General features: G+C 56.4%; 2 protein-coding genes across 2 annotated transcripts; one reads left to right on the top strand and one right to left on the bottom strand.

Annotated features, from left to right (window-relative positions):
• Positions 1–2,409: 2,409 nt before the first annotated feature.
• EN2 (engrailed homeobox 2) lies at positions 2,410–9,061 on the top strand. Its single transcript, XM_004766040.2, has 2 exons — positions 2,410–3,575; positions 6,830–9,061. Exons 1-2 carry the CDS (start codon positions 2,912–2,914, stop codon positions 7,144–7,146), a joined length of 981 nt encoding a protein of 326 aa, XP_004766097.2. The 5' UTR covers positions 2,410–2,911; the 3' UTR covers positions 7,147–9,061.
• A 29,286-nt stretch (positions 9,062–38,347) lies between these two features.
• Positions 38,348–45,640, bottom strand: CNPY1 (canopy FGF signaling regulator 1). The gene is made up of 4 exons (XM_013063282.2): positions 45,373–45,640; positions 44,795–44,998; positions 43,027–43,123; positions 38,348–38,991 (listed from the first exon to the last, which is right to left on the bottom strand). The coding sequence occupies exons 2-4, from the start codon at positions 44,936–44,938 to the stop codon at positions 38,954–38,956; spliced, it is 279 nt and encodes a 92-aa protein (XP_012918736.1). The 5' UTR covers positions 44,939–44,998; positions 45,373–45,640; the 3' UTR covers positions 38,348–38,953.
• Positions 45,641–69,265: the final 23,625 nt, after the last annotated feature.

The following is a 69,265-nucleotide window of genomic DNA, read 5'->3' as shown; positions in this document are numbered from 1 at the left end:
GCTCCCTCTGAGATGTGGAGACCCAAAGTCATTTGGACATTCCCTGGCTGGTGATGATTTGGGTTCTCAGAGTTGCAGGAAGAGGTCCCAGAAAACCACAAACACAAGTCAATAGGGCATTCCCCAAAACCTCACCGTCTCCATTTTCCTAGGGACGGGCCGACTGTGAGGTTTGATTTTTTGAGACCCAGGGCGGAACCCCGGCTGGTATGAACTTGGCAAGGGCATTTGGCAAGGACCCCTCCAGTAGGAGGAAAACCTGGGGGGCAGGCAGTAGATAGGAGTCTCCCCAAGTGAGAATTGCTTTCAACTTCCCCATCTGCCTGCTGAGTCTACCCACCTTCGGTCCCCTTTTAGTGGCCAGGTAACCCAGCCCAGCACCTCCTCCTGTCCCCCATCTGGACCCCCTCTTAACTTCCCTGGGAGCAGAACCTGGTAATCGCTCTTTGTTGCGTCCCCGCCCCCCCCCCCCACTGCAGGCCTGAACCCTGCAACCTGTAGTGAGCAGACAGGGATGGGCTGGGGCGCCATGGCTGGAGAGCTGAGCCAGGCCAGGGGGAAGGCTGCAACCCTCAGGGTGGCTTGGCCATCACTCTGCCCAGAGGGCTGCTTGCCCAGACCTTATCCCGCCTTGCCTGGCCGCGTCCCGCTGACACTCCCGGGCCTCCAGCTGCTCTGCAGTGGGCCTCAGCTGCTGAGCACCCCAGAGCTGCCTGGGCCGGCCAGAGCTAGGGTGCCGCGCTCTCCCCCTTCTCCCTCTTTCCACTGAGGTAGTTTTATTGTGCCAGTGCTCCCAGACCCGTGGAGCTGTCCCTTTGGAGGCTTCCGGAAGTTTGCAAATTTCCGCAAAAATGCATTTTAAATGATAGGCAAGCTTAGGGGAACAAGGGTCTTGGGTGAGTGTCTGCAGCTAGGGGAAGGAGCCTAAGGGAGGAGGGGAAGAGAAGAGGAAACAGAAGTTCCAGTTGGACATCTGACAGCCACTGGGAAGGAAGTTTAGAAGGAGGTGGGGGAGAAGGGGAGGGGTGCGGAGACACTGGGGCCCTCACCCTTCCACCCCTTCTACGCGGCGCCTGCTCTCCCGGGGACTAGTTTAAGGGATTCTAGGACAAAGAAATGTGGTGAATGGCCCTCAGTGGACGCTCAGTGGGGATAGAGATGGGGGGCTGTTGGGGGGGTGTCTGAGAAACAGGGTGGGGGGTGGGGGAGGGGTCGCTCTGGGGTGTTTTCTCTCCGGACGGTTTTGAAGGTTTGGCCGAACCGTCAGCCTGCCTCTCCTTCCCCAGACACCAGCCGCGTTGTCACCCGCCATGCTCCTTTACTGCTCTTCTCCCGCACGGAGCCTCCCGTCGCGCCCCCGCGCTCCGTGGGATCTACACGCGTGCTGCAGGAGGGTCTGTGTTCCCGGGGTGCAATGCCGCCGTATGCACGCGCCTCCCTGCTCACGCACACGCGCACACATGCACACTTACAATGCGCGTCTACAGGAGGAGGGTCCCGCGCGCCCGCTCTGCGTGCAAGACAGGAATCTGCCGGGCTAGCCAAGTCAAGAGTAAGTGACAACTTCCCTCTCCACCAGCAAGGAAAGGAGACGACAAACGTCCCTTTGTACCTCGGCAGCTCATTTAATATTATTTATGCATTTTGTGCAAGGAATTGTGGGATTTTTCCCCACGGTAAACAATATGGAAATGTCAAAAATCGCAGTCTTCCAGCGCGTGTCCACGGACGCACACCAGGGTGACCTGACGGTGGCCGGGGCTCCTCGGGCCCCCGAACCGAGAGGCGGCGGCGAGTGCGCGAGCGAGCGCAGGAAGCACGGTCGCGGGCTCGCTGGGGCCGGCGCTCCCGCACGCGGAGCCGGAGGACGCGGCCGCTTTAAGGGGGGGAGGGGCGGCGGCGGCGGGGGAGGGGCGGCGAGCGGCTCCTGTCACCGAGCGGCCGCCGGCGCGTCACGTGGGCGCGCCGCGCCGCGGCCATTGGCCCGAGGCACGTGTCCAGGAGCCCGGCCCGCGACGTCACTCGAGGGGGCTCTGTTAAAAATAAGAACAAAAATCCAGAGTGAAAGTGTCTCAGGTCGCGCCAAGTGGCCTGCAGAGCGCCCGAGCCCGCGCGGAGGCCGAGGCGGCGAGGGCGCGCAGACCGCCCGGCCCGGCCCGCGCCTCCCGCCGCTCACCCATGCGCCTCGGGCCGCGGGGCTCGGCGGGGCTCGGCGGGGGCGCGGCCGCACGCCGGTGGGGCGCCCGGGCCCGCAGCGGGGCGGCGGCCGAGCGCAGCGCGGGCCCGCGGGCCTCCATGTGCGTGCTGGCGGCGGCGGCGGGCGCGCTGACCGCTCGCGCCCCGCACCCTCGAGGGCCAGCCGGGGCGCGCGGGCGGGGGCGGCCGGGCGGCGGCGGCAGCGGCGGCGGCGGCGGCGGCCCGAGCGGGCCCGGGCGGGCGTGAGCGCGGGGGAGCGCGCTGCCTGCATGCGCGCAGCTCCGGCCCCGGGAGGCCGCGGCGGCAGCGCGGGAGCCGGAGCCGGAGGCAGCCGGACGCGGAGCGGAGCGCGGAGCCCTGGAGGAGCCCCGGCTCCCCGCCGGACCGTTGTGACTGGGTAGCGCCCGGGGAAGGCGCGCGGCGAAGACGAGGACCCGACTCTTTTGAACCTCCCGGCGTCTGGGCGCGGGGAGACTCTTGGTATTTTCTAACTCAACTCGCGGATCGGAACGTGGCTCCCCTCCAAACGCGGCCGGTGACTTGTAGGACCCCAGCCCTGGCCTCGGCCGCCGCGCACGCCCTCGGAAGCCTCGGCGGGCTAGGAGCGCGAGCCGGCCGCGAGTGTCTCGGTGCGCGCCACGGGCGGGCCGAGGGCTGATTGGCAGGGGGGGGGGAGGGTCCCCGGAGAACCAGTTTGGGATTTGTCGTGAACAGCATGGAGGAGAATGACCCGAAGCCCAGCGAAGCGGCGGCGGCGGAGGGGCAGCGGCAGCCGGAATCCAGCCCCGGCGGCGGCTCGGGCGGCGGCGGCAGCCCGGGCGACGCGGACACTGGCCGCCGGCGGGCTCTGATGCTGCCCGCGGTCCTGCAGGCGCCGGGCAACCACCAGCACCCGCACCGCATCACCAACTTCTTCATCGACAACATCCTGCGGCCCGAGTTCGGCCGGAGGAAGGACACGGGGACGTGCTGTGCCGGCGCGGGAGGAGGACGAGGCGGTGGAGCCGGCGGGGAAGGCGGCGCGGGCGGCGCGGAAGGAGGCGGCGGCGCGGGCGGCGCCGAGCCCCTCCTGGGGTCTGGCCGAGAGGCCCGGCAGAACGCGCCCAGTGCGCCCGCACCGCTGCCCGGCGGCGGCGGCGACTCTCCGGGCGACGGGGAAGGCGGCTCCAAGGCGCTCTCGCTGCACGGCGGCGCCAAGAAAGGCGGCGACGCCGGGGCCCCCCTGGACGGGACGCTCAAGGCCCGCGCCTTGGGCAGCGGCGACCTGTCGGTGAGCTCGGACTCGGACAGCTCGCAGGCCAGCGCCAACCTGGGCGCGCAGCCCATGCTTTGGCCGGCCTGGGTCTACTGCACGCGCTACTCGGACCGGCCTTCTTCAGGTGAGCCCGTCGTGGGGAGGCTTGCGGGGTTGCGGGGCGGCACAGGCGGGGGAACTTGCCCGAAGGAAGAAGACACCAGGACACCACCCCCAACCCCGGCACACACAAAGACGCACAAACAGAGACATTGTGTGCGGCTGACGCTGGCCAGGGCAGCGGCCGAGGAGGAGAGGGGGCTGGCCTGATTCGCCGGGGGGTACAGATAGCTTCGGAAAACAGAAGCGACAGGACCTTCCCTCTCTGTCTTGCTTTTGGGGCCACTACCAAAAGTCCCTAATCTGCCGCTCTCCTGGCTGGAGTTTATTTGGTGACAGCGCGGGTGGCTGGAAGACTGGCCTAGAAGCTAGCACTCTTAACCCTTTCTCCGTTCTTCCAACTCAGTCCAGACCCAGGACCCGGTCCCGCAGACCTAGACTGCTCCTACGACCCCGTTATCCCAGATGAAGCCAGGGAAGAAAGAGCTAGGTTCCAGGCTCTTCCTTAGACCCCTGGGCCCGGGCTGCGGAGGGAGGAGCAGGGAATAGAGATAGGGAAGGGATGGCAGTAGAGGGGCCCTTCGCTCCATTACGTTGCCTGATTGCAGGGTAGGGGAGCTCAGCCCCCATCTTGCACACTGCTGGAAGGAGGGAGGCCTGCAGTCCCCCAAAGAAAGGACCTTCTGGAGGTTTCCTGGGGCAGCTCCCAGGGCGGAAAGAAGCCGATTTCTGCAGGAGGGTGGGTGGAGGGGCCCGCGGGTGTTTGCAGGGGTTCTGGGTGTATTTTTCATAGATCTGGATTTTTAAAAGCTAAATGCACATCCATGTAGAAATCATCGGTTACATGAAATGGGGGCCCGTGGCTGCAAACCGCCATTAGGGACGGACTCCATTTGTCCCGGAGCTGGTAATCCAGACCCGACCCCGCTGGCCCCCACCCCTCAACTGTTTTGTGGGGTTTGTTTACCCAAATCCCAGCACAACCGAGTCTCCCCTTGGCCGCCTTCCCTCAGAAACGTGTTTGTGTATTTCTGGTGAAATCCACATTTCTCCAGCTAGATCTGAAATTTGCTCCATTGTTCTCGCCTCCCTCCTTTGTTAATATTTAATTAACATATAGACTCACAATGCGAGCGAGGAGCCTCGGCCCGGCTTTGTGCTGCCGCAGAGCCCCGGCCGCGCCAGGCCGGGTGGCCGAGGGAGCCCCGCAGCCCGGCCGGGCCCCAGCCGCTGCTCTTCCTGGACTTAAAAACAAAACAAAACAAAACCAAAAAAACACCAAACAAAACAAAACAACAGCAACAACAAAAACAAACAAGCCACAACTACAAAAAAGAAACCCGTAAGGTAACGTTTGTGTTTCTCGGCCGTTTAGAAAGAAGAGAGGCAGAGTTTTCTTCGCCGATGTTTGCTTCTGTTTCTCAAGTGTGTGCGTTTTGAAAGAAAAAGAGAACTAAAAATTCTGATCTTAGGGAGATTTCCTTTCCGCAAAACGGTGTGTATCGGTTTACGGGCTGGTTCGTGTGTGCAGGAGGAGTCTGGCGGGCAGGGCGCGCGCTTCCCCGCACAGTGGAGGCGCAGAACCGGCTCCCGGAGCACGAGGCCACGGTCGGGTCCGCGCGGGTGCGGGGCCTCGCGAGGCCTCCCGGAGACACCGCTAGCCCTTCGCGCGCGCCCCGGCGGCCTCTCGATCGAAGCCCGCCCGCTGCCGCGGAACCCGCGCCCTCGGAGTGTGCGCGGCGGGAGCGGTGGGTGCGCGCGCGCGGGGGTGGCTGTGTGCGCGGGGCCGCGGCTGTGAGTGTGGGTCTGCCCCCAAATCCAAAAGGCTCGGAGTTTCAGCCAAACGGCCCTTGGAGACCCCTCGCCGGCGCCCACAGCCCCTCTTCCCGAGTTTGCCTCCCCGAGAGCGCACGGCTGGGTCTGCGTGCAGGGAGTTCCCCGGGTCCGCTGGGTCTCGGGACCAGCCGGACCCCGCGCCCCTGCTTTCTTCACTCTCCGGGTTCGGGCCTGGTGCACCCGGAGGCGTCCGCCGAGATCCCTCCGCCGCTGCTGTGCAGGGTGGCGGGGCTGTCCCCTGGCCTGCAGGGTGGGCTCTGAGACCATGGGGGTTCTGGCAGCTTAAGGGAGCCGGCAGGGGTCCAGCCTCCCTGCTGCGGGCTGTCTGGGAAGGAGCTGGGGACGGAGCTCCCCCAAAGCTGGTTCACTTCCCAGAGTAAGAAACCCACACGTGCAGCCCAGACTCCCTCCCCTAACGGGCCTTTGCCGTCTCTTCCCTCAAAGACACCGTTGTAGGGCTGAATTTCTTGATACCACCAAAAAGAAAGCGCTTGGCCCTCCCCTCTCTCCCCTCACTCAGGCCTTTTCAGGTGGTGGGGTCCTAGACCTCGCCACCACTGCCCCACAGCAATCTCGAGTGCTGCAGGGGGTGTCCCAGCGGGAGGAAACCCGAGTGGAGGATCAGAATTCTCTGCACAGGGTCAGCTGGGTTCCTCTGCGGCCTCCAGGGAGGCGGCTCCAGAATGGGGGAACCCGGTCCCCTCTTCTGCCGGGGAGACTTGGTGGGAGGTGAAGGGGGGGCTCTGAGTGGCTCAGTGATCCTTCCCCATCCCGGGCGGATCCCTGTGCTCCCTCCTCTCCTGGAAGGAAACAATGAACTTGGGCCCACAATGCTGTTTAGGGGAGGCAGAAAGGGGGCTGGGGGTGGAGGCAGAGCCAGGGCCTCTCCCGCTCTCCGGATGCACCTGCCCCCTGACTCCGCCACCCCTGGCACCCGAGGGCATCCCCTGTGGGCAGCCAGTGTACTTCCTGTCGCCATTCTCCGGGCTGGGGCTCGTGCTGCTGCTCTGGCTGCCCCTCCCCTCCCCCAACCTTTCCTCGGGCCTCCCTCCCCTTACTCCGGGACAGAGAGGGATAGCAAAGACGGCCTTGCTAGGAAGTTTGGGGGGTTTTCTTTCCTGCAGGAGTTTTCCTTTTATCTGGAGACCTTTCTTTCTTCTTTTTAGAAAAATCTTAAGTAAACTCTGTGCCCCATGTGTGGCTGGAGCTCAGACCCCCAAGATCAATACTCGCATGCTCCACCGCCCCCCCCCCAGCCAGCCAGGTGCCCCTGGAGACCTTTCCGCTAAGCCTGCCCCAACCGCTACACACCCCCTTACACCCCATGATGTCCTGAGCCTGGCTTTCCAGGGGTGGGTCCTGGAGGTGGCTGATGGGGACCTGAGTTGGCAGACAGGCCTGGAGCCCTCCTAACCCAGTTCTCTGTGCACCGCGCCCACCCAGGTCCCAGGTCCCGCAAACCAAAGAAGAAGAACCCCAACAAAGAGGACAAGCGGCCCCGCACGGCCTTCACGGCGGAGCAGCTGCAGCGGCTCAAGGCCGAGTTCCAGACCAACAGGTACCTGACCGAGCAGCGGCGCCAGAGCCTGGCGCAGGAGCTCAGCCTCAACGAGTCGCAGATCAAGATCTGGTTCCAGAACAAGCGGGCCAAGATCAAGAAGGCCACGGGCAGCAAGAACACGCTGGCTGTGCACCTCATGGCCCAGGGCCTGTACAACCACTCGACGACCGCCAAGGAGGGCAAGTCGGACAGCGAGTAGGGCGGGCGGGCGCCGGGCCGGCATCCGTTGGCGCTAAGCAATGCAATAATTTAAAATCATAAAGGGCCAGTGTATAAAGATTATACCAGCATTAATAGTGAAGATATCGTGTATTAGCTATGGTTCTGCAATATTCTATGTATATATAATTTACAGGTGGTGTAAAATCCAAAATATCTGACTATAAAATATTTTTGAGTTTTCCAGTGTTTATGAGATTATGCTAATTTTATGATTTTTTTTTTTTTTTTTTGCGGAGGGGGCTGCTTAGGGTTTCATCTTTTCTAATCCCCTAGGCTCCGTTGTGGGACTTGGGACACTTTTATTTTTTAATTTCAAAAGAAGAAAAAAATTAAAACAACTTGCTGAAGTCCAAAGATTTTTATTGCTGCATTTCACGGGACTGTGAACCGAATAAATAGCTCCTACTTGGTCTCTGAGTTCTGCCCCTTTGTCTGTGTGGGCCTGGTGAGGCCAGCAGGAGGGTCTGCACCCCAGCCCGGAGCCGGCCGCCGGAGGGACACTGGGGTCCTGGGAGGAGTGCCGCTGCTTCTTGGCGGTGGGCAGGAGCGCTCTGGGCTGGGCCGAGGGGCCTTCCAGGCCCCCAGCCGCCGGCGCTTCTCCTCCGGCCTTCTCTCCTCTTCCTCCTCCTCCCCCTCCTCCTCCTCCTCCCCCTGCTCCTCCTCCTCCCCCTGCTCCCCCCTCCTCCTCCTCACCAAGGCCTGGCCAGCACCTCCCTGTGCTTCAGTCCGCGTCTGTCTTTCTGTCCCCAATCCAGCCGCCCCGCTGCCACAGCCGGCTCTCTCGCCTCTGGGCACCACTTCAGGGATCCCAGGCCCATAGGCCCAGCATGTGGCCGGTGGTGGCGGAGCTGCCCCTCGTCCTGTCCCTCCAGGCTCCAGACTCTCCTGCGGCCCTTCAGCTCCCCCAGGCGCTCCGTGGGCCCCAGAAGTGGTGGAGGTCTGCTGCCTCCGGGGCGGACGGAGCTGGTGTTTTCTTCCTTTCTTGTTTTCTTTTCCTTTTTTTTTTCCTCTTTTTTTAAGTGGCTGCTTCTGCTTTGGAGAGCATTCTTTCAAGGTACATATGTGTGTGTGTACGTATCTGTGTACCGCGCACACACAGGCACGGAAGTGTACGAGTCCACAGTTCCCCAGCATGTGGCTCCCTTGACTTTTAGAGGAACTCAGAATCCTCCAGGATCGAGAGGAAGGAGGAAAATGTGTAAATAATCATTTCTTATCACTTTTTGTCTTTTCTTGTTTTTTTTTTTAAATATACATTTTATTTTTTGAAGGTGTGGTACAGTGTAAATTAAATATATTCAATATATCCCCACCAAGTACATATATATAAACAAACACATTATCTATATATATAACTCTGCACTGTCTTCTGTTTAGTGTATGGGAAAAGAATCGTGTCCAAATGTCCATCTGCAGCCGGGACAGCCCAGGGGCGGGGGCGGCGTGTGTCGGTGGCTGAACCGGACCCACAGCCGAATGCCCCCCTCCCAGGACTGAGGGTGAACGTCTCTCTTTGCCTTAAACCTCTTTATTTCACTGCGATAATAGTTTCACTTTGTACATACTAGTGCAAACCTTTTTAAAAAGGAAACTATAAAAAAAAAGTTGTAATTTAAAATTCTGTGAATAACCATCTGCTGCTTAGGAAACTCAATGAAATGATATGCCTTTTTAGCAGGAAGCAAAGTTTTTTGTTTTTTGTTTTTATTTTTAGTTTATAAAACATGTGCATTTTACAGTTCCAGCATCAAATATTTATAATCTTATGAGAAATGAATGTTTCTATTTACAACTGTGGTTATCAGCATTGTGAACATTCCCCTTGCATTTTTTGTGTGTTTAAATTCTTGAAAGTTACATTAAATAAAAACAAAACCCGCTTTATTGTAAAATATTGGATGTCCAAGTTGGCATGACTAGTTTTTCTAAGTGTGTTTCCAAGTCTGGCCCAACGGCTCTGGGCCTCCTCCCGGTCGTGGTGTGGGTGCTCCCTCCCTTTGCCGTGACCGGAGCAGGGGAGCACCTGCCTACCTTCACAGGCAGAGGTGCAAATTAAAAAAAAAAAAAAAAAATGAAGACACTTTGAATATCTCCATGTGTGAGCACAGAAAAACCAAAGTAATTTAAGTACACTTATTTGCCAGAAGGAAGTGTTCAAAAGTATGGTGCCATTTCATTGCATAATTGTTGAAAATCCTACAAAATGCAACAGGTTTGTCTCCCCACTGTTCCTACAGGAGGGAGAGAGATGTTGCTCCCGAGGGGGAGGGTTCTCCTTTTTCATGTTTTGTTGTTGTTTCTATGCCCAGAGCAAAGGACTTGGACACATCCAAAGGCTGAGGCAGGGGAAGGACAGACTGTGTCTGAGCTGACCAGAACACCAGAAGCATCCATCCGGGTAGCGTTCTGGGGAGAGTGGTGACAGCCAGGGTGTCCTGCCAGGATAGCTGAGTGCACAAGGTGTGCCCAACTGATCTCTGTCCAAACTTCCTTGCCATGAAAAAGAAAGAAACTCAGAGACTAGCAAGGATCATTTGCTGCCAAAGGAGATCCGTGTTTTGGGTTCTACATTGGCTTCCCAAATGGAAGCTGGGCCTTTGGGGCAGGAGAGGGGCTCCTCCCAGGATTTGCAAAGATGCATCAAGCCAGAGAAAGCTGGGGTCTCACCACGGAGGCTCTGGAGCCCTATCTGCCTGGTCTCAGGAGTGCCCCAGGGTCATCGCCAATAGGGTGTGATCAATCAGGAAATCCCAGTGTCTCCCCCTTCCCCTACATAATTCTGAGGATTCTTTAGAGTAAACACAAAACAAAAAGGACAGGGGCAATTTCTATTACCTGATTGGTCACCCTCTCTCTCTCTCTCTTTTTAAAGATAGTACAGCAACATTAAACAATCATTCTTTTTAATCTGTTCACAAATCATAACATTATTGATCGAAAACTGTACATTTTCTAAGGTACAGTTTTCTACTGGTACAATTTTCTAAGGTAATGAGTTCCTTTTTTGTAAAGTAATGAGTTCCCCATCCTCAGAGGAGTGCAAGCAAACATTAAGCCTGCAGCAGCATAGGGAGTTTTTCTTTTCTTTTCTATTTATTTATTTATTTATTTATTTGTCTCTGACAAGGGATTGGACGGAATGAACCCCTAGACCCTCAAATGGTTGAGATTCTGGTTTTGCTTCCATATTTATTACATTTTAAAATTCAATCTAAGTTTGAGGCTCGTGAAGAGTCCCTGTTGCCCCAGCCAGCATCTCTGTCTCTCTCTCTCTCTCTCTCTCTCAGTGGCAAGTGGAGACCAGAGCCAGGCCTGCAAGGGAGGCAAGGTCCCTTTCTGAATCCAGAGCCGGATTGCTGCCTCCTGGACTCAGGGCTCCACCAGGACTGCAGCTCCGAGAGTTGGTGGAGCCTTGGGCTGGAGCCCCAGCCAGACTGTTCAACCTCCAGAAGGCCAGCTCCATAAATGTTCTTCAGAGGAAAGCGGGGTTGTAAAGGAAGCCCTTGCTCCTTCCAGCCGAGGGCTGCCATGGCCCAGGCCTGTCTGGGTCCAGGATCCTCCAAGCCCAGCAAAATCTATGCGGGGCCTGAGAGGCTGGGTGGGGGAGTGTGGCCGCCTCCCCTTCTTGAGGGGTGTTTCCTGCGGGTGTGTGTGTGTGGGGGGGGTGCCAGAGAGGCTTAGCAGGGCCCCTTGGGGTTCCGAGGTCCTTCCTCTTCCCACCGCCAAAGTGGTCAGATGAGGGGGGGTCCAACCGTCAGGCTGGAGTCAGAATCCTAGGGTCAAAGCAGGCCTGAGGGTCCTCTGGTGTGGACCACCATGGGCTTTCTTAAGGGGAAGCTAGGAAGGAGCCACGCAGCTGACCTGGTGTGATCTCCAGGAGGGAAGGAGCCACGCAGCTGACCTCGTGTGATCTCCAGGAGGGAAGGAGCCACGCAGCTGACCTCCAGGAGGACCCAGACTTTGTTGTGATCTCCAGGAGGACCCAGACTTTGTTGTTGTTGTTTGCTTTCCTGGACTCAAAAGGTGCAATCGCTGGGGGCTTCCGGACGCCCCGGCGCAGGTGTTCAGGCACGCGGCGCTCGGCTCCCCGCACACACCCAGACCCCAGGCCTGAAGCGCGCTGCCCGCCCCGCGCTCGCTCGCCCTCGCTCGGCGGCAAGTCGTTCCGCTTCCCGCGGATTCCACAGCCGACTTCGCCGTCTCGCCTGCCCGACAGCTCCCCAAGCGCCCGGGGACATCCCGGCTCCGCCGAAACCCGCCGCCGCCCAGGAGCAGCCGCGGCTGGAGGCGCATAGACACTGGCGACCCAGGGCCAGAGCGCGGTGCCCACCGCTCTCTGCAGGGCACTCCCGCACCCCGACACCCGCGCCGCACCCGCACCGCAGCCCCTGCGCCGGGCCTCGCGGGCTCCCCTCTCCGCGCTTCCCCCGTGCGCGGGGGCCGAGGCGAGGCCTCCTGCCGGCCTCCAGTAGCGGTGGCCTGGACGGACGCAGTGGACGGAGGGTTGCGTCCCCGCGTGCTGGCAGGCGGGGGAGGCCCCTCGCGGGCGGAGACGGGCGCGCGTGGGTGCGGCCGCCGGGAGCTCTGGCCCTGGCGGGAGCGACCCCCCGACCAGGCCGCGTGAGCCCTGGATACACAATTCACGTTGTTACTAATTTCAAATGCTTCATTGTATTTCTGCGGCGCGCCCACAGAAAATAAAAGGCCATTCTTGAAATCGCCTGAAATGTGATAATATTCATTAAAGTGGCTCCTAATTATGAGATTTAATCAAGCGTGGTCCACCGCTGCTCCGTCTCTGGCTGGCCAGGCGGCCGGTGGCGACCGACGTTACTATGACCGGCCATTACTATTATTGTCGTTGTTAGTAGCCGGGTGCTCAGGTGCCAGAATGCCAGCCACATCTTCAGTTTGGGGATTTGGGGGGCCCAAGATGGAGGGGGGGGCCAGAACGACTCCGGGGTCCCAGGGAACAGGTGTGGCCCAAGCTTACGGCCCTTGTCGGCCCAGTCCCAGGCCTGAGTGAGGTCTGAGCAACAACTCTGGCCAGAGGTAGGGGGTCCCCAGACTCCTGGGCCCTCCATCTCCCTGAGAGATGCCAGGGCCAGTTTTCTGGGAAGGGGAACCTTAGGTCCAGAGCCCGGGACACCTACCCCCTCTATTGGCTGGCCCCCTTTCAGAACTGAGGCCCGCGCTTTGCTCGGAGCAGAAACAAAGAGTAGCCAGATCTGCCTCCCAGGCCGCCTTTCCGGGCCCTCTGCCTGGAAGGCATCCCAGAGAGGCCCTGTCCCAGTCCCCCCCCAGACTGGGAAGGAAGTCAGGGTCAGGGTGGGGCGCGCGGGCGGGAGGGACCCTGGCACAGTGGGGTGCTCCATGGGGCCGAGGAACGGTGGGGATCACTGCGTGCACTGGCGGTCTGGAAGCACCAGGGCGGGCTGCCTCCCGTCCCCATCTGTCGGGCTTTGAAACTTGGCCGTGCGGTCGGAGCGTCGGAGCGGGCGCTGCCTGCGGAAGGGGCCGCCCAGAGCCTTTCAGCCGCGCCTTCGGGGTTCTCTCCTCCCGCCAAGTCCTTTGTCTGGAAGGGGACTGTCAGCTCCGCCGCGTTTGCCTCCTCCTTCCCCCAACCTCTACCCCCTCCGCTAACTGCCCTTTCTTCCTTTCGCTTTTCTCTCCTCCTTGGATGGGTAATCACAGGCTCCAGCTGCCAAGCGCGCGGTGAGGAGTGGCTGCCCCGTTTCTGTGTCTGCGGCCCCTCCCAGCCGCAGACTGGCCGCTTCCCTCCAGCCTCGGGACCCGGGCCCCTGCCCTCTGGCGTCACTTAGCGGCCAGGGGACGCTGCACTGGACTTTTCCCTTTGGGCCAAAACTTTGTCCTGAGGTTTTCGGTAGCTTTAGTCTCCCACTCCTAGCAACAGAATGTGAGCCCTGGAAGCTGGTATTTCTTCCAAATCAGGGAGGGGGTACGGGGGAGACAAGGCAGAATCATGAAGCTCCAAGGCCAGTACCCCTTTTCTATCACTACAAGTAAGGTGTCCCCAATAAACCGCTTACGCTACAACTAAGAAGTCTCAGAGTATACCTTCCCGTGTGAAAGCATCTGGGTGAAAGTTGGGAAAATCTCGGTCCCTCGAATGCATGATGACCAGGCTGGGTTCCAACGCCTGTTTGTTTGGGGAAAGGCTGAGGCCAGCCAAAGCAGTGGGCTGAGTTTGCTTCCACACTTGGGCTCGGTCAGCTCAGGTTTCAGGGTTTTTTTTTTTTCCATGCAAACCCATAAGGTAGCCCTCCAGCACACAAAGAAGTGCCCCACAGTGAAGGTAAACTATCCTAACTGCCCCCAGCCCGGCTCAGCCGACCATTCATCTCTCCAATAGCAAGAAAGCTGACCTAATGGGCTTCCCCGTAGAGTTTTTCATGAGGGAAAATGAGCCTAAAGCACCCGGCACAGAACAGGGCTCAGGGCTCGGCAAGTGAGGGGTTGCCTCCCCACTCAGCAATGACCCGTGTCGGGCTCTGCCCCCCACAACCCTGGCGCCTGTTTCTGGTAGAGCGCCTAGCCTTCTGCAGCCTCTACAGAGTTTAAAGCAAGGAAAAGAGGAAATCGTGAGGAGGAGAGTGGATCACGGCTGTGGCTCGGACACACGCACACACGGCCTCACTACGGGATGTCCCGCCACGTTTTTCTCCATTACAGCATAAGTAAGATGCTGCTCCTGGGATTTCCACAGAAGCCCGGCCACGTCACACAGCACTCCATCTCCCGTTCCCATCTGTGGTCGCTGCGCTTGGCGACAACGTCCCATCGCCCTGAGCCCGATGTGACTCCAAGCACGGGATGCCGGCAGCTTACTGGATAGCGAGACCGGAAGCCAAGCTCCACGTGGCACGTGGGCCCCAGCCCGTGTTCATGCCCCTGCTGCCCCCCACCCCCGTGTCTCTCCCGCTTCCTCCAAGAGCGAGTGGGCGTCCTGGCGGTCTGATGAGCTGCTGGGTGTGAAGAGCGAAGGGTCTAGGTAACCCTTCTAAATTAATTGCTGTTCCTATAGCTAAAAGCATAACAGGCTTTGATTACATGCTAACCAGAATGAAGCATAATCCTGAGTTAATTATGTGGAGATAATTTTATAATTATATCATTCAATTTAAGAAGCAATGTGTTGTTAACCTCCTAATTTTCACAAGAGTGGTGATTCAAAATAAAAATGGACATAAATCGGGACCTTCTGAACAACCCATCCCGTTGTCTTTCCCAAGTGGCAGAGTGAGGATCACCGCAGCCCACCTGCTGAGGGTTTACCTGCAGAGACACCCCCCACCCCCACCCCAGGAGAGCGGAGCCTCTGGAAGCCTCGGACAAAGCAGGCCAGCCGCAGAGCGTTTCCCAGGCTGCCCTGCTCTCCAGGGCCCGGGAAGCCCATCTGCATTTCTATTCTGTCCAGCTTGTAAGTGGAAGTAACACCCAAGATCCTGCCCCAGACCCCCACCCCCATGCCTGGTCCGGGAGACACTCCAGCTGGGAGCGCGAGGAGCCTGGGCCGGGGCCTGGGGCTGGGACTCGGGTGAAGGTCAGCCGCAGCCACCCCTGCAGGTGGTTCATTTCCTCCCCCAAACACGAGTGCCCTCCGAGGGGTGCCCCCCGCAGCACAGGACTGGCTGTTCCCGGCCTCTCCTCCGTCCTGTCCATCCCCAGCCCTCAGCCGCGGGGGCGAAGCTCTGGTTGGGGGGGGGGGTGAGGCCGTCTAAGAGGTGCCCCACTGGGATCCGCTGGAGCCCCGTTCTGCCCGACAGCTGGCCCTTCCGAGCGGTTCCGGGGAATCTGCAAAGGGCTGGAGGGTCAGGATGTCGGGTCTGGGCGAGAGCGAAATTGGTTCTTGCGAGGATCAAAGGTCAGCCAGACTCACTCCCTTCGGCGCCGGGAGCCCCGCATCTACTGTGGCCGCTGCATCTACTGTGGCCGCTGCTCGCTGCCTCTAAGGGGGCGGCAGGACCGCGGATGACCCCCTGGCGGGGAGGGCGGCGGCTTCGCGGGAGGGAGCGCGCCCTGAGGGCTCGGAGCCCCGAGGAGCCAGAACCAGCGCGTCCGAGGATGGTCAGCGCTGGAGCCGACACCCCGAGCCCAGCGCGGGCGTGACTGCGGCCCTCGTGCCCCGCGCGGAGTGGGCATCGGGGCGCAGCGCGGGGGTGGGGCCGGGGCTCTCGTAGCCGCGCAGGTCGAAGCGTCCGGCGGGGGCGCCCAGGGCCGGCCCCTGGCTTTGCACCTCGCGGCTTGCGGCCCCTCCCCTCCCCCTACAGGGGTATCTCATTCGCACCTTTTTTTCTCTAAATGCTTCCTGGTCTAACTTGAATATGCAATGAGGCGCCAGAGCTTTGTGGCGGAAATATAATTAAACTGGTGAAAGATGTAGAAGATGAAGAATGAGGATGACATCAGGCCGATTTCACACTTGGCAGTCGGAGAGCTGGGCCCAAGCCGCGCTCTCGCCACGCAAGGCAGATCAAAGTACCCTGCCCCGGCTAAAAAGGCAAAAGGAGACTTAAGTATGCTAATCCCCAGGACAAATATATTTTAATCTTGTTAGAATACAAGTTAATGCCGCAGCTCAGTGGCTGAACTTGGTCAGACGGTGGAGATCCATTTTTATTTTAGCTATGAATGAGGTAGACCTCCTGGTGCATTCATAGGTAGTGAAAGTAAATGTGCAAAACCAGCCCCTCTTTGGGCTGGGTCCCCTCACCTAGAGCTTGCTTTGCTGGAGGAGGGGGATTCGGGAGGCTCTCGGGATGGCAGGAGCCCTGACACCATCTCTCCCCGTGTCTCCCTCTCTCTGCACAGGATCCTGACGGCCGAGGAGGAAACTCAGCTCATTTGGCACAGAAGAAACTGGGAAACTCTGAAATTAATTAAAAGACTCTCCAAAGCAATCTGTTTCCCTTTAGGCCTGAGGTTTGACAACCAAACCAATTCCTTTCTATCAGCCCCCTCACTTTAATTTTTACAATGTCAATTTTCATTACTATTAATTATTTGCTGAGCTCCAACTGTATATTCAGGATTGCCCTGATTAGGGGGAAGCTCTCAGGTTCTTGCGAGTTTCAATTCCTATTAGATGTGAAGGTGCTTGTATGCAGATGGAGGTCATTAGTTACAGAGAGAGGAGGCAAAACTCAGTCCGTCGCACTCCCCTGCAAACACAGCCATTGTGGTAAAATGGTACATGAAATCGCAGGTGTGTCTCTACGTCATGTGTGAGCACATGAGGGTACAAGCCCGGGAGCTAGGGTGCGCCCACTTGACGGGGAGGTTGCAGGAGGCAAGCTGGCCCCAGAAATATTGCTGATGGCAGCCATCTAAAAGGTAATTTCTGTCTTGCTGCTCTAGTGTGTGTTAGAGTTCCCCCTGCCTCAGGCATAAAACCTGACTCCCCCTCAAGCCAGCCGCACATCCCGCATTCCAGAGACCTGCCTTTGCTGTCCTCAGCTCCCACCAACCAAGGGTCCCCCCCCCAGGAGGGGAGGAGAGGCGTTGGGCAGTGGGGGAGGGGAGGCTCCCAGCCGCCCCCTCCCCCTCCCAGGCGCGCCCCGGTTTCCAGGACTTGGGAATGTCGGTCTGCCCTAATCCTCTCAAGTCTCCCTCAAGTTTTGAAGCGGCCGCCAAGGTGTGGTGCTGGCTGTACCCACGCACTGCTCTCAGAACAGTCCATGTGCACCGTGTGCTCCCCAGCCTTCCTGGCAGTCAGGTGGGGATGCCAGATTAGCCCTGACCAATGATCTTGGGGACAAAGTGGCTCCCTGGGACCCTTGGGTCTGAGGCTACTAAAAGCAGCTGTGAGTTCCCCACGTTTTTCCTCTCCTGCCTTCAAGCTCTGGACACTCAGGTTAAGCTGCAATGTCACAGAGCACAGAGGCCCACGTCTGCCTGGGTCCCTCCGTGGCCGTGCAGAGCCGAGCCGCCAAGCCACGTCGGACATGCAGCGGTGGACTCAGCCGACCATGAGATGCGCGGATTTGCCAGCAGGCCCCGGCCCCAGAGGGCCTCCCTGAACCCTGGACTCTGGGGCCAGCCTGTCCTGAGGGAAGACAGACGGTCCCCCTGCCCCTGACCGTTCAGCTCCGTGTCTTCGCTCTCCACGTCGCCCCATCTGCACCTTCAGGCGTGTAGACCCAGATCGAAGCCCCAGGCGCACCCACGGCCACAATCATCCCCACTGCCACACACACTTAGTGTGTGACTACACGGGGGATTCGCTGACCGGGGAGGGACAGAACGGGGCGCAGGAGGATGTGGCATCTTCCATGGGGGGTCAGGTGTGCATCAGCTGCTCCGTGAGAAGACCTTGGATGCGCCACATGCCTTCCCACCGCCTGGGGCCCCCCTGTGATGTGATGGGCTATTTCGGTGTTGGACGTGTTCTAGTAATCCGCTCTGGGTGATCAAAATTCAGGGCTGACGAGTTCGGTGGCACTCCTCCGTCCAGCCCTCTTTTCTGATGATCTGGATGACACTTGTCTAACTCAGATAAACTGACATTTTCATTTCTATTTACCTTAGCAGGAGGAAAACCACACGTGATTGGCTGTGTATCTCGTATGACCCCTTCCACCCAAAATTATAGTGTTTCTACAGTACGGAAAACTGAGAGTGGCGAGGCGGGCTTTTCCCTTGCCTTTCAGAGAGTAGCCATTGACCGACATTGCAGTTTCCTGTCATTTGCTAAGACAGAGGCAGAATTGGTCCAGGACCATCCTGTCCTGGGCCCACTCTGGGTCCCTCAGACCTTGTTTGGGGTGAAGGGTGTGTAGGGGGAACACTAGGGGAAATGTGACTGTGTCTCAGCCAGCAGCTTGAGACAGGCCCCCAGGGCCCCTACTGCCTCACGGGAGGGAGGAGTGGGGGTGGGGTATGCAGGAGGCAGAGGCCCCCGTCTCAGACCAGAGGCCTGGAGCCAGCCTGAAGATTTTCTGCTGGTGGGCGGGCCTTCGGGCCACATCCTGGGTTATGGTCGTCCGCGGGTGGCCGTGTCCTGGGTTGGTGTGGGTGGGGAATCATGCGGACATGCCCCCCAGATGCTAGATCATGCAGGGATGGGGTGTGGAGGGTGGCTTCAAGTTGCACCGTGAACAGGCCCGAAGTGATGGGGTTCCTAACCACTAACCCCTGAACTGCCCAGACCGCTCGCCGGGCTCCACGATGGCCTGCAAGGCTGCAGAGGGGGTGGGTAGGGGCGAGACGGCTGAGGGCAGACCCCAGCAGAGGGGCCGAGCAGGCCCAGCCAGGCAGGACAGCCTCGTCTGCCAGTGGTAGGGGCGGTTGGGGGGGCAGAGACCCTGACTGAAGGAGCCAGATGAGCTGAGGGTCCCCAGAGTCCAGTGAGGGAGGCCCCAGCCCCTGCGGCCTGGGAGGGCGGGCGAGGCCTGTTTCCCCAGCTGCTGAGGCCCCGGTGAGCACAGCAGAAGGAGAGGACCAGCCCCTGCCCTGCAAAAGCTCCCGTTCCCGGGGAAGCCGCCTCCGGAAGTTGACCTGAGGAGCAGGTGTGCGTGTGTGCCGGTGAGTGTGCACCCGTGTGAATTCCGCACACGACCATGTGTGGGGTGTGCAGCCTTGTGTGTGTGCGTGAGTGGGCACACCTGTATGTGCGTGTGTGCGAACCTGTGTGTGCCCACATGTGTGCACACCCGCCCATGTGTGCATGCTGAGTGTACACCAAACCTCTGTGCGAGTGCACGTGTGCATTCGTGTATGCACACCTGTGTGTCAGGTGAGTGAGCTCTCTGTGAGGCTGGTTTCTACCCGATACTGTATTTGTCATAAAACGCTAATTGCTTTGGGACCCGAAGTCAAACCGTGATGTGCTCAACGGGAGGGCAGCCCTCTTCTCCCATGAGATTTTTGGAGACAAGTCGGGCAACTGCTCTGCACACTGAGGTTAGATCCTTGAGGTCGGCTGGGTGTCAGGAGTGCTGATCCTCGCTGGGATGGATGGGGAGCCTCAGCCAGCAGGGCCAGGGCGGGGGGCGTTGGGATTGCTCACGGGGACTGAGGCATCTTGAGAACACCTAGTGCCCACTTGCCAGGCTGGTGTCCCTGCCTAGAAGCCTGGAAGGGGACATGTGACGCTGTAGGAGAATCTGCAGACCCACACCCAACTGTGCCCACAGGGCGTCCAACTTGCGGGGAGGAGAGAAGAAAGCAATCTGGAAATAATCCTGAAAACTAGGAAGACTTCCATTTTTCCTCCGACCCAGACTCAAATTGTCTTTCTGGGTCTGGCTGATTCCCGTCAGCAGGAGGCCTTTTTAAGCATCCAGAACACAAGGGACGCAGCACAGGGGCCGCTGTCCTTTACTCTCTGCTCCCTGAGAAACCGCACAACGCGAAGACATAATGAATTAAGAAATGCTTTTAGCTGCAGTGATCACAACGGCATCTTCAGATACTGAGTCGTATAAACATGAAACACTTCATTTATCCAGCCTGTCAGAACTGCTTAACATAAAACGAATTAATAGTTGTGTCAGTTAGGATGCTCTCAATCACAAGGAACAGAAAGAGAGAACTCAGCCCGGCTCAGAGAAGCCGCACAGTTCAGCCGGATGGCGTCAGGTCAGGCTTGACCAAGGCTTGCCAGAGTCATGAGGGCGGGATTCCTTTGTCTTTCCCTCTGCCTGCCGAGGTGTCAGCTTCATTCTAAACCATCTTTCCTGCATGGAGTCGCCTTCCTGCAAAAACTTGGTCATGAGCTTCCTAGTTCACATCCAGAAGGACAGCAACAGCCAGCGCCAGGTCCCACCCTCAGAGAGAAGGGCCTTCCCAAAGGTTCCCAGGGAGCGTTTCTCCCTGCTTAACTGGCTTAAATTGGGTCACGTGACTCCCCGGAGCCAATGATCAGGGGATGTGCTGACCTATCCAGCAGCTGGGGCCCTCCCTGGGTTGGGGGCGGGGCCAATCTTTCCCCAGAAATCCCTGGGCCTGCGTGGAAGGAAGCATTTGGAGGGGCGGGGGTGGGGCCCAGGGGAGGCGGCACCCACGGGCGAACTCCGCAAACAGGCTGCGCCCATCCTGGGGAGTGCTTCCTCGCCCCAGCTCTGCTCCAACCCCAGCGAGACCTGTTGGCTCCCGCCTTGGACATGTTAGTCTCCTCCTGACTCCTCTGGGGCTTCACTCCTCATCCCCTCCGCACGGCTCGCCCCTCCCCACCGTGTCCCCCGTGGGTCCACACTCCCGGTCCGTGCAAGGCCCGGGCACCTCCTGCTATGCGTGGTGTCCGGGTGTGCATTTGGGCACTGCTGTCCTCTGCACCACCTTGGCCCGAGAGTGACTTTCAGGGTTTCCGCTGTCTGTCCAGACACTGGGCCCTCCCGGAGCCGGGACCCCGGAGTCATTGTCTGCAAGACCCCCTTTTCATCCCAGAAGAGCAAAACCCCTTTTCCATCTGGGCTCCAGGTGACTGCCTGTCCCACACCTGCCTCTGGGCACAGATGTGACGAAGACGTGTCGGCCCCCGTGAGGTTTCTCCAACCAGAGATCTGTCCTCTGAGTTGGACTGGGCCTTCCTCGGCTTTAGGAAGCCCCCAGTGCCTGCCTGCCCCTGACCCGCTGCTGTGCAAGCACACATCCGGATTCTTCCAGACTCCTCTCCTGCCTTGCTCTCACGCTGTCCCCGTGGCCTGGCCCACACCGCATTCGTGGGTTTTCTCTTCCCCCCAGGGTCCCTCCCGGGGAGCCTTCCAGGCCACTCTCTGCTTGAGTCAAGGGTCAGGCTGGATGGAACCCCCAAACAGGGGCTCCAGGAGGGGTCTTCCTGGGGGGGTATTCCTGGAGCTACAGGTCGCCCACCAGGTCCTCTGACCCAGAGAGGCTGCCTCAAGGCTGCAGGGGTGCGGGGGGGCAAGCATATGTGACATCACACCCAGCTAACGTGCATCCTGTCCACAGTGTCTCCATCTTTGGGACACCGGGAGGAACGGAGGGCTGTTGTCACTCTGCAGAAAGTGTTGGGTGACCTGTACAAAATTAATTTCTTGGCTGTCGTGTGAGTTCCCAGGGGATGTATTCACACACTTGCTGTGATGTGACAGCCTGGACACAGGCCAGTGGGAGGACTGTGAGACCCAGGGGAGGGGAGGCGACGAGGGTGTCCCACACACTCACAATGTGCCACCACCCGCTTCCTCTGGGGATGACCCACCGCGGGGTGGCCGGGAGCCGGACTCCGGGCTTGGATCTCCGGTCGGCCACCGCCCAGCTGCCCGAGTCCGAGAAAGTCCCTCAGGCTCTCTGTGCCTCAGTTTCCCTATTTCTGGTGCCTTCCGCTTTAGGCTGTCAGAGGGTCACCTGCACCCGCGGGCCAGAAGCCCGGACACTCCTGTGTGCCTTGCCTGCTCCGAGTCATCAGCTCCACGAGCCTAGGTCCAGGCCTGCGACAGACAGTGGTCAAAGGCCCCCGTGCCCAGCACAACCTCCTCACGGCAGCAGGAGGCCCTCTGGCTGGGCAGCTGTCCATCTGCGAGTCCCGTGTCCTCCTCCAGCCAGGCCTGTCCCCCTCATCTGCTGCGATGATTCTCAACCTTTCCAGGTAAAGGCACCTCTTCTTAACATCCAAATTTGCGCCGTGAGGCCCATAACCTGATGGGAGCTGTGGGTTTAGTACTTTCTGAGAAAACAGACGGCACCCGAAAAGCTCTGCGTTCGACGATCACATTAGCACCCACACAGATGTGAGGCACAATTTATATACGTGTACGTATATATGCACATGAATATGCGTGTTCAAAAATACGTATGCCTGTACGTGTATCCTTAACATACATACCCACAAACATGTATTTATAAACATCGATACCCACAAATATATATATTTATATAAATATATACACCTACACATCTGTACACGGACGCATACGCCCGCAGATACGTACGTAGATGTGTACGGCCACAAACCCACAGGTGGCTATAACAAAGAGGCCCCAAAACGTAGTCTATCTGCCAAGAACACGGAGGTTTAATTTCTCTGATGACGTGCTTCTGCAGGAAAGGGGACACAGGCGCGACAGCTCTGGTCCAGGGGGTCATTTGGAAACCCACGTCCCTCCCTGCTGTTGTCCAACAGGACTCTCCGTGATGGCGGAAACATTCTGCGCGTGCCCTCTCCAGCATGGTAGCCGCTAGGCCACGTGGCCCCCGGGCACTCACAGTGTGGCTGGTGCACCTGAGAAGCCAAGCTTGAGTTTTGTTTAAGCTTAGCTCATTTAAATGAGCTGCCCATGGGGCTGGTGGCCAACGGCATGGGACAGCATGACTCCACCCCAGCCCTGATGGTTCCCATCCGAGAGACCCTGCTCGGAGGGGGCAGCCTCAGGGGGAGCACTGTGTCCGCTCACACTGTCTTAGAGAATCGGTCCAGGGCCACTCCTCAAGGCAAGGAGCTCGGGGCAAGGGACTGACCGGGCAGCTGTGGCAGGGATGCGCCAAGTTACCGCACAGGGACAGGGGATACTGGTGATCGTTGTCTGAGCTGAGTCCCCTGAACCTGATATGTGCCCTTTGTTCCGTGTGTAGCCTCTGGCCGTCACCGCACACCCAGGAGTCCTTGACTAGAGGCGGCCGCCCTCCTGGCTCGGTTCCTAGTCAGTCCTTTCCTGTCGGACACCGGAGCCCGTTCTGAGCTCTGCGCCCCCCTGCCGGTTGCTGGTCTTTCCCTGATCCCCTTGGACAGGGCTCCCTGCCGCTTGGGGCCCCGCTGCTCTGGGGACTGGCCCCTGTAGCCCTTGGGACACCCCACCCCAGGTGTCTGGACTCAGAGCGGCCCGAGAGCCCCCACATCATTGTCAAAAGACCTGGCTGGCTCTTGGCTCCTTCCGTCTCTCCAGCAGCCCTGAGAGGGACTGTCCGTTCTGCCTGGGGAGTGGACTCTGCTTGGCATCCTTCCCTAAGTCCTCTTCCCGCGAACAAAGTCTGGGGTCCAGCCCTCCTGTCACACAGAGAGATGCCAGGACGCTTCCCGGCATTCTCCGCTTTGTCTAACAGGAGATCTGACCACTTCAGACTTCCCGTCCATCCGTATTTGTGGACTGTTTCTGTACAGTGGGAGCCGGAGGCCCGGGACCGCAGGGCACTGCTCCTGCCGGGGCCCCTGAGCGGCAGCAACTAGCGCTCCCAGCTGCAGGGTCTCAGGCCAAACGGCAGATTCTGTGGTCGCCGTACACGTAGTGTGACCGTGTGACACGACTACTCACACCAGGACTGTGCCATCGAGACTGTCCTCTGCCCATGGAACCCGGGCTCAGGGGGCAGAGCCTGGTCTGAAGGGCTGAGCAGTTTCCCAGCAGAAGGAGAGCGCTGCTGGGCGGGCAGCCAGGGGACGGGACTGCGGGCCTTCCCGGGCGGGACGCTCTGCGGGGAGCTCGGATCTGGGCCCAGGCAGATGCTTCCTCAGGGCTGCAGACTTCCTCACTCCTGAATGAGTGCCCAACAGCGGGGAAGGGTCCTGGCGGCCCCTGAGTCCCAGACACGGTGGCTGGGCATGAGTCTGTGCACGTGGAGGGGGCCCCAATGCCGGCGGGACCAGCAGGGCTTGGGATGGAGGGAGGCCAGCCCCAGGCAAGTCGGAAGGAAGCCCTCCCTGGCTGCCGGGCTGGGCCCCGGCAAGAGTGGAGAACACAGAGGCTGGAAGTCAGCAAAGAGCCTGCCTTCGTGGATGGGCAAAGAGCCTGCCTTCGTGGACGGCCTAAGGAGCCAGGAGAGGCCGTGGAGCGTGCTGTGGTTGGAAACATGCGGCCGGAGGCTTATCTGGGGGCAGAGAAAGGGCGGTTGGACGGAGGGCCAGAGAGAAGGGCTAGCGGCCTGCACTGGGCCCGGAGGCCTCAGCAGGGAACCCCAAGGAACAGAGGCTAAGAGAGGCGGCTGAGGCTGGAGGCTGCGTGGTTTCGGCAGCTGGCAGAACAGGGCTGCGCCCGCCGAGCCGGCACCTGCCCCTTCTCCTTGGTCAAGGGAGAGCAGGGCCCCGTCCAGACACCCCCATCCCTTCCACCCAGCACAGGCTGGGGCCACCGAGTCGCAGGGCAACGCCGCTTTGCTGCTAAGTGTCGTTGGCTGTCCCCCTCGGGCACATCGCATCCCCACCCCGGTCAGCAGAGGAGGAGGGATCCTCGCGACAGGAACAAATCTCCTGGGGGAGCCCCCTCCCCGGGCCCTGGCCCCTGGCCTGCCCCTTGCTCCCAGGGCTCATCCCGAGCACCCCTGGGCGGAACTTCATGGTTCAGAAGCCACCAGAAGGGGAAGGGTGAATGGCAGCCGTTCCCAGAGTCCGCCCGAGCCCGGAAGGGGCCGAGCCGGGCTGCACGCTCGGCTGCGTTTTCTGTGTGCCCGGGACTTTAAAAGTGGGAAGAGCCGAGGCCCAGAGAGAAAAGAAGGAACATCTCAGGAAGTGCGGGGGCGTCTGCTCCCACCGGTTCTACATTTCTAATCGGGGCAGGGCTTGGTGTGGGGACATGAGGCCCGGAGGCTTGGCCACAGGGCAGAGCATCAGGGACGGGCCTGACTGCAGCACGGAGGGGGCCCCTGGGCAAGGCTGGAATTCCTCCCCAGCGTGGGGTTTGCTACAGGACAGCGTTCTCTTCCGTCGTCCTCGTGTGACGGTGTCATTCTCAGATGCTTACCATTACCTGACAGTGTTAGGGACACGTGTCACTGACGGGCAAGGAGCTGTTTGGAGAAAAGACCCCCTCGTGCCAAGCCGGCGGCTCAGCCCCAAAGCCCATGAGGCCGGAGCTGTCTAAGCACCTGGGCTAGGGGTCCAGAACCTTCTCCCTTTACGGCCTGAGGTCCCTTCTGCATGAGGACGGTGCAGCGGGGCTCAGAGCCGGTCCCGGAGGCCGGCCGCCCCTCGGGCTGTTGCCATGGTTGGCTCCAGGCATCCTTGGGGGCGCAGGAAGCACGGTGGCCCACTCGATGGGGCCTGAGAGAATGGGCTCGTGGGGAAGACGGAAATTTCTCTAGAAGTGTGCAAACAGTTTAGTGAAACCCACAGAAACAAAAGGAAAAGAAGGGAAGACAAAGCCACAAAGGGCGCAGAGCGAAGCCAGACTCAGCCCGGAGATGCGGCTCGTGGGAGGAGCAGGGCGGGTGTCGTCCGGGCACCAGGGATGGGGACGAGCGACCAGGGAGAGGAGAGCCTGCGGAGCCTCTGAGGGGCTCCCGAGGGCAGGAGGGGAAGGCGAGGGGAGCGGAAGAGGGGCCGAAACACGTGGACAGGAGCAGTCGAGGGGGACGGGTGGGGACGGCCTCATGGAGCAGAGCGTACGGCGGTGCCGGTACCGTCGGACCTGGGAGGGGGCAGAGGAGCGCGGCCTCTCGCTTTCCCAGCGCAGCACAGACCTGGAGCCAAGCGTGAGGGATGACCAAGGTCGCCCGCCGGCTCTCCTGGGTCCGTCCCTGGGTCTTTCCTCCCAGCCTGCTCTTCATTCCTGGCCCGGCTCCTCCCTCCTTCCTGCCCCCCTCCCCGCCTCCCTCCTCGCTTTCTACTGAGGTTCAGCGGGCCTGTAACAGCACGGGCCCTCGGGTGTGGGGCACAATGCCCGGATGCTTGCATCTGCGGGAAACGGCGTGCCAGGCAGCCTGGCGGCTGTGGCTGGCAACACCGGGGTGCGTATCTAACCGCGGCGGAGAGGGGGCATCTCCAAAGTCCCCGTCACACCCAGGGGATCTGGTGACCGTAAGGTGACAGATGTTAACTAGACTTGTGGGCTGGCTTCGCCGTATATTCAGCCTGCTCTGCAATCGCTGTCACAGCGGGCCTCTGGGATCCAGAAACCTGGAGGGAGGAAGAATGATGCAGAGAGGGAGGGAGGGAAGTAGCGACCGGCCAGGAAGCAAGAGGGGCAGAGCTCAGGCTGCAGGGCCTACAGGGGTGCAAGGCCAGGAGGCAGGGGTGGCAGCCGCTGGAGGAGCAGGGGGGCAATGGGGAGGCAGGAGGTAGTGAGAGGAGGGGTCAGCTGGTGGAAGGAGACGGCTGGGGGGCAGCTGGACGAGGGGCAGCTGTTGGCGGAGGAGGAAGAGGAGCTGGAGGAAGTGGAGGGGAAGTTAGAGGTGGAGCAGCTGGAGGAGGGGGAGAAGCTGGAGGAGGGGGAGGAGCAGCTGGAGGAGGGGGAGGAGCAGCTGGAGGAGGGGGAGAAGCTGTAGGAGGTGGAGCAGCTGGAGGAGGGGGAGGAGCAGCTGGAAGATGAGGAGCAGCTGGAGGAGGAGTGGCTAGAGGAGGGGGAGGAGTATCTGGAGGCAGAGGAGCAGCTAGAGGAGGAGCAGCTGGAGGAGGAGCAGCTGGAGGGGGGGAACAGCTGGAGGAGGAGCAGCAGCTGGTGGAGGGGGTGGAGAAGCTGGAAGAGGGGGAGCAGCTGGAGGAGGAGGAGCAGCTAGAGGAGGAGCAGCTGGAGGAGGAGCAGCTGGAGGAGGAGGAGTAGCTACTGGAAGAGCAGCTGGAGGGGGGGAGCAGCTGGAGGAGGGGGAGGAGCAGCTGGAGGAGGGAGAGGAGCAGCTAGAGGGAGAGGAGCAGCTGGAGGAGGGGGAACAGCTGGAGGAGGAGGAGCAGCTGGTAGAGGGGGAGGAACAGCTGGAAGAGGGGGAATAGCTGGAGGAATAGGAGCAGCTGGAGGAGGAGTGGCTAGAGGAGGGGGAGAAGCTGGAAGAGGGGGAGGAGCAGCTGGAAGAGGAGGAGCAGCTAGAGGAGGAGCAGCTGGAGGAGGAGCAGCTGGAGGAGGAGGAGCAGCTGGAGGAAGAGCAGCTGGAGGAGAGGGAGCAGCTGGAGGAGGGGGAGGAGTAGCTGGAGGCAGAGGAGCAGCTGGAGAAGGAGGAGCAGCTGGTAGAGGGGGAGGAACAGCTGGAAGAGGGGGAATAGCTGGAGAAGGAGGAGCAGCTGGAGGAGGTAGAGCAGCTGGAGGAGGGGGAGGAGTAGCTGGAGGCAGAGGAGCAGCTAGAGGAGGAGCAGCTGGAAGAGGGGGAGGAACAGCTGGAAGAGGGGAAATAGCTGGAGGAGGAGGAGCAGCTGGTGGAGGAGTGGCTAGAGGAGGGGGAGAAGCTGGAAGAGGGGGAGGAGCAGCTGGAGGAGGAGCAGCAGCTAGAGGAGGAGCAGCTGGAGGAGGAGCAGCTGGAAGAGGGGGAACAGTTGGAAGAGGGGGAGGAGCAGCTGGAGGGGGTGGAGCAGCTGGAGGAGGAGCAGCTGGAGGACAGGGAGCAGCTGGAAGAGGGGGAGGGGGAGCTGCTAGAGGAGAAGGGGCAGATGGAAGAGTGGGAGCTACTAGAGGAATGTGGGGGGCACCTGGAAGAGGGGAGAGCTTTGGAGGAGGGCCAGGCAGCTGGAGGGGTGGGAGGAGCATCGGGGGAGGGGGAGGCAGCTGGAGGAAAGAGACAGCTGGTGAGGCAGCTGGAGGAGGGGGAGCTGCTGGAGGAGGAGGAAAAACAGCCGGAGGAGGAGCAGCTGGAGGAGGAGCAGCCGGAGGAGGGGGAGCTGCTGGAGGAGTGTCCAGGACCACCTTGGCCATGGCACGCGGGCTAGCCTGGAGCAGGAACAGATGGAGAGGGGCTGATTCGGGGTGGGGGCAGTAAGGTGGGGAGCGATGGGGCAGAGATGCGGTGACCACCTCTGGTCAAACAGGAGAGAGGAAGACAGCCCTGGAGGGAGCGCAGGTCCTTTCCTGCCATGAAATCTCTGTGGCGCCTCGGAGCATCTTTGGTGGGGAGCGATGACCCTGTGCGGGCGCACAGTAATCCTGACCTCCACAGGGATGCGAACACAAGTAAGAGGAGGGGGAGACGTAGGGGAAATTACACCTTCGATTTATGGAAACGCTGAAAGAGTCCAATCGCGGGACATCTGGGGGGGCTTACTTGTTAAGTGCCTGCCTTTGGCTCAGTCATGATCCCAGGGTTCTGGGGTCGAGCCCCGCATCGGGCTCCCCACTCCCCTGAAATCCTGCTTCCCCCTCTGCCTCTGCCACTCCCCCTGGGGAGCAGAAGATTTATTCTCTCTGTCAATAAATAAATAAAATCTTAAAAAAAGAGAGAGAATCCAATTGCCAACATTTTCATTTGGAGTATTTGTTGAAAGAAAAAAATACTCATATACTGTTTCGTCCTTTTTGGTGTATATTTCCAGAAACATGAAACTTGTCTGTATTGTCAGAGGCTACTTATCCCCCGAGCACTCTATCTTGTACAGAATTTTGGCAACACAGGACCCGAAGACCCAATGACCACATCTTCCACTGTACTCAAAATATGGCAAGTTGAAGCAAGTGGTTAACCTATCTGTAAGTATTTATTTCTTTTAAATCTAAACTTGATTTGAAGGATTTCTTTAAGCAGTCCTATTATTAGTCTTATTGCTAATTTTAAAAAAGATTTTATTTATTTATTTGACACAGAGAGAGAGAGAGAGACAGTGAGAGAGGGAACACAAGCAGGGGGAGTGGGAGAGGGAGAAACAGGCTCCCCGCCAAGGAGGGATCCCAACTCAGGACTCGATCCCAGGACGCTGGGATCATGACCTGAGCCGAAGGCAGAGGCTTAACCCACTGCGCCGCCCAGGCGCCCTCTTATTGCTAATTTTATCGTGCTACCCAAAGTGAGCACTAGGGATGGAATTTTCAAGATTTTCTGTGATAAAATGAATCTTCTAATTCCCCCGATTGAGTGACTCTACATGTGTGGTCCAGGCTTGAATTTTATATTCTCAGGAGCTCTTTTCCTATTTCCTAAAATGCCTTTTTCCGTGTCTTACACCTCTGTCAAAGGTCTTCTTCACGGGCGGTAAAGGTGGTCCAGCGACCTTCTCGGATGAGCTCTCCGGGATGCTAATGGGAAGGGCTGGGGGGAGCGCGGAGAGGTCAGCTCTTTGCCTTCCGTGGAAGGTCGCGTGTGGGGTTCTGACCTGCTGCGTCGCCTTAGACCAGACAGCGAGCCTCTCTGTGCCTCATGTTCCTGTCTGCACGAGTTGACCTCTCTCTGTTTGCTGTAGGGCCGGAGGTCTTCCCCGGGGTTCTGCATCCTGTTCTCACTAACCAATGCCGACTGGCAATTGGCCAGTTCTGTTCACTGTGAAACAGACCTAATGATGCCACGAGAGGAGTCAGCCTTGCCTGTGACCTTGTTGCCAATTCCTTTAAGATTTTACTTTAATTCCCATGAGTTCACGTACGGGTGTCGTGTTAGTTTCAGACGCGCCCCGGAGCGATGCAGCCCGTCCTGCCCCAGGGCGCGTCCCTCAGGTGCGCTCCTTCATCCCCGTCCCGGCCCCCGCGGCCCCGGCCACGTCCCCTCTGGTGACCGGCGCTGTGTTCTCTGTGGGGAAGGTCTGGTTCTTGGTTTGTCCCTGTTTCCCTTTCTTCCCGCTTCACTCATTTGTTCTGTTTCTCGGACCCCGGCCGTGAGTGCGCTCGTGCGGTGGTGTCCTGTGCCTTCTCGCCCTTAGCCTGATGCTCTGTCCCTCCCGTTGCCAGTGAAACCACAGACACGTTCACGTCCTGCTGCTGTTGTTGCCGGTGAATGGCGAGGCCGTCTCTGCTTGTCGCTTCTTCAAAATCATTGATTAGACCTGCGAGGGCATCTTCTTATCTGACATATTAGCAAGGAAACACATCACAGTTAAAATATATTTGGTAAGTATTTCAGTCTAGTTGGGTTTCTGGTGATCGTCTGCATCTCCTGGATGCACACGTACATATCGGTCAGAGGACGGCGTGGTCATGGGCTTCCCAAGGCTCCCCGGCATTAAAAGAGGCTAAGAAACTGCTTTAGAGGGAGGTTGAGAGGCGAAATGCACGTTTACCAAAGGACCAGCAGCCCTCTGAGGACAGAAGGAGAGAAAAGGAACTTCAAAGAACAAGTGTCATGAGGACGGAGAGCGACCAACGCAGCGCACAGGGAGCGCAGCCTGACCCTGCGGCAATACCCTAAATTACTGTATTTGGGGCAGCCATTCCCTCGGGATGGTTTTTGGGCCCCTGCTCCGAGCCTGCAGTGTCCGCGGACGCAGACGCCATGACAGCCACCACCGCACACCGAGCCTGGCCTCTGTGACGCTGCAGATGGACGTGGTCGCCCCCATCCCCGAGCTCAGCCCCCACACCAGGGCCATGCCCTCTGCCTCCCATGGGCACATACTTTCCTGTTGTGACCTTTAGGGGCGATGTCACCCGCCGACAAGGTCATGTTTGAGCAGCCTCAGTCCTGGAGTCCTGCGACTTCCATTCCAGTGCTCTGTGCACGGGGCTCCGGGGGATCTGGAGGCCCAGATGCCTGGTCTCCCACCCTCGTGCCCTCACATCGGGACCCAAGGCACCTCAGGGACTCTCCTGTCCAACCAATCCATCTTCACTGCATCAGAGGGGCTCCCCGCTGGGGCTGCAGTGGGGACACCAGGACCTTCGAACGTGGCCACTCCTGTCTCTCCAGACCCTGGTTTCTTCATCTGCATGGGGCAAAAAGAATTGTATTTCTACACAAGGTTGTGTGAGGGTGACGGGAAGGGGTGCCTGTGGGAGGGACTGTAATGTCCTGTTCATGGTTCTCCCCAGCATGGCCAGCACAAGAGCAGTGGAGTGCCCCTGGGAGGTCCAGGCGACCCACCTGGGGCTCTGCGCCCCAGCTGGGGAAGCTGCCAGCCGGCCGTGCTGGAGGGCCTGGACTGTCCTCACTGAAGACAAGGCATCTTCCAATTACGAGAAGACTTTCTGATTGCCTCACGCACAGGGAGCCAGCTCAAGAGGGCAGGCGCTGTCCTAGGCTCAATGGCATCACGGGTCCTATGGTGCCAAGCTGTTGGAGGTCTTCATGCGGCCTCGAGAAACCCCAGGGAGCAGCTCCCACCCCGCACCCGCGCCCGTCTCCCGTCTGCCCAGACTCACGGCGCTTCCCCGTCTGCAACGTCCCCTCAAGGGAAGCTGTTCCGAACTGGCCAAGGTTCAGCTACCAAAAGTCACCTCCACCCTGTTCACGCTCACAGAAGACTGGAAACAACCCAAGTGACCCAACACGGGCGATGAGCTCCTAGAGCTGCCTTGCCTGCCGGGAGTGAGCCCCTTGCCGCTCCGACGAGCTGTGTTGCAGGAAAATATCAAGCACCAGAAGAAAGTTCTAGCACTTCGAGTGGAAGTTCTGGGCCAGAGAACACCCGGCTGCACAACTAACTCACATGCGTGCACACGCGTGCCCTCCCACACACGCGTGCACACTTACATATAGACGCAAACAATTATCTGGGTGATGGGACATACGAATGTCTTTATTCTTTTCTTTTTAAATCTTCATTTTTCTAAATACAGGTTTTTTTTTTTTTTACTTCGAAGAAAAAAAATGCGTGCGTGTGTGTGTGCGCGCGCGTGTGTGTGTGTGATATTTTCCTTTTTGTCTGATTTTAAAGGAGACTCAAGCCACAGAGACTGAGGGGCCGCCTTTGTGGCCATCCTGCTCGGGGCACTGGCCACCCACCTGTCCAGCGCCCAGCGAGCCCTTGTTTGACCGGCACCTCCCAAGTGTTTGGAGGACCCAGGATTCCCGCAGTGTGGCCCCTGGGGACCCCAACCTGCCCTGCGGCCTCCAGGAGAGGCAAGGGCAGAAGGCAGTGGACGATCTTGAATGTGGTCTTCCCAGGAGGACGGGGAGAGGGACCAGCAGTGTCAGTTCAGTGGGTTCCAGGCAGAGTGGGTCAGGCCGGCAGACACACCAGGGAGCAGGTCACGGAGTCCCTAGCTGAACAGCGTCCCTTGGTCCCTAGCTGGGTTTGGAGACGCTCTCCCAGAGTCAGGCTTTCAGAGGGAGGACGACCAGGCTGCAAACTGGCCACAGGCACTTAATCAAACAGAAACGAAAACCCCAGAAGGGTCCAGGCGATTCCGTCTGCTCTCCTGCACCCCCTGCACGGCAGGAGCCTAACTGTAAAGGAGAATCTGTGCTTTCTGCTCGGCCGGAAAGTAGCAAGAGGAGATGACATGGTTTTGCGGTCTGAGTTTGTGTTCAGCTCAAAGTAACATGCCTGCCCCAAATCTGCCCCTACAGGCGACCAGGCAAGGCAAGTCCGGGGGGACACCAGCCGCAGGCGCTGCCAGGGCCGTGAACGGCGACGGCCCCCGGGGAGACAGGCAGGCCTGGCGTTCTTGCCAGCCCGTCTGCAAATCTGACAACTGCCCCCCCTCAGGTCTGTCTCTGTCTCGGCTGGGATCGCAGGTGACCTGGAAGTGTCGACTCCCCTGCAAGGTGCCCGCCAGGGGCTTGACGGAAAGACCACCCAGCCGCTCTGCCCACCGCCCCCTCCCAAGGTCTCTGCCTCTTCCTTCTCAGGGCAGGAGAGCCTGGAGGTCTGGGTGGGCTCCTCGCCCCCCTGGATCCCCCCTCGCTCCCACCAACGGCCCCTGAAGGGAGCAGAGTTCCAGCCCCCACCTCTCATCAGCGGGCGGTCAGGGTAGGGTTTCTTCCGGACACCAGCCGGGGTCTTTTCTGGGTCTGCCTTTCCCACGACTGACCTCAAAAACGCTGGGGGCCCAGGAGGAGGTGGCCTTCTCGAGGACGAAGATGAGGCCCCCAGTGCTTGTCCAGCGTGGCGGGCAGCCGCATTCACACTGACGCCTCCGGCGGGATCACCCTCATCTCCACTTCCCATTGAGAATCCCCAGCTTCCCCGTCGGAACGTGGAGGGGCCCCTGCCCACCTCCCCTCTGCCTTTCCCGGTGGGGCCTCACAGCACACAGGTGTCTGACGAAACGTGGGGGTCGGCAAGTGTTGTCATGTAGGGGGACCGTTACTGGGGGGCGCAGGCTGCTGGGGACCGTTACTGGGGGGGGCGCGGGCGGCTGCTGGGGGCCGTTACTGGGGGGCGCAGGCTGCTGGGGGCCGTTACTGGGGGGGGGGGGGCAGGCTGCTGGGGACCGTTACTGGGGGGGCCGCGCGGGCTGCTGGGGGGGGCCGTTACTGGGGGGCGCAGGCTGCTGGGGGCCGTTACTGGAGGGGGCGCAGGCTGCTGGGGGCCGTTACTGGGGGGGGCGCGGGCTGCTGGGGGCCGTTACTGGGGGGCGCGGGCTGCTGGGGGCCGTTACTGGAGGGGGCGCAGGCTGCTGGGGGCCGTTACTGGGGGTGGCGCGGGCTACTGGGGGCCGTTACTGGGGGTGGCGCAGGCTGCTGGGGGCCGTTACTGGGGGGGGCACAGGCTGCTGGGGGCTGTTACTGGGGGGGTGCAGGCTGCTGGGGACCGTTACTGGGGGGCGCAGGCTGCTAGGGGCACCCCCAGCCCCAGGCAGGCAGCATCGAGTCTGTGTGAGCTTGCGGGTGCGTAGGAAGAGGGTTTGGGTGAGAAGTTTCTCTGGTTCGGGCCCACGGCTCACTCTGAGCGGAACACGAAGCCGGGATTCCGGGCCCAGCCTGAGCGCAGAGCCGGGAGCGGGGCTGCCGTGGAGGAGAGAAGGAACGGAAGGAGCCGCGCTTTGTCTGTGGCAGTGGCGGCCCATGGTGTTGTCTCCTCGGGGACGCAGGGCCGGACGGCCGGGCTCCAGGGCAAGCTCGGGCTGCTCAGAGCAAGGCAGCACGCCAGCACCGGAGAAAGGGCTGCCCACCTGGGCCCACTGCCCCAGGGGCTCGGGTCACGCCATGGCAGTCCCCGGGGGGAGCTATGGGGGTGTCCGGGCCGGGAGGGATCGGGCCCGTGTGGTTACTCCCCTCTGGCCTAGTGTATCAGGGAACACTTCCGTCTGTGGGAGTAAGTCGTCCGAGCTAGAAGAACAAAGGCTTTGATGGGTTTGACACTCAGTCGCCAGGTAGAAGGAAAACCATTTCTTTAAAAAAAAAGTCTTAAGGTTCAAACACCACCCCCGCTGGCGGAGAGTCGGCCCCGTTTGCGGCTCCGATCTGGCCTCTGTCTCCTGCAGGAGCCTGCAGCGCCACTGGGCCTGGACATGGGGCCACTGGGCCTCACACGGGGTCACGGGACTTCCTGTGGCTTGTGATGGGCAAACGGCCACGCCACTGCTGCCACGCGAGGCTGAGCCAGAGCCTGGACGCTTTCACCCTGGAAACCGGCCGAGGCTTCAGGATCCATGATGTATACAAAATGGAGCAAATTCACAGCATCTCCTGTTCCCCACTGGGGGTCCTACTAAAAACCCAAACCCAACCAAACAACCCCCCAAAACCAAAAAAAAAAAACAAAAATACCTCACTCAAGTGGCCCTTTAATCTTAGGGCATTAAAATTTAATCACCAGCTCTGATTGCATATAAAGGCATTTCAAGGGTGTATTTTCACCTTAAGGTCTAATAATTTAATAACACTCATTGAACCGCATTTGTATCAGACTTCGCTCTGTTTTAATACAATGTTGCTTTAAACAGGGCCCATTTTTAATGGGGGCCAAATAGACTATTTTTTGGTTCTCTGCTTTCTTCTACAAACCACAGGGCATGAAGATGCTTAATCAGCGCCCTTTGATGAAGAACAACAAAGCCATAAAGATCATTTCTATCAGACAATGAAAGTCACCTGATTGGAATCTTCTCTCTCTCTGTTGACAGTGGTGTTACCTCAAGGATTACCATCACCCTTTCTCGGCTGGTATCCGAGACTGTGCTGCAGAGGAACTCCCACTTGTTCGGAAAGTGGCTTTGAGGCCAAAACCTTAATATAAAATGTCAGGAGTACATTCTAACTCTTCGGGTGCCAGCCTCGCTATTCATGAAGTTGGAAAACGGTATTAATATTTTAACTTATCACTTACAGGATCTTCCCGGGTCTCAGCCATGCTTAATTAGCTGACACTGGCCATCCGACCTTCTGTTATGTAACCTGCATACCTTCCACACTGGCTTAGTAACAGCCCCGAACGGAGGAGGAAGTTCCCGGAGCCTCTGTCTGCTCCAAGGGCAGACTTGCGCGGCTCGGGGGTGTGTCCCAGCTCAGCCAAGTGTGCCGCCGGCTGTCGCCCACGCTGGCGTTGTGGGGAACACGGCTGTGCTCTCGCCTATTTAACTGCTCCCCTCACTGTACGGGCTTCCACTTTGTGCCCTTATGTTTTGGGGGTTACGGTCTCGACCCGCGGCTGGCCAGATCAAATCTGTGTTCCGTAATAACCAGCCACATCACAATACAATTCTGATGCGTTTCCAGCAGAGTCTCCAAGCTCGTTGTTTTCCAGGAACTTCTTAACAGATGGACTGTGTTTTGTAACTATCTTGTGACATAGACTATTTTCTATATATCTGTTAAAATTTAGCATATTTTTTTCTTTCTTGAAAATCAAGATTAAGGAGCACAGGAATGATTTTTTTTTTTTCCCCTTAAGGAATTACAGAAATTTCCAGACACGTTTTCCTCTGAGATGTGCACCTTGGAGCAATCCCAGCTTCACGTGACTTCCCGCGGTCCAGACCTCATTTCCATGTACGGGGGTGGGTTTGCGCGCATCTGTGTTTCTGTGCTCCCGCCCGTCTCCAGGGCCCTCTGAGCACCCAGAAAGGTGGAGAACTCTACTTCTGATTGTTCAGACCCACCTCACAAGCCACACTAGATTTCTTACAGACAAATGAGCTCACTGTACATTAAATTTAATCACCATCTCCAAGAAGGGCAGGTTCTGGAAATGGACAAAACCAGTGGGCTGTTCCCCCTCAGCAAATACACGTTCAGGGCCAGGGGCATTGGGTACTAAGGGAGAGGACATGGTCGTCTACTGCGTCTTATCCTAGGTAGCGCAAGGGCAGTGAACGTCCATGATTCCGGACTCCAATTTCATTTCTCTCCTTCGGTCTTTGATCTATCCAGTTCCTTGCTGTAAATCCAGGCACCTAATCTGAGAATTTCAGGAAATGTATGAAGGGGCAGAAAGTTACAGGCAGAAAATCATAGCAAAACATATACTTGTGTCTAACAGGTGTTGTGACCATTTACTCTCATTGCTAATTACATTTTGGTATAAAACTACGTAATATACTATTGGGTGGGCTTCGAGATTTAAGATTAGCTCCAAAATTTGTGTCAAATCTTCAAACAGGCCACAGCATCACATCAAAGAATGGCTTCTCCTCCGATTCCATTATAACCTGAATTTTAAGAGTGATAGCTTAAAATTTTTTTTATTTACATGAAGCCATTACATACATGAATATATACCAACCCAAGCCGAGAAGTAGGCAGAACAAATATAACCAGCTATTGACTCTGGTTTTTTAGGGCTTGTCTTAGTAAATCAAGTATTGATTTCTCCCATTTGGGACTTTGGCTCAATTCCACTTTCCACTCCTCGGTGAAATGGATTCAGTGGTCTTGGCTTATTCTTAGCAAGTAGTGATCCACGTAACAGAATATAAACAGTGCATTGCAGCCAATTTGGTTTCTCTTTATGAGAACAGGTTCCCAGAGCCTTCCAGGGAGACCCAAAGAACCTGTCTCATAAAAGCACGACTTGAAACCACTGCCCGAACGTGCCTGCTCTCCCCATTATTTTAATGAACATCACACCCCCCACTTTTTTTCCTCCAGGAATCTTTCTGACCCAGAATTAAGTTGCTTTTCATTGATTCTGAGAAACTTTTGTGCCACACTTTGGGTGTTTGGGTGTTGCTTTTTTTTTTCCCCCAGGCTTTTTGCTTTGTTTTGGTTTGGGTCAACAAGCGTCATTAAGAAGGCGGGACTGTGGCTCAGAGGGACGCTAAAGCGAGCAACTACTCTGTCTCATTATCGCTCATTAGTGAAAGCACCACAGCCTGACTGTGCCCTACAGGAAACACCCGCATGTCTGCAGCTGTAAGAAACGTGGTGATCGTGTCTATCCCGCAAACGTATATTTAATCAGTAACTTAGCAAGTCACAGTATTTACATGAGCTTAACAAGTTTGAGCTGGGAAAAAAATTCTGGAAAGAACCAGTAGGTAAGTCAGGAGCTACCAAAAGTCTTCGAAGACACAAGACTAGTTCTCCTCAGAGATAAGAAACAACTGAAAAGCCATATTTGGCAAGACCTTCAAGGATCGCTATTAGAGGCGAGATGCGTGGTTCTCTCCAGTCAAAGCAAGCGTTTCACCACCCGTGAGAACTTCCACGGGGGAAGGAAGACGGAGCCCTCAGGTTCACTTAGGTTGTTAGCTGTGTCTGTATCTGAGACTTTGTGACAATGGCCAGTGAGAGTCTGGGAAGCCTGAGGTCACACTTGCACGGTCACGGATGTGCCAGCTCTGGGCGCACCTGCCCGCCACGGCCACGGTCATGCTCTCATGAAGGAATCAGGCTCGTGGGCAGTGCACCTACCAAGGAAGCCCAAGTCTGGGAGGTGTTCGTGACTCGGAGCTATCTGAAATGCTGAATTAATCTTAATTAGACAGGTTTACGTAAAGATGTAGGGACCGTGCTGTAAATCACAACTTTGCTACCTGACTGAAAGATGGGGCTAATTGTTCTGGAAGCCCATTTCCATTTTCTATCAGTGCAGGTTCCCTGGGCTCCAATACGTAGGGTCTGTCCTTGATAACCAGCCACAGATGTGTCCAAACATCACATGCCTTTCCGTTTCCCCAAAGAAACAAGTGACATGAATCTAAAATTCTGACTTCCAGTAAGAAGTGAGGGGAAAGAAGGGAAAAAGTGGAAACTGCTTCCCCTTAATTTTGGTAAATGCTCCTAAGTTTCAGAACTCCCTCCTTGCCGAAGCCTTAGCTGAGTTTTTCAGGCAATGATGGACCACATTACAAGAGAGATTTTGCTCTTTGAGGGCAGAATTTATCTTATCCTATCTGGAAAATTCTCACTGCCAACAACAAGCATTTCTTCTTTTAAAAAGAAGTGTGTGGAACACATCCTGACATTTTAAATAATTAAAGTCAGATTCCATTGAATGTAAATTTAACAGAGACAGTGAAATACCCAAGAGCAATATGTTTACTAGGTTCTGCATAAAGTGTGATCAATGGGTGATTCCTTCCCTCCACCTCCACACCTACCAAAACACCCAAGTCGGGAGAATAACAGGTTAGTTAGGAGGAAGATACACATGCTGGCTGTTAGCCGAAAGTCTTTTAAAACACACACACGCTAGAGTTTGCAGCAAAACAAAACATGGTCATTGGTATCATCTTTGAAGAATGCACAGTGTAATCATAAATCGACTCTCTGAATCATCTGAATTCAGAAGGTACGCATGAGAAAGACCACCGTCCTGCTCGCTGTAAAAATATTCATTATTTTTTATGTATTCAATTACATTTTAGAGATTAAAAAGTTTTTAAACTTAGGGTTTAAAGCTGGAAATTTGATTTTCATTCCTGATATAAAATAAGCTTGTTTCTTTTACTGATCACCATATAGATCCAAGAAGACATAATCTGGAATTTGTAGCAATATATTTTCTTAATTTCCTGACCAATCAAGTATTTAAGAAATCAAATCAAGTTCTTATCAAAGGGAACGGGATACTTGTAGGCGCGCCCGGTCAGCGATACGCAGGGTCAGATCCTTATTTCATTTATGAAATGGCTTCGCTTTTTTCTTATTATCAAATTAAATGCTTTACTCCCAACTCTGTCTGTACCAAAATCCAGAAAGCTGATTTGTTTTATGCCTTCCTTCACCTCCCTATAGAAAGAACCAGGAAGAACCGGGTTTGTTGTGATGCCAAACAACGGATTTTCCAAAAAAATGTCCTACATGAGACGACATGGTATAAATGAGAGACGCAGACTTTCTTCCCGTGAAGAAACAAGAAGATATGAACGTGGCTGTTGACCGGTGCGCCGCGGCTCCCCTCACCACCCGAGGGGCCTGGCACCCTAGAGCTCGGTCTGCTTAGCAGCGGTTTTGCAGAGATCTGGGGGGGAAAAAGTTACACAACATCACTCTCACATTTAATCACAGCGTGTGAGTCACTAACCTTCTGCAAAACCCCACATATTTACGGAAGCATATTTTAAAACCTTTTTTGTCGTGGAAATTTTCAAATACACACACACGCAGATAAAAGGGTATAGTCTACTCCCTCGGACTCCAAACCTAGCCTCGACACCTGTCAAAGCTACTCTAGTCCCATCTTCCAGCCTTTTTTTCCTGGAATATTTAAAAACCCAAGCCCAGGGATCATACCGCTTTGCCCATGGCCTTGGGAGTATTTAAGGAACGCTTTAAATTGGGGCACAGCACGCCTGGCGTTTATCCCAAGGAGCAGAGAGGCAAGGAGATGCTCTAACACACACTCCTTTTCCAACTGGAAGCAATTCATGCCAATTCTCTTTAAAAAGACTACGGATTATTTTAACTACATCGTTTATTTAAAACAGGAATATACCGACCTTTGAAAGTAATCATTTGGCATATTATCATTCAATACTATCATTGGGAAGGCTGCACAGAAAGGTAAAAATGCTTTTCCTTTAAATGCAGGCTAAACATTTCAAGATACTTGGTGCCTTATTTCCTGTGTTGCCTTCAAATGATCATGTGACAGATTCGTCAGTCTAACAGTTTAAATGTTCAGATTTACTATGAAAGCAGAAGTGACGTGCGTCCCGAAGACATTTCTGTCTTTGCGTCGACACCGTCACACTCTAGCTAATGACGACCCCACAAACCGCAGACTACCCATTCACCCATGATCTAGAGTGTTACGTTCTCTACCATCAGTGGAATGTAGCTATACTTTTTATCATGACCCAATTATCGTATTAAGATTTTAAAACATCATCTTGACTTCAAGACGTTAAAATGACAATCTGGCAAAGCCTGGGTCACGGGCCACAAAATATTCCATCAGGAAAATCTAATGAGCTGGCTTTTCTTCTTCTTCTTTTTTTTATTTTTGTCTAGGGGAAACCCCCCCCAGATTACGTATGGGGTAGCCCTCTTATTCTGTCTTACACCCCAACAACGGGATGTATTTGGTGAACTTTTGTTTTATGCAGTGATTAAAGCGGCGGGGTATCCACAGCCCCATCTGCAATCAGATCATCTTTCACTGAGGTTTTCTGTACTGATTCAAAAGGTGGAACATAATGTTTGTGAAAATCCCACTGATGTGTTATTTTAAAATCCAAACGGTCATCTTGAATGTAATAGATGTTTTCTCCATCCTCCCCCATTTGCTGTTTGTGGCTGGGGGTGTACTGGGGGTGTACTCCACTTAAGGAATCAGTGGACGGGAGGGATCTCTCCTGACGCACGCACACACCAAATCACCACGACGCACTCTTCCAACACCTTACAATTTCATGTCAATTCTACCTCACGAAAGCAGAAGTCTTAAAGTCTGGGAGTGTGCCCTCATCTGCGACTACATAATTATTGAAAGATTAAAGTGAATTGACCTACGTGAAAGAGAAAAAAGCAAAATTCATATATAAACGCATATAAGAAACGCACGTGCACACACACATGCATAAAGTAGAAAAAGGGACCAACTTTCCAATTAGAGCTCTAGTTCTAGAAGCATCTGTTTAAGAGAAGTTATCTCCTTAAAAACAGTCTGTAGACATTTTTGCAGACCTCAGTGGAGTGTCTTGGATACCGCAGACTCTGGGTAGCACGTCACTGGTTAAGGCACGTTCAGAGCCTCTAGTACACGTCTGTACACACACACACACCCATGTCTTCCAAACATCTTTAAAATGAGGAGGCCCATCACAGTAAAGTTGCGGGACAACAGATCAAGGTAAAGTATTACCTCGAGAAGCAGGGCACGGACGCCGAGCTCACACAGGACACCTGCTACCCCATATAAACGTTCCGTGGGAGAGCACCCAGTTCTTCTACCGCGGGAGCGTCTCACCTTCTACGCGGTCATCTGAAACTGTCCCAATATGTCAAAACACACCGCTTCTTTGTTGTCGGGGTCCACACATGCCATTTTTCTTACTGATGTGTTGCTTTAGCCTTTTCTGGCAATAATTTTTAAGTTTGAAAAACGTCCATCTTGCTATGGACTGTTAACTTACTTCAACAGTAGCAGACTCGGGGGTGTGGGGGGGCGAGTCTAGCCTCTTTTCAGGATTAACATACCCGCAGTTTTTAACTGATATCCGTAACCTCCATAAATGGGTTTCTCTGAGAAACCCAGCTTGGAGACCACGGCACTGTGGTGCAGTCAGAGACGGTTACCTCTGGGGTGGCTAGCTGGCCTTCTCGGGAGTCCCGCGGCCCTGATGTTTCTGTTTAGAGTGTAAGGACTTCACCAGTTTTCAAACAATTAAACGCTATTGAGAATTAGTTATCTAATGTTTTATGTTACACCAGTAGCCGTGCGTGTATCTTAGTTTCCCCTTATGCTCATATTTTCTCGGGGTTCACATTATTTTTCTAATTATAAATACGCAAAAGGAGTGAAAAGACATTACTGAACTCAAGTCAAACTGCGGCATTTAGGAACAGAGCCTTTCCCCCAGGATCTGATTATGTGGGTCAAGGGCTGCTGTGAAGACTTGGTGGAACTTTCTCAGGCCTGCCTGTAAGGTCTGAACAGGTGTTTATAGAGCAAATGTGTTGCATTTGCCACAGATGGTTATGATGAGTCCAAACCCTTTGTGAGGAAAAAACAGGAAAACAGACATTTTCTGGCTTGGTCATTGCATTTTTGCTTGTATCTTCAAGCATATGTACATCTCCAAATTGTTTGAAAAACTTTGGAAATACTTTCTTTGGGAAATCGAGGCTATGCCCTTACTGATGTGAATTTGACAACATTGCAACATTAGGTAACTGAACTCCAGGAGCCGGCTCTCCCCCACCCGGACGACCCTAGTCCCGGACAACCCTAACTGCGTCATGCCGTGTACTCTTCTTCAAACTCCCAACCAAACTGGATCTTATTATTATTTTTCAAACTGGATTTTAAGCAGAAAACAACCCTATTATCTACTCAGAGTAAGAAAACTTTTCCCTATTAATGTGCATTTATAACTTTCTTCTTTAATAACTTTCAATGACATGGATATTTACCTACAAATGTGCAGTAAACATTATTTTAAGGATTTTGGCACTAAATTCGATACTGCGGATGCAGGTGCATTATACTTTATTATAAGCAATTGCTAAATATCTCAAGATTCTGCAATGGCGTAAAAGTACTTCCAGGACTTTAAATCACTGTCTTCATATGTATGGTTCATTTTCTGCAAGATCTCTGAAAAGGCTGCCCAACTTGGCTACATCCTGGTAAGTGTTTTAAGTAAGCATCATAGTGATACTCCCCTAGAAGGTTCACAGGCCACCAAACAGGTAGAAAGGCCAATGGTAGTAACATAGTTTCAACTTCGCATGAATCAAGCTCTGTAATTTATCTAGCTTCTGAGTGTGTGTCTGTGTGTGAATATAACTCAAGTATTCTTTTCTACCCTCTGCCAGAAAGAAAAATATTTTAAGAACAAGTGGATTTCTGGGAAATTAACTTGAAAAACAAATATCCAGCTCCCCTTACCGATCAACAAACAAACACACAAAAACCTTTTCAAAATCTCGCACTAAATAAAGATCCCACCTTCTGTCTGCAGGCAAGTCCTAAAGAGATTCTCCTTCCTGATGCAGGATGGAGAAGCCCAGCTCTCTCGGAGTTTGGAAAGAGAAAGTGCTTTGGATCCGTCCAATTCTGATGAGCACGTGGTCCCTAACATCTGAGAGTCTAGCCTGAGCCCCTTAGACTTTGCTGACAAAGCAGAGGCAAGAAGTGTCAAGGAGGGAGCTGGAGCCCCCCGAGCCCTGTGGTTCTGTTTGTTTGTTCTCTCCCACTCGGTGTCTTTCTGATTCAGTGGAGAGCCCTCAGTGGCAGGGAGAAAGCAAGGCGCCGTTTGAAAAAACATGGTGCGGCGCAGGGGGAGAAGGGGTGGGCGCGCGAGGACACATGTTACATCAGACACAGTACCTGCCTTTCCACTGCACAGCTTGTCAGCGAGGTGATGTGCCTCCTGGGCGATAAGGGAGAGTATCTCGTCTTCGTGCTCCTCTAGTATGGCCTCGCACTGCGGAAACGGAATCACAGCACAGGTGGAGAGACACGCACGGGGCGTCTGGTTAGAAGCACTTACCAACATTTTCTTAGCTGGAAATAGAAAATCGGGTTGCCAAGGTGGCCCATTTTTATTAGCCCCTTGGTGTAAGACATCGCGGCATTGGCTCGACCCCCTCTCCCCAGAATGTTAATTGCATCATTTTCCTGGGACTTAACCAACTGATTAGTGGTGTTGAAAGACGAGGGTAAGGGAGGAAGCTAGTTCTTCGGATCTGTTCCTCTCCCTTACATTGGAATGTGAGGACTAGGAAGAAATGGGTCTCCTAGGTGGGGCCGAAAAGTCTTAGCTTTGTTTTTGTTTGTTTTAGAGCCCTTCAAAGAACACAGCTCCTTGGAAATGGTTAAACCCGGTTCCCTCAGATTTAACAGAACAATCCACGTTGTGGTTTTAAAACAGAGTCTGAAGTGTGAAAACAATCCTGAAAGCGATCAAAACAGACCGGGCCTCAATCCCACTGTGGGTAACAGGCTTGACAGTTACTCGGGGAAGTTTCTTTTCCTACCATTTAGAGATCCATTCATAATTTCACTCTGCTTCTACCTCCAAATCTAACTTTTCAGAGAAGAGGGGGCCCAAATTTGCCCAGACATTAAAAAAAAAAAATCTTCAATTCTAAGTAAAGTGTGTGTCTGTGTTAGAGACGCACAGGGCTACAGTTTCAGGAATTAGGAAGCTGCAGAAGGGCATTCACTCGAGACTTGCAAATCATTTTCCAAGTTCATTAAGCAAGACTTTAAAATTTTTCAATGGCCTTTAAAAATATTTAAATTCCACTATAATGTGTTGATTTAAAACCTGTGAAATGCAAGCACACTCACTCACTGCAATTTCTCATCCACAGCACTTTTAACCTGGAATTATTGCCTCTACTTTTTAATTAAAATGAAATCTTCAAAAGTCAGCTAAAGCCCTTATTTCAGGGTTTCAGCATGCCTGACATTTTGGCCAATGTGTGAACTTAATACATTTTTTAAACAGGCTTTCCCATCAGTTCGTCTGATTCAACAGCATTAAGTAAAGTGAAATATATTGGAATATATTTTGCCTGGCACATTCTAGCAACCCAGAGGCCAGCCTTCATCTAAAATAAACACTGTACTGGACGGAAGTTTGGCATTAAGCCAGCTATCATACCTAAGCCTTTGTTTAACTTAGTTTGTGCTAAAATACTTGAATTAACTCAGGAAAGAAATTCTCTTCTGTGAAGCCTGAAGGGGGGGGGACGGATGATGTATGTCACTCTTCCTCTACCATTTGGCTGTAAATATTTGAAAGCGACATTCATTTTAATTTGGATTTTAACCTAGGAGCCACGACCCCTGATTCTTTCTGTGGGAACCTGGAAGGGACTCCTCCCCAAGCCCCACAGCACAGAAACACACAGACTGTGTCTCAGAGTCCCTGGGAGCTACCACAGCACTTTCTGGAAAATGTCTTCTGTCTCCAGAGCCCCCGTTAGGTGTCTCACATTGCTCAATGCCCGGTCACACTGAAAAGGCAGGACCACAAAGCAAACATAGCATTCGTCTCCAAACTCACCAACCCAAGCAAATAGCGAAAAAGAGAAACCAGAGAGTGTTCGTGGCGCCCAGGGTTCACCTGCCCGGGAAGAGAGCTTACCGCGAATTTCAAAGGTCTGTAAGCATCAGAATAGAAATAGAATTTTTTAAATTCTTTGTATATTGTGTCTCCTTTCCTTGGGGCAAATCTCTTAAACGCCTTCTCCTTGGTCACCGGGTCTTCTTCCAGCTTGTATTCGCTCATGCGCTCGCACACGCCGTCCAACAGGTCGGCCAGGAAAGCCTCCGAGCGGGCCAGGGGGACCTGCGGAGACAACAGGGGCAGGGAAGCGGTCTTGTGCGCTCGGGGCGCTCGGGGCTCGCGGGGAGGCACATGGAGACATTCGCCACCCCGTGAACGCCGACCTGCGTCCCCCGCGCAGCAGAACGTGCGCGCGGCCGGCCTCTTGACAGAATTTACCAAGCGAGCTTAAACGGTGCTTGTGGAAAAGGGCGGGTGTTTGCAAGGGGGCAGGCAAGACCCTGCACGCAAACTGGGAAGTCCACTTGTGCGGGCCATCCTCCCGGAAAGTCCCCGAGCACGCGCACGAAGGCACCGAGTACAGAAAATGGCTGTGATTGTGGACTTGCAGGGGAGCGGGAGAGAGAGGGCGGAAGGGGGAGAGAGAGACGCGGAACCTGGACACGACGAGAGGGGCCGGGGAGGGACGGAGGCGCGGCGAGCAGCGCGCCCCTCGCAGCCCGGCCCAGCCCGGCGGAGCCCAGAGGTGCGCCCCGGGGCGCGGGTGCCGCGCTGACGCCCGCGGGCGCGGGGGGGAGAGGGGCGGGCAGGGCGGCCCCCGGCGCGGCCGCGGGCTCTGGGGCCAGCTGGTGCCCGTCGCCGCGCGCCCCGCTCCCTCCGGGATCCGGCGAGGATTCAGAGGACCCCGCGGCCGCCACCTCCGCCCCGCGCGGGGGTCAAAGAGCGCCCCGCGCCCTTGGAAACCGAGACAAAAACTCGGGGCCCGTCTAGACAGGTCAAGGTGCAGGATGCGGCGTCCCCGCGGCTCCTTCCGGAAGGGGGCGGGGACCCGCCAAGGGCGCCGCGGACGCGCCCGGCCCGGCCTCTGCGGGCTTTCTCCCTCGCCACCCTCTGCTGATCAAAGTCGGAAGTTTGCATGACAACCGCGCTGAAAGGGGCTGAATCGCAAATGAACTCGGTTTCGGCGATGTTGATCCATCCAGACTCCATTGTCCGCTTTCAGACGCAGTGTGAACCCTTCCGGTGCCGGCGACCGCGCGGCTTGGAGGCGCGCGCTCGGGGCGCACAAAGGGTCCCCGCGCCTCCCGCCATCTGGCCGCGGGTTCCCGGGCGAGCGCAGCCCGGCGCGGTGGCCCTGCCCGCCCGCGCCTTCGGACCGCCGCTCCCGGGGAGGCCGCTCCGGGCCCCCCGCCCCGCCGTCCGCCCCCGCTCCGGGAGGGGTTGACTGCGTGGAAAACAGAACCGTGGACGGGGAAAAGCCAAAAAAAATCCGCCCCTGGTTCACTTCCCGCGGCCCCCAGCGTGTGCGCGGTAGCCGCGTCCCCGCCAGTGCCCCCAAACTGGGCTCGACGTCCAGTCTTTCTAGGCCCACGCGCTCATTTTTCGCAGTTAAATCGTGTGTTAAACTAGAATATACCAACACATGTCCTTGCTTGTTCACCAAACCGTCAGTTTTTAAAAACTCCCGAGCGTGTGTGTGTTTAATGTCTCAGTCAAAGGACCTAAAAGAAAGCGGCCTCAAGCGCGTTCCGAATACAAATCGCCTTTTACTTCCACTTTTAATGCTGCCCATCGAGCACTGTACATTGTAAAAACAAAACAAAACAAAACAAAAAACAAACCAAAAACCACAACCACAACAAAAAACGGTAATAGGTGGGTAAACTGGCAAACCGAAAATGCGTTTTATGAACTTACAGGAGCTACGGATTCTACTTGTATTGGGTCTGCAAGTCATAAAACACAGAGGTAAATTCTTAATTACAGTTAATCAAGCAGATCATTAGCAGAATGATGAGGGCTTTTTCCTGGCAGGCAGCGGCCCTTCGGTGTGCCTGCTACGTCTGAAATACTTCACCCCGCTTTCTCCTTGTCAGCAAAGCAGCATTTACTTTCTGGACAGGAGTCCACCCTTTCACCTAAAAAAATCCACCTGTGCCGGAGAAGTCCACCCTGGCTCCTCTCTCCTCCCACTCTGTCCCCTGTCGTCCCCAGTCAGAAGAGAAACAGGGTGGGGGTGGTAATCTCAGGAGGACGGGGTCGGAGCCCCGAAGAGCTGGGGCAATGTCATCGCTGTCCTCACGCATCCCAGTATGTTCACGTTGACCTGAGACCACTCTCGAATATGTGTTGTTGTTGTTGTTTTAAATTGCCCTAAGGTCCTGGGCCGTGTGCAGAAATCCCCCCCCCCCCAGCGTCTCAGAGGTGAGCAGATCCGAGGTTAATGGGCAGACGGCCTCCACAACTTATTTTGAGAGGGTTTCTGTTTGTTTCCGGGGCCGAGACTTTTTAAAAACAGTCCCCACATGAAAACTTGCCACGAAATGGATTTTTTTTTCAATTTTGGGAGTGTAAATTTCCACATTCAAATAGAGTGTGGTGCCTATTTTAACACAGATACGTTCGCAGCAAGAGATCAACATGTGAATTGTTGTTGTTTTGTGAGTCTGGAGGCGAACGGGCTTTTGAACATGTCATTAGCTGGCCCTGTGGAGGAAGCATTCTTGAAGAGGAGAAAATACTTGCCAGCAGATAGCTCGGAAATGCTTCATTGCAATCTCCACTAAAAACAAGAAAGGAAAAACACCAGCAGGAGAAGACTGGAGGCTATTTCAGAAGACTTAAAAAAATAATAGATTTTAAAATCTCAATCAAAGCACCCAATTTTATGAGAAAATGCTAAAGAAAAAGATGCTTTCCACGTTTGCTACAACACACGGGATTGCAGTTTGAACTGAGTGCACTTAGCCGAACTGCCTTCGGGAAATTTAAACGACTGTTCGTAGAATAACTGGGCCTTTTTCTCCCCTCAGAGTGTTTTGATTAGAAGAGGCAGTAAGTATTGAGACAAGGGGAATAAAACGAAGTCTTTCTTTCTGTACTATGAAGGTTTTGAATAGTACTTGTCAATAACGCAACTGCTATTGTAATCTTCGGGGAGGGCTGTCTCCACCCCACAAGGACGGTCTCGGAGATACTGGCCTCATTACAATATGAATGGAGACGGCCGCCATCATTGTACGCGGAGAAAACCCGACTCTGGCGGTTTTCTTATCACTCTGACTTTTCCAACAGGGGCTCGTTGCTGTGAGTTATACACACAGAAGGGATCCGTTATGACTTCATTGTGTGTGAAGTCGATCCTCACTTTTGCCCTTCTGAATCCTACCTACAACTCGGAATCCCCCTTCGTCGATGTCCTGTCTGTTTCTGTTTTCTTTCAGGCTTCTTCGGACCCTGGGCTTGCTCTGAGGGCAATGAAACCGGGGTGGAAAGAAGTACCCAGGCTTGAGAGCAGCGGGGGAAAGGAGCTGGAGGTTTTGGCTTTGGGTTCTGTAGGGAACTGGAGAGAGGGGTCTGTGCACACACCTTCCCGACAGTGAGTGGCACAGTGCCTCCCCTGTGCGTTCATTACTGTGCGGTCTTGTAGCGAATTTCTTGCTTGATAGCTATCACAATTAGGCAGGAATACAGTTACGTTACAGGGTACAATTGGGCGTGGAAACGTTCTTGTGGTAGCGGTGTCTTTTGCATAACAGCCTGGCAATCTCAAATGAATCTCACTTATCTTTTTCCACAGATATGAAACCAGTACTTAACTGCTTAGTGACTGATAATTGAGTTCGTATCGTTGCAAAGATTCTCTTTCTAAAGGTTTAGTTCATATAGAAATTTTAATTGCATTATAGCAAATATTGTGTCTGGCTTCATCACTAACTTTTCATCCATAAAAATGTTGAAATCACTTCTGATATTAGTTAAAAGTCAATATTTAGAAGGGAAAATTCAAGCCTCCTTTGCTCTAGGCTACGACAGGGGAAGCATGAGTTCAGAAACTTGTAAGATGATGAGCTATATAATTAGCTTTTATGTTAATTGACTGCTATGAGTTTGTTGTATGACACTTCTTCATATAATATGCAAATAGCATTGACTGTTTAGTTTTATTAGACAATATAATTAGAGAGCTAAAGGAGCTCGTTTCGATGAGGAATAATACGGTCTGGCGAATCTGCCTGTGTTCTGTGTATCAGTAGAAGTGGATTCCATCTGGACTTAATCAATAACAGAGACTTTAAGTGGCCTTTGTTTAGGGAACTAAAGCCAGCCAACACATAATAGAATTAATATCAGTTTTTCCCGTTACCATCAATTCCATGTTAAAACAGGTGAATTTCTGCAATCAATAAAAGGTTGGGGACAAAAATACAAAGATTTCAGCACGATATGCCACAAAGACACAGTACATTTATGGAAATAACATCAGCATTTTGCCTTCTTTAATCTGAATAATGAAAAGAGTCAGTCTTATCATTTAAGATAAAACATTTTGCAAGTGTTTCCTATTCTTCTGCTTGCACATCTGATGTTGTGACGAGGTATACGCTCAGGTTGTGAGGAAAACAGAAATAAAGAAAAAGAACGTGATTTGGGGGGGATTTCCCTACCTTTCAAAACCGGGAAATCACTTTTGTTTCAATCACTTTTTTTTTTTTTTTTTTTTTTTAAATTCTGGAGCCTATTCCCAGCTTCACAGTGATAAATGGAGTCAGAAAAAAAATTGCATCATGGTTCATCACTGATGAACTCTAAATGGGCCCACTGAACTCCATTTGACTTTTCCCTAAAGTTTAAAAAAACTTTACTTTCATTATCAAATGCAAACTTGGCCCTCATGTTTTGTTTCCCCATTCTAAAGACTATTCTGTTCATCTTCAAGAAAACCTTTAATTTTCACGCATTTTGGGTAAAATAGAAAAAATGCATTTGTCCACATGCAAATGTCACAATTTTCCCATCTTTTCAAAGAATCACCGGAAGCGAGGGCCCTGGGCGCCCTTCCCACGGTGTGCTCCTGAGCTGTGCCCTCTGTTGACAGACCCCGGAAGGATTTGCAGATTAAAGGAAAGAACAAGGCTAGAAAAAGTGCATAAAAGGGCGGCGGGAGCAGCGTGGCGGCGTTCACGGAGTGAGATGTGAATCTGTCCATCCATTTAACACGTATTTTCCGAACTCCATTACGTGTCAGACAGATCATTCAGGTGGTTGGAAAGAGAGTCCTCTGTGATTCCAAATAAAAATTAAGATCCTGGGGGTGGATGGGCCTGGGAGAGGTCGAGCAGATGCTGGTGAATGGGCATGTGGCTCCTCGTCTCTTGCTAATTCAGTATCTGTCTCCTTGTTTCACAGGCTCCTGCCTCGCCCCAAATCCACGAACCCTTGGCCGTCTCGTTGAACCATGACTGTGTGCTTTGGACCAGCCCCGCGGAACCCTTTCCCCAAACGGGAAAGGTGAAAACTCGGCGTTTGTGGAACCTGTCGTGGCATTTCCCAGCTGGTGGCGAAGGGGAAGATCTCCTAAGAAGCTGCGGGCGGGCCCGGGGCAAGAGAGACGGACCGCCGCACCCCAGAGCCCGTGTTGTGCCTTCCCCGCAGACGTGGAGATGCGCGCACGCTGGTTTCCACGGACCAGAAACGCAGCGCTGTTTTCTTTAAAACATTTTTAATAGCTAAAGTAATACCTTCACTTGATTAGGGGAAAGAAAATCCAAAAGGAACAAAAGGGCAGAGTCAAAGTGAGGCTGGGGACGCCGGGGTGGCTCAGTCGGTGAAGCGTCTGCCTTCGGCTCAGGTCATGATGTCAGGGTCCTGGGATCGAGCCCCGCATCGGGCTCCCTGCTCCGCGGAGGGCCTGCTTCTCCCTCTGGTTCTCCCCCTGCTTGTCCTTCCTCCTCCTCCACCCCCCACCCCCCGCCGGCCGCTTTGTGAAATAAACAAGTAAATACATAAAATATTAAAAAAGAAAAAAAAAAGTAAGGCTGAGGCTGATTCCCCAGACCCTAAGCCCCCGGTTCTCCACCAGCCAGAAACCTTCCACGTGCACATCCATACACGTGTGACCGCATGTGCACGTGTGTCCGTGAGTGTGTACACGTGACCCTGTTGGTACATACACGGGACCGTGTGTGCATTTGGGAGCGTCCCGTCCTCTGCACACGGACTAGAGCAGACGGCACACGTGGTTTGCTGTGCCCTTGTCCACCTGGTGACGGGGGGCTCAGCCAGGCCCGTCCCTGTCGGGTCCCCGGACGGAGGCACACTCACCGTGGAGATGTCAACCCGGAAAGCCATGCCCGTGGAGGGAGGAGTCAAAGGCGCCGCACCCCTGAGCACAGCTCCAAGGGGACTGCTGACCGTCACGAGTGGCGGCAAATCCCTGTAATATTTGTTAAAAATCCCCCTTTTTTTTTTTTTAATAAGTCTTACCTTATTCTCATCCCAGACACTACTTTGGTGCGGGATAAGGGGAGCATTTCTGCCCCCGTATCCTGGGTGAGGAGCCAGGTGTTGAATGGTCTGCTGTGGCCCAGACCCCGGGGTGATGCCTGTCACAGCAAGACCGTCGCTGTCCGTGTCCCCCACTGGCCCACTGCTGGACACAAGGACACCAGAGCTTGGAGACCTTGCAACCAGCATCCCGTGTGCCAGGGGAGGCACAGGCATGGAAAGGACGACAGAGCCAGGGTCAGAGCCCAGCCAGGGGACATCGCCAGCCAGTCCTCGGGGGCGGGCTGCTTCCTAACTGCCTTCAGCCCTACTCACATGTCATACCCCACTGAGTGATCAGAAAGGGGCACTCTGGGGCTGAATTGTGTCCCCTAGGTTCCTCTGTTGAAGCCGCAAGCCTCGAGACCTCAGAATGTGGCCTCATGTGGACACAGAGCCTTTACAGAGGTCATGAAGGTAAACCGAGGCCACTAGGGTAGCCCTGACCCAGCAGGAGTGCGGTCTGTATACGACGAAGCGTTTAGGACACAGACACGTAGGGAGACCACCATGTGAGAGGCTGCGGGGGCCTGGAGAGGAGCCAGCCATGCACCTCCGAATCGCAGACTCCCTGCCTCTAGAGCCAGGAGACACAGGCTTCTGGTGTTTAAGCCCCACCTACCCACCCCAGCTCTCGGGTCCTTTGTGGTCGCAGCCACAGCTGAACTGCAGCGCAGACCAGGAGTCCCCAGCCTGACGCCTCGCCAGCCACGGCCCAAGCCCATCACACCGAGTATTCACGGAGATGGCGGAGCCGCCGGCCGGGCTGAGCACGCTGAGGGGCCGCTGACCCAGCGGGGCCGCGGATGCGGGACAGCACGAGCTGCACACGGGTCCGTGCAGGCACGTGTGCAGGGACCCCATCTCCTCTGTCTCGCTGCCGTGCTGGGTAGGGAGAGGCCCCAAACACCTCCATTCTGGTCTGCTGGGCCCGGCCAGCGGCCGGCCTGCCCGGCTGTCCCTGGTCCTCACAAGAACACCGCTTGGGCTGCGTGAGATCGGGCCGAGGGACCGACAGGAAAGTCCTTCTTGAGCCCAATGCATCCGTGTCAAGTGTGATTGTTCCTTTCACTTTGCTGGATGCTGCTTTAGTTTGTTGTTGTCGCAAGTGGCACCGTTTAAGGAGCGTGGACGGATGTCTGAGCTCCTCTTCCTGAAGGGCTGGAGGGAGCGGAGCTGCCGTCCTTCCTGTGTCCGAGAAGCAGGGCCCCCGGTGGCCTCCCCATCAGGGCAGAGCTCTGGGAGCCCCTCCTTGCCGCCCCCTTCCTGTCTGCTCGAATCGAGAGGGGCCAGGATGGCCATCTAGGCCCTTGGCTCTCAAAGCATGTCGTGGGCCAGCAGCACAGGTGTCCCAGAGCCCCGGCCTTGCCCAGACTGACTGTGTGCAGCTCTGCATGTGACCATGGCGCTCAGGCGGCCTCGGTGCGCCGGGAAGCTCGGGCCATGTGGCTCAGAGTCCTGAGGGTGACAGGTGTGGTGGGGACAAGCCTGTAGCTGTCCACGCTGCTGGGTCGTGGAGGAAGCCCGCCAGCAGTGCCCGGAGGACGGGCCATGGGGTGAGACTCTGGCTGAAAGGCTTGTCTTTAGGAACACGGTGTGTGATGGCCTGCAAAAAAGGCCTCCGTCCGCAGCCCCGAACGGCACGCAGAAGGCACCTTCCGGAGAGCCAGAGGCCCCCGCCGTCCTGACGAGGCCCGAGGGCAGTGAGACGCCGCATTGCCCATTAGAGACCACGCTTCAGACCAGAGATCTCGTATCGACCTCCGGGATGACAGAGGCGCAGGCCGATCAAGGGCGCCCGGCGGCTCCCGGGACCTGTCCCGCGAGCAAGGCCTTCTGTTGCGGCCCACGGCTGACCCTGCTCGGAGCCATCGTCTTGCCCCTCCTCTGTGGCATTCTTTTCCTCACGCGATCTCTGACCTTCCCTCTGTTCTGCAGATCCGCAGTGGGCAGGTGCACAGGGCCAAGTGCGACTCGGCTCTTTGCGGCTGGAAGCCCCGGGGACATGCTCGCCTCCCGCAGCAGAGCCCGCGGTAAGACGGGCCGGAGGGGAGGCGGCGTTTGCTGCAGCAAATCCAGGTGCCTGGAGACAGATTCGCCACTTCCCACGGAAGGTGCTGCCTCTCCTTGCCTCGGCAGGGCCCCCGTCCCGAGACGACGGGTTCTGGCCAGCCGGTCCTGGGGAGGTCACTGTAGCTTAGCTGCCAAGCGGGGAGGTCATTAGGAAAGTCTCGAAGCGTTTAAGGAGACCACCTGGCCTCGCGGCCTAAGGACATGGTCCCCCTGGGTCTTTGCTGTCCCAACAATGCTGGGACAGTCTCCTCTGGCCTGGGAAGACCAGGTACAAATGTGAGAACTGATGGAGGCCAAACCCAACCCACGTCTATAGCAAGGAGACTATGACTCAGTCAACGTGGTTCCTATTAAAGAACATGTTTTTGTTGGGCTTGGTTTGGTTTCCCTCATTTAGGGACCCCGAGTCTTCATAAATCAACACGTTCATAAGCTACGTGTGTGAGAAAATGCTGCTTCTGCCGGAGGAACGGGACAGGCATGCGGCCACCCAACCCTGTCCCCTTCTAGCTCCCGCCCCGCAGTACCGCCGCCGGTCCGCCCATGCACACCGAGGCCCCGACCGCAGACCCGCTCTCCAGCGTCTGGGTCTGGCGTCCGCGTTCGCTGATGGCGGGCGTTCTGTGGAAATGTGGCATCCAGCCGACAGCTCCTCGACCTCGGGACATCCAGGGAATCAGCAACACGAACAAGTAACTCCGCTCGGTGCATTGCTGTATACGCCACATTTCTTCGGTTGGATTATCTTCTCGGGCCGTGGTCCTCAGCGTGGGTGACGAAGTCATTCTGATACACACTTCGTGGGTTTTGTTTGTGACTTGGCTCTCTCTGGCCAGCCCATGAAACCCACGGAGGCCCACCACAGAGAGACATTTCTAAAAATAAACTATGAGCCAAATCACTGAATGTCTCCGATGGCTTCCCCAAGGAGAGTGGACACCACAGGCTGCCCGGGTCCCAAGGCTCCTCAACACCCCAGGACTTTCTCCTTGTCACGGTGGAAGGACCGTGTATCCCGCAGATACATCATGGCGGCACAAGGCGCCACCACAACCTGGAGGCTGGTCCCAGCATGTTGCGGCTGTGACCGCCGGCCTCTGTCCTTCAGGACGCTCGCGTTCACCGGGGCCTCCGCCCATGTGTGCTGGAGTAGACAGACACAAGATCATTTTGAGATTATTTGGCTCCATTGGAACGGAATGAAGTTTTCACTATTTAAAAATTATGAATCCCAAGAGATAATATCAAATCTGTTCCTTCCTGATTCTCTGTGTATTTAGGTAAACATTATCTTGCTGTCAGTGAGTACCCAGACCGTAGCAGTTCACGTGTCTGAATCGAGAGTAAGAGAGACTCCCCACACGGCTGCTGAAGAGGAGAAATCCTGGTCCCCCGTTCTTCCGGGCCCCGGAGTCCTTGATTGAAGGTGCGACCAGCCTTCCAGGGAGCTCGGCGCCTGGGCCCTGCGATGGCGGAGGCCAAGCACAGTCGCTGGGCTCTGTCCCCCGAGTGCCACGCTGGGGACGGATGGCCAGGACACGTGGCCAGTTCTGACAGGCGGGCAAGGAGAAGGCGGGTCACGGCCGCACCAACGGGGGAGAGGATCGCAGGGCTCACGGCACCCACAGCGGCATCTGGTCACGTGGTCACTGCCTGTCGACCACCTGCTGCGCGCGAGCTCGTACCAGACGCGAGGGGGCGGCAGCAAACAAAGTTCGAGTGGTCCTTGTCCTCCCAGCCCGGGGCCACGGGGGGTTGGGGGCCCCGTCTGAAGTCACGCAGGGACCGTATCGGCCTCGGGTGGAGCCTCCCTTCGTGCTGGCGTCCCCAGGCCATCACCCTGTGTGTGTGGCCCGTGAGCCAACATTGGTTTTCATATTTTATAAGTTGCTGAAAAGAACCAAAAGAATCATATTTTGTGACACGTGAAAACGATGTGGAATTCAGGTACTGGTGTCCCCAATAAAGCCACACGCATCCACACGCGTCCTGTCCACGGCTGCTGCCCGGCTTCAGAAGCAGGCCCACGATCCTAAACCACCTGCCGTCTGGTTCTTTCCAGAAGCCACTCGCCCAGCCCCTCTTCCCAGGGGGTCTCGCTCCTGCTGTCCCCTCGCCCCTGCCCACGTGACGTGGTCCCTTCTCCACGGCCCCACCCCCAACATCGTTCTTCCCTTCCTGGATGCCGACAGCACTTCTCCCCTGGAGGATGGGGCCATGGTTCTAAAGATGGGTCACGCACACACACACGTGCACACACGGGCTCACACGCACACACACGCACACATGGGTTCACACGCACACACGTGTGCTTGCGTGCACACACAGTAAGCACACGGCATCGCCCCGAAAGGAGAGTAAAGCAGCTTTTACCCAGGCGTGCGATGACAAAGCCAGTGTGCAGCCCCGGGGGGCCTCTTGGTCCCTGCTCCTGCCCGTGCAGCCCGGTCGGCAGCCCCCGAGAGGGAGGGCTTTTGCTTAAGGTCACGAACCAGTCTCTCTGCTGAAGCCAGAAGACGGCCAGGTCTACCTGACGCTCTCGTCCTTCTCCGAGTGTCCGGGGCCAGAGGGAGCGACGCCCTCCCTGCCTCCACCGGGTGCTCCTGGGACCTCCACGGTCCTCCCGAGGGCCAGACACGCCGTCTCCTCTGCTGTTCACACCCCCCACCCCCGACAGCACCGAGGAGGTGTCCCCAAAGTCCCTGTTTCTATGAAAATGAGTGTCCCAGAACCCAGTCTCCCGTCCTGGTGATCTTTGTCAAAGGCCCTCAACGCCCCCTTTCCTGCCGAAGGTTCCATGGCAGAACCCTGCGAACCCCGCCAGGCTCACAGCCGCAGGGCCCAGGAGAGCTGGCCTCCCTGCGGGGGGCGGCTCCGTGCCCACCGCCAGGCCTCGCCCCCTTCGTCCTGGGGGAGAAACAGTGGCAATCTGCTAAATTCCTCCCCATTATCCCTCCATTCTTTACCCGATTTGTGGATTCCAACAACCCTTATTCAGAGGAATAAGGAGCAATTAACAGGACTAGGGATTTATTAAGGATAAGTCATGCAGACAGTTTTGACAGCTTGTTTGGAGTGTGACAGAATTACGAAATGCATTATGTATTTAGACTTTTGTGCGGCGTCTGAGACCAGGCTTGTGAAATTATTCGTGCCAAATGGTCTGAACCCGCCTGAATGAGAACAGTCTCAGGTCCCGGAAATGAACTCAAACACCAGAGACCGGGGGAAATGGCACTGGGCCGTACTCCAGAACGGGGGTGGGGGGAGGGGCAGTGTTTCCTGCCATCAGGGGGCTCCGTGTTAGGGTCGGTTTCCCTGGGAGTGGGGGGTGGGAGGGTCCAGCCCAGCCAGGTGGCCCCGGCCAGCAGCTGCTTCGTAGACAGCCAGCACGGGGAGGGCTGCAGAGGGACGCCACCCACCCTCCCAGCACCCCCGTCGCCTGAGACGGCCTGGCAGATGACGGGGTGGAGAGGATCAGCGCACCCAGCCTCACAGAATCAGAAAGACAGCAGGAAGGCCCCGGGTCATCAACTCTAAAGCCTGTTGTGGGTCTCACTGTGTCCCCCCAAAAAAGACATGTTCTGGTCCAAACCCCTGGTGCCTGTGAACGCAGTCTTATTTCAGCAGGGCCTTTGCAGGTATAATTAGCTCAGATGAGGTCATGGTCCCTTAGGATTGGTTCTGTCCTGACATGACTTGTGTCCTTATAAGCCTTGGAGAGGACCCGGACATCGAGGGGGGGACCGCCACGTGCGCAGAAGCTAGGTGAGACAGGGAACCTGTGTTTCCTGAGTGCTCCAGAAAGAACCAGGCCTGCCGACACCTCGGTTAGGACGTCGGGCCTCCTGAGCAGTAAGGAATCCGGTTTCTGTTTCAGCCGACCTGTCCGTAGTGTCATCAGGCAACCCCAGGAGACTCGCAAGTCCGCTGGCAGGCACAAAAAACTGATGGGGGGGGGTCCCAACGGCCTGGCCCCTCCAAGCTGCGGTGGAGCTGTGAACGTGCCCGTAGGCCATGTGCGGCCAGAGGAAGGCTTCCCACCGCTCCGGCCCCGGGGAAGACCTAGGTGGAAGACTTGGGTGGGCTGGGAAGCCGCACGTACTACCACACCTTTGGTTTGTTCTGATGGAAAGAAGCCTGCGTGGCTGGCATCTGGCTCATCATCCCTGTTCTGCGTTAAGCGGCTACAATCTCATTCCCTCCCATCGCTGTATGCCATCAGATAATGATTGTTTTTAATCTGTTGGGAGTTTGGGGTCATCGTTTTACCTCTTCTCCCTGAGGACGGTCTAGCACTTAATCCACGTACAGGCCCGAACGCTAGAGCTGCTGTTCTCACCCTTCGCCAGAACATTCTGGTTAATCGGAACACAGTGCCTCTGCCCCTGCAATGGTGACCGTGGCCAGAGCCCAGGTCTTCCCGGGCAGCGGTGATCCCAGCAGAGTGTGTGTGCGAGCGCAGGAGGAGGGCGGTGCTGGACGCAGGGACTGGTCACAGGCTCGCTTCCAGGACTGGCTGTGGGAAGCTGCCCTCCGGGGACGCAGGGCGGACCCGAGCACAGAGCTGCAGCCCCCGAGTCTCGTCTAGAAACTCTCATCCGGGGACTCTCTCTGTCCGCGCACCTGTCCACGGACACGTATCCCCAAGTGAACGACTCTGGACGTTAACAGGTGACGAATAGTCTTTTCCCCTGACATTCTGTCCCTCTTCTGGAGTCTTCACAAAAGAGCGCAAATCGTCCCCAAACACGTCGCAGAACCAACAGAGAAGTGGCCCATCCCTGAGCAGACGTCCACACTTCTGTTCTTCTGTTTCGCAGACACGGAGAGCCCCGAAGCAGATCCTGTCCCCCAGGTGCGGGGCGTGGGGTGACAGGGGTCCGGTCCAGGGCAGAGGCGCGCGACAGCGTAGCAACAACGGGAACGAAAGGTGGGAAGTAGCAGGAGCTCCGAAGGAGCCATTGAGATCCTCCTGATGTTAGGACTGCGTGAGGGAAAGTCCGCGTTTCGGTCTCTGATGAATTCATCTTCATGAAGAGCTGACGAGGTGTCCCCCGAGCCCCGGGAGGAGGGCCATGGCTCGCTCCCTCACGGAGACCTTCGCCCGCTGGAAGAGGAAGCTGGACCACACACACGCCACGTCCAAAGCCACGCTCTGCACGGAGGCAGCGCTTAAACCCACGAGCCCAGACCATCGGGAGAAAATTCAGAAAACTGTTGGTATGACGGAGCGTGGGGAGGCCGCCTTCGACAAAGAGAAGCCCCAGCCGTCCGGAGTCAAGGCTGTCCGTGCGTCAAAGGGGACGCGGCCGGCCACCCACACCCCGTGACCAGGGACACGCGGGCACACTGCGGAGGGAGGACAAGAGGTCCTGACCCCGTCCGTCGAGCTGTGAAATGATCATGATGTGAGACTCAAGCCAACAGGAAGTGGGTCAAGGGCACACACCCCCGGGCTCGCGGGAAATCTAACGGGACGGCGCGCTGCCGACAGCCGCAGCCCTTCGCTCGGAACCCGGGACGGCAAAGCTGAGGAGGGGGAAGGCCGCCGTTCGCTGCTGAGATCACTAAAACTGAAGACCGGTGTGACCGCCGGCTCACACACCGCGGGCGGGGGCCACACAAGCAAGCTTCACGGAGAATAACCCCGTGACGTGGCTCGGGCGAACGCACACACGGTGGGACCCCCGCCCTTTGAAAGGGGACGGGGTCAGGACCTGTGGGACACACGCCCACCATGCAGGGCAGGCCCCCAGGAGGCTGGCTGCCACGCTGCTGCAGGGTCCCACAGCGCACCACGGACACATCCTTCCGTGGGACTATCAGCTTGGAGGGGGGTGGACAGACACAGACCCAGACGGGCGGGGCCTCTGTCCCCTGGGCTGGAAGGGTCCTGATGCATCGTCACTGGGGGTGTCCTAGCCTGCTCTGCCTGCCCTGTCCGGGGCCACAGGCAACAGGAACGCACTTCCCGCGGTTCTGGAGGCTGGAGCCCAGGATGGAGGTGCCGGCGGGTTAGGTTCCCGGTGAGGAGCGTCCTGCTGGCTGGCTCTCTGCTCTCACTCGGCAGACACAGAGTTCTGGAACCTTCTTCTCTTCTCATGACCACCCCAGTCCCATCCGTCAGATCAAGGCCCTGCCCTTGGGGCCTCCTTGAACCTGACTCACTTCCAAAGAGTCCCACATCCAACGTGCTCGCGTCGGGGGCTGGCCTCCGACATACGGATGGGGACGCAGTTCAGTCTAGAGCGCGAGGAAATCAGTGAAACTGCACATTTGAGTTTATTTAACATTTCCACTTTCTTCAGAGGGATCTATATAACATGAGTACTTTAAACTGACAAAAAGACAAAAAGAAAAAATACTGAACGTGTGGATGTTTCTGGGAGTTTAGGTGAGCATGGGGAAGGCTGGCGGGGCTCTCTGACCGATGGCCATCCGCGTGGACGGGAAGGTGGGTTACACGGTCGTCGGCATGGTTCCAGCTCAGATCACTGCGTGTTACTCGGGTAATATAAAATTTTTAATGAAAAAAAAAATGAGAAAGCCCAAAGTGGAGTCTTCAAACACCAGTATCCCAGTTCCGACTTCTCACCCGAGAGCCGTTCGCAGCCCAGCAGGCGCCCCCGCCCACGGTCAGCCCACTGCCGGGGGGACCCCAGGAGCCTACAGAGACCCAGCCTTCGAGGGACATCGCCTGAGCCCCCCATCAGAACTCGAGCCCTCCTGATGCGTCAGGACGGCCGAGAGCTGCCTGGCGAACCAGATGATCCGGTTCGTGAAATCAAGGAGCCTCACAATATTAGAGATGATCCTTAATTCCACATTTTCCTACAGAAGGGAGAGCAGAGCTCTCCAGACAGGCCCAAACTCTAACAATTCAACATGGCTGCAGAGGCTCCCTCACTCTGATGTTTCCGGAAAGTTCACAGAGAAAGACATGAGAAGGGTCCAAAGAGCCTAATTATTTCTTCACTCGACTTAGACAATGCGCAGGAGAGTAAGACCCTCTTAGTATAAAATTTAAAGTCTCTCAGTCAGAGCTTTGACGGCGCCAACGCTTCCCCTCACGGCTTTCCCCTCCCCTTCCCGGTGTGGGACGGCCGAGGGGCTGGTCCCTGCCCCACACCGGCCAGGTCTCAGGCAGCTGGGTGGTGGCAGCCCCGGTCACAGGTCACCGTCCCTTCTCTGTCCCACACTAAGCTCTGCTGGGGGGATGGGCTGTGGTCACCAATGTGCGGGTCACATGGAAACTGGAGAGAAGGGACGTTCGGGTCGGGCACTGAATTCGACTGTCCACGCTGCGCCAGGCGGCCCCTCGTCTAGAGCCAAACTCCAAAGAAGGGCAGCTCGTCCGTATGTCCTTCCAAAGGCATCCCGAGGCTCCCATTTTTCTCCAAACATGTGGCATCTTGATCTCTTAAAAGCGTCTCTGTTGTTAGAGACCTGGTTGCGGACCCAGACCGTCCACCTGTATGGGGAACGAGGCCCCGGCGGTGAGCACTGGGCTTGACGGCCGGGGAGGCCACTGGGGGGCGGTGGACACGCAGAGGACATGCTGGGCGGAGGGATGACTGGGCCCGACGGGCCGATCTGCAGATCTCGCAGAGAAACCAGACACAGCTGTTGATCGGAAATCTCGCGGCACGACTGTTGGCTCGTGGTCTTGTTCTGTTTGTTCTTCACATTGTGCCAAGCCTCCGATCTCTCTCCCCTGCGGGACGCCACACTTCGCCCCCGCCGTGCTCCGGCCCTGCTTGCTGGCACCCCCCATCCCTGCCTCTCTGCCTGAGGCCACCTCCCCTCTGCGTCTCTCTGTGTCCCTGCCGGCCTTCGGGGGGACTGCAGTCCTCGGACTGGGCTTACCTCAGTGCGAGATGGCCCGTCCCCACTGAGAACATCTCTGAAGATCGTGTTTAAAGACAAGGTCACATTCTGAAGCTCCGAGCAGACGTGGATTTGGGGGCACTGTCGCCCCAGACCTGGGTACATCAACTCCTCAGTTTCCTACTACACATCCCCCTCTCCCGAACGGATCTGACCCCGGCCCAGGTCCAGAGCAGCAGGAAGGGCCTTGCGACCCTAAAACCACGATGCGTGTCGAGCAGAGCCTTCTTTGTGCAGTTAGAGGCAGGACTTTCCCCAAACGCTGGGGTTCCCCATCTGAGGAAAGCAAACACCTGGGCTCTGTAGAACGTGGCTTCTCCCCCTCAGCGCCGCTGGTCTTTAAGACCGGAGACCCCTCCGTCGTGGGGCCTCTCCTGTGCTTTGAAGGCGTCCAACAACACTCGGCTCTGCCCACTGGAAGCCAGGAGCACCTCCTCTCCCCGGGCTCTACGTGTCCGCGGGGGATTGTAAGGCCCCTGAGTCACTGCTCCTCAGAGTGGCATCCGGGCTGAACTCTAGGGCGCTTAGTCTTGGCACCCGTGGCCCGTACGCCCAGGCCAGTCCCACCCCCTGGGCTCAGAGCGCACGCCTGCGGCGGGGAGGCAGGGAAAGGTGCGGGCAGGGCTCCGTGGCCCGCACGCCCCGCAACCTGTGGGACCCTTTCCTTGTTAGCAGACTTCTTGCTGTAGATCAGCGCTTTACAAGAGAAACAACTGGGTCATAGCACGCCAAAATTCTTGACCATTAATGTCTGCCTCCGATGCTCAGTGTTTACTTTTTAAACTTGAAACTTGAGGAAGAGCGTCCATGTCGGACAAGCCTCTGGTGCTTAATACTAAGCTAAATGACAGAATTTCTTTCCCTCAATGCTGTTTGACTCTAGCACGTGGGTCATTACACTAGTCCTGGCATTTAAGTCCGGGAGACTCAGAGAACGCTGAGCGGGTCTGCACATTGTTGGGAAATAGGGCAGGAGCTGGTGGGCCCCACGAGGGACTGCCCAGCACACGACGGGGCTGGGGTGGGGCAGCCTTCCACCGAGCGGGCCATCCTGCCCGGCTCATCTCCCTGTGGGTCAGCATCCGGGCACCTCCTAGTCAGACAGAACTGTGCCCGAAGACACACAGACCATGCTCAGAGATGGGATAATTCCTTCTTGGTATTTCCGTTGCCCTGAGAGCTGCTCCACCAAGCACTGGGGAGCTCTGCCAGCCCATAGCCGCACACAGTCCAGCCGCAGGAAACCCCAGGCGGGGCGTCAGGCTCAGTGGAGACAGCTAAAGGGACAGAGTTCCAGGGAAACACCTCGGAAACGGGGAAGGGGGATTTTGCCTCGTCGGTTGCCTGGACGTTTAAGCCTTGAGCCCCTGAACACCAGCACCCAGGGAGGTCCAGAAGCATTAGACAGGACCTCAGCCAAAAGGGGTCCCCTCCTTGCTGTCAATTGCCCTGACCCTCACTGCCCATTTTGCGTTAAGTGTGACAACCAAGCCAGCCTGGGTTCCAGATGCCGGTTTGATCACGTAATAGAATATGTGTGGACACCAGCTCAAAATAGTTGACTTAGATCGATGGCTAGTAGGATGCTCTGTAAGGGAAAGGGATCCTGATGTTTGCTTGTTTATTACTTACAGTGGGCTCTGCACCCAGCATGGAGCCCAACGTGGGGCTCGAACTCATGACCCTGACTGAGATCAAGACCTGAGTTGAAATCCAGAGCAGGACATGCAACCGACTGAGCCACCCAGGCGCCTGAACCTGACATTCAGAGAGGAAAAAAACTGGGTTCTGCAAGTTCAGCTTGATTTTTCAAGCCAGTTTCTTAATAGCGAAAGTTCAGTCTCTTGTGCTTGTCCAAGAGACGTATCTGCAGACAGTCCCGAGGCTGTTTCTTTCCCAGGGTCGTTGTCTTTTTATACGATTCTTTGAAAGTGATTCCTCGCCATTTTGGAACGAGGACACCTTTCTACAGCATTCTTTATTTTATATCGCCTGCCGTCTCCTCCCAGAAATGTTGCCTGGAGTTTTCTTAAATCAAACCCAACGGAGAAGAGCTTGCATTGGGAACGCCCACGATTCCCCTTCCAAAATGAGCCCACATGGCACAATGAGAAGCTTGCCACCTGGACGGGGTACCTGTCAGCCTGGCCGCAGGCCTGGGCTGTGGCTTGCCCCGCCCACGGGCCTCTCTGGCCCCTGGGGAATGTTATGAACAAAGTTTGTCTCGCAAACCAGACCCAAGAGCTCACGCCGTCCGTCTAGAGTCAGGGAACAAGATAGGGAACGGCGTCTCCCACGCATACGCTCTCCAAGCTGCTCGCTTCCAGGCAAGCGGAGGGGCGTGTCTCCGGGGACTTCTCTCGCCACTGGAGAAACGGGGAGTTCACCAGACGGAGCTCACCCGCCGCGGTGACCGGAATCTTCGTACACCCCGGGCAGGTAAGTGCACAGCAGGTTTCCTACGGCGTGGCCCCTCCGCGGTCACCCCGGCCCCCTGAGCCCCGGACGGAGGAGGGCAGGCTTCTTCCCAGCCCCCGGCCAGGCCCCACCCAGGGACGCTGGGAGCAGGGAACAGGCCAGTGTGCGGCAGTTCAGAGCCTCTGGCCTGTCGGCCGGCGGACAGTGGAGCTGCTCTGCGCGCCACCCTGGAGACCGCTGACGAGAGCAGGAGGGAAAACAGGGGGTCGGTGCCATCGCCCCGAAGATTCCCAGAGCAATGTAAGGTTCCAGTCCACTTCCCTCCTCCCCGGTTTGGGTGAATGTGAGAGGCTGGAGGAGGTCACCCAGCTCCCGGCGGGCCACGAGGCCTGGGATGAACGGGAATGGCGAAGACCCTGTGCGCCCACCCGGCGTCCGGGAGTCGCCAGGATTCCGACGGATCTTCCCACGGTCCTCGCCCAGTTTGAAACCCCGGAGCGGTGCCAGACGCCATCCGGCCTGAATCCCACCTGCCCGCGGTGCCAGGCGAGGCGTGGGGAGACCCGAGCACCGGCCCAGGAAGCGGTCTCGGGGGCTGCAGGCCGCCCTGTCCCCACGGAGGTCTGTGTGCGGCAGCCCGGGCGGCTGTCCTCCACGTGCCCGCCCACGGGGCCAGCGCTTGGATGCTGGACCCTTGGTTGCGACAGCGCAGGATTAAAACAATCTCCTTCCCTTTTAATTTTGCATCCTCCTCCGCCCCCCATCCCTGGGGACCAGGAGTGTCTGATCCCGGTTCTGGGCGAGGAGGGTCGGCCGGGGCGGGACGCCCTGGGGAGAGGGCCCCCTGCTGGCCCGTCCCGGAACAGCACCAGCGCCTGCGAACTGTGGGCTGGAGAAAGGGGTCTTTGCCCCACTCCGGGGCCACAACTGTCCCGGCGGCCTGAGGGCTCCCCTTTGGGTCCCAGCCAGGCCAGCCCGCCCTCCTAGACCACGCGACCGAGTCTCACGCTCTCTGCTCTGTGACAAACTGCCCCGCGCTAACGCATGTGTGCGGTGTGTACACACGCACCTGCACAATCACACACGTGTGCACACACAGCCTCCAACGCTTGCCCTGTCCCCCCGCTTGCATTTCACCCTGGCCTCCCTGGAGACCTGCCAGGCTGAGAAGGAACCAGTTGTCTGCTGGGGTTCTTTCCGTCTCGGTGGGGCAGGCAATGGCATTGACCCAGGGGCAGCCCCGGGACAGGTCCTGGGCAACTTGGAGGTGGGGGCGAGGAGGGGCTGCGTGAGACGGGGAGGGGTGGAGGAGGACCCAGCGGTTCCGCAGGACACGGAAGGCCTCCAGCTGCACGGAGGCACAGGGATCCCAGACTCCGGGCTGCTTCGTGAGCGACAGAAACAGGGAGCAGGATCAGGCACCTTCAACCCTTGCCCGCTGGCGCTCGGCGTCTGGAGGAGGGGGCGGTGGAGCAAGTCACCTTTCCATGATGTGGTTGAAAAAGGCTGGTGCGGAGGAGGTGGGTACTTTCTGGGTCAGGACTATTCTCCGGAAGGGGGCGAAGGGAGCTGGAGGCTACCCTGGCTAATGAGGGAGCCAAGGAGGAGCCCGAGAGGTGGTGGGACATGTGGCAGGAGGGAGAGAGCCTGGACGAGGCTCCTCCCACCCCAGGACAGGCACAGACCCAGGACGGGCAGACCGACCCAGGAGCCTGCCCCAGTTCCCGAAGGCAGTTCCACACCCCCAGGCCGGCTGCACCGACTCTCCCCAGCAACGCGCGCTGGCGCCCCCGCACGTCATCCAGTAGCAAATGCGGGTTTTCTGCCCCTTGCGGGCTTCTCGGCAGCCCTTCCCCTGCCTCCAGGGAGGTCCGTGCTGCAGGGCCAAGACCCCGGGTCAACCTCCCTGGCCAGCGTGGGGCCCCTGGGAGGGGAGAGCCCCAGCACCCGAGGGAGTTTTCCAAAGATGGGGAGAGGCCAGAGCCGAGGTTCAAGGTCACAGGAACGACGAAGGTGCCCCGGGTCAAAGAAGGAACTTGGGCTTCATGGAACCCATGGGAGTGAGGCGAGAAGGTGTCCGGAGGACGTGAGAGCCGCCGACGTGCAGAGCACAGAGCCCGAGGACCGTGGCACCGACGGGCTCCCTGCTCACGGCCAGGCCGCCGCTCTGCTCGGGAAGCCAGCGGGCTGGGCAGGGGAGGCTGGCGCATGGCCCCAGCCCGCCGCCTCCACCGGGCACCGGGGGGCCGGACGGCTCGGCCTTCCTGGCAGCTGGGGTTCTTTCTGGGACAGAGGATTTGCCCATTGGACGCATTCCCGTGTGACTGGGGAGATGGGGGAGGGGAGGCCATCTCTCTGCGGCTTGTTCCGCTCCGACCAGCGACCAGCGTGTCTGCAGCCCCCCCCCCCCACCCCAAGCTTCCGGAGTGGTTCCTGGCACCCCGGCATGGGAACCATAGTAAGACGGGGCCGGGGGTGAGGGCGTCCATTTTCTTCCTTCTGTAGCAGCGGACCCGGCAGGCAGGTCCCAGCTGCAAGGGCAGCAGCCACAGTCGCTTGCTGGGCCTGAGTCACAGCTCGGGACAGTCCCCCTGAACCCAGCAGGGCCGCTGGGCTGTGGCCTCTGGACTCTCCCTTCTGCTGTGGGCTGCTCCCTGGCGGTCTGGGTGTGAAAGCATCTAAAAGCCTCCATCAAATTCCTTCCCGTTTTAAACAGCAAAGGAGTTCTTACTCTCTGTGGAGCCCTGACCGCCGGACGTTTGCTAGAAGACCTGGCCGCAGGCCAGAGACCCGGGGGGGGTTAGAGTGCGGCCCGGGCTGGTCTCCCCTGGCCGTGTTACCAGCTCAGCCTGTGGAGCCAGCGAGTGGTTCCGCTTGCCCTGGGAGGCCGCCGAGTCTCGGGCGGCTCTGAACTCGAGCTCTAGGGCGCTGGTCTGCGGGAACCCCGCTCGCGCACACCGAGCTCTGGGATGCACACCGTGTCACCGGTGCAACGGCAAAATGGCCACCGTCTCTTTCTCCTCCTGGACACACAGCTGAGCCGTTTCCAGCCCGTCTTGCAGCTGGGTGAGGACATGTGACATCCCAGCCATGGCATGTGGGCAAAAGTAAGGTTCCCCATTCTTCATGTGGTCTGCCCAGAAAACCTCCCCACGTACTCCTCCTGCCCCACCATCCTGCCGCACAGCGAGAACTCTAGGGACAGTGAGTGACCAGGACTCTGGGTGGGGCTGACTCCCTGCCGACCTGCAGGGGGGCCCGGCGTGAGCAAGGACTAGGCTCATGGTGGCATGGGACACTAAAGAATTATGTTGGCGAAACCTTGAGTAGTGGCGGTTCTCTTTTACAAAAAAGTAGAGAAGTCAAATAAAAGATGATATACAATTAAAGTCACCAGACGGATTTTTCTCACAAGCGCACAGAACCCCAACTGTTCGGTCTCAAGGACTAGATTTCACTCCTCTCACTCCCGGGAGGGAGGGAAGACGAAGAGGGTAAGCGGACTGTCCGCATTATCTCGGACCAAACACTCTAACTTAACCTGCCCGTTTCCCGGAACAAGGGTGGGAGAGGGGAGACCTCTGTCCCAGGGGAGGTTCTTGGTCGCCAGGACTACAGGGAGAAGACGGAGCCAGACCAGACAGAGCTTAAAAGCCACCGAGTCCAAGCCACCCAGTCCAACCCTGCCTTCCCGGGACTCTCACAAGGTCCAGGCGACAAGTGCATGCCGACTGTGTCACTCATAGGCGGGTATCAGTCCCAGGAACAGGCACTGAACAAATCAGGAGAAAGCCACAGTGTAGCTTTATGTCAAGTACTTTGTAAAACAGAAAACCACGAATGTGTGCGTGTCTTTCCCACTAGACAATGCTACATTTTAGCATTAGAATTCTTGAAATGACATGGAATTCTTTTGCTTTCTCAAACAAACAAACAAACAAACCACCCCCAAACCCACACTTTGTGTTTTTTAATTACAGTGATAATGTGTTCAGTATGGAAAAAAATTTAAAAGACAAGCAAAAAGAGAAGACAGTCACAGTAGTACCCAAAGGTAAGTGTGCCCACCTTTATGAAGTATAATCTGGAAGCTTTCTGCCCACAACGTACATGTAATACATAGGGTCGCCTGTACAAACTGGTTCATAACCTCTTTTTTTGCACTGAAAAACACCTTTCTGCTTTGGTTTTTGGGATTTGCTTTTTGTTTTGCTTTTTTATGGTTGGTGATCTACAGTTTCCGAAGACATTTTTATTCACGATTGCTATCAAAGTAACACTTATTAAAATGTTGTCTATGGGCTGACAATGTCCACGGACCACCTTAGGGGTGATCCCCCAGATTCCCGCTAACTCGGTAGAGTTCCCGGCCCTGCAATCCAGCCGCACACCATTGCCTCCCCCTTGCTGACCAGGAAATGCAAGGAAGAACCCCCAACCGGCCCCTGCCCCATCTCCAGGCTCTTGCACCACACCGGGGTTCTGGCCGGCTGCTTGTCTGCCCCCCCAACTCCCGACCCCTGTCCCCTGAGTGCTCCTCGCTTGGCACCACACGCTCCCGTGGGCAGACCCCGCCCCTGTTGCCCGTCCTGTGCTCAAGCAGGCTCCCTCGGGAGACCTGAGTCAGGGTCTCCAGCAATGGAGACTCCCAGTGGGCAGGTTCCCTTGCCCAGAGAGGGGTTTAGCTGTGGGTCTTGAGGACTCTCCTGACCCTACCCAGGAAAAAAGTGCTTTGGGGATGGAGGTGGGGCTTCAGGACAAATTTCCTGTGTGTGTGTGTGTGTGTGTGTGTGTGTAAGATTTTGTTTATTTGAGAGAGAGAGAGCATGGGTGTGGGGAGCGGCGGGGGCGGAGGGAGACAGAGAAGCAGGTTCCTTGTTGAACAGGGAGCCTACCATGGGACTCTAAGACCACGACCTGAGCCAAAGTCAGATGCTTAAGCAACTGAGCCTCCCAGACACCCCCCACCTTTTTTTTTTTTTTTTAGGTAGCAAAGAGAAGTGATAATATAAGGCTCCCAAGCAGGCAGGGGACCCAAGAGGGTTAAAAGAAGAACAGGATACAAAGCTTTCCCTTTCGCGCTCTGAGTCTTGTAATGAAGGTTTCGTATGTCAGTGTGGTGGACCAAATCATCGGCTCTTGGTGATTGAACCCTGACCCAGCCCCCTCCCCTCCCCAGGGGATCCGGGTAGGACTGAGAGTTCAACCCCAAGGGTCACTTCATTAGCATCAGCTCTCATCCCAGTCACTCAGGACACCCCGAGGGGCTCCAGAGCTGTGTGCCGGGAATGGAAGATAAAGAACACATGTTCCGTCTTCTGGTTATCCCGCGATCCGGGTGTCACTTCCTCCAGGTGAGAACTTGTCTACACCACATTCAGCACAGGCTGAACTTGCACCTGGATCCTGACGCAGGATCATCGTATGGGGACACAGCCACTGGGGCTGCCACTGGGCTGGGGAGACATCAGTCCCGCCCCAGCTGCCCAGCACCCTTGGCCTAGGAACTGGATAGACCACCAGCTCCCAGCCGGGTCCGCCGTGGTGTCTGGTTTCAGACAAGTCCTGGCGGGTTCTGCAGAGGGAGTCAGGAGTTACTGCAGCACTGTTTGGGTGTTAATA

Source organism: Mustela putorius, unplaced genomic scaffold (assembly GCF_011764305.1).
Source record: "Mustela putorius furo isolate JIRA1106 unplaced genomic scaffold, ASM1176430v1.1 tig00000929_pilon_pilon_pilon, whole genome shotgun sequence".
Taxonomy (NCBI): domain Eukaryota; kingdom Metazoa; phylum Chordata; class Mammalia; order Carnivora; family Mustelidae; genus Mustela; species Mustela putorius.
This window is presented reverse-complemented; position numbering and strand designations above follow the sequence as displayed.

What these genes read in the sequence shown, in the direction of transcription:
- EN2 (XM_004766040.2), top strand. Translation starts at nt 2,912, where the DNA reads ATGGAGGAGAATGACCCGAAGCCCAGCGAAGCGGCGGCGGCGGAGGGG. An exon ending in CTCGGACCGGCCTTCTTCAG is followed by an intron (nt 3,576 to 6,829) that starts GTGAGCCCGTCG and finishes GCGCCCACCCAG; the next exon opens with GTCCCAGGTCCCGCAAACCA.
- CNPY1 (XM_013063282.2), bottom strand. Translation starts at nt 44,938, where the DNA reads ATGAGCGAATACAAGCTGGAAGAAGACCCGGTGACCAAGGAGAAGGCG. An exon ending in ACAGACCTTTGAAATTCGCG is followed by an intron (nt 43,124 to 44,794) that starts GTAAGCTCTCTT and finishes CCGTTTCCGCAG; the next exon opens with TGCGAGGCCATACTAGAGGA. An exon ending in GCTGTGCAGTGGAAAGGCAG is followed by an intron (nt 38,992 to 43,026) that starts GTACTGTGTCTG and finishes TTTCCCCCCCAG; the next exon opens with ATCTCTGCAAAACCGCTGCT.